The sequence below is a fragment of the Monodelphis domestica genome, chromosome 4, assembly GCF_027887165.1.
Source record: "Monodelphis domestica isolate mMonDom1 chromosome 4, mMonDom1.pri, whole genome shotgun sequence".
Taxonomy (NCBI): Eukaryota; Metazoa; Chordata; class Mammalia; order Didelphimorphia; family Didelphidae; genus Monodelphis; species Monodelphis domestica.
In genome coordinates, this window is record NC_077230.1 from 369830618 (window position 1) to 369902706 (window position 72089).

The window sequence follows — 72089 nt, forward strand, 5'->3', positions numbered from 1 at the left end:
AAATAATTTTGACAATTATTTTTAGACATTTTAAAATTCCAGTTTCCTCCTTCTTTACCCCCTAGTATAGTCTGATATGAGAATTTTCATCATGAATCCTTTGTGGTTATCTTTGTAAAGATAATTTAGGGTTGCAACTTAATCTAAATTTAATTTTTGGTCACCAGGGGATATCCCAAATAAAATACCCAAGTCAGTATGGAAATATATGGTGGTTTAATCAATATATAGGGAAGAAATCAAGGAGAAGAGAGAGGGAAAGGATATAGGATTTCTCTCGCCTGGCCTGTGCCAGGGGGAGATCAAAATCCTCTGCCACAAGGTTTCTGAAGAAGATTAGAGACTTCTAAGTGGATAGTGTTTGGGAGGTAAAAGAGAAAGAATCAGCCTAAACTCCGAGAGATCTCATAGAAGATGACTCACCAAACTAGGTTACTAGGCTTCCTCCAGTATAGTATCAAGGAAAACTCACCACTAAATACTGGACAATAGTAGCCACCACACCAAGATGCCGACACACTCAGCTAGCTGCCGCCAACCACCTCTCTGCCATCCAAGAGACCAGAGAGAGGAAGTGACGCCAAATATATAGACGGTTTTACATCACTTTCCTGCGTCTTACATGTACCAATGATATCTTAGGCTTGACTTAGGACAGCCCAGGGGTCTTTCAGTTGTTTCTGATTTGTCATTTGCTAGCACATGTCTATCATAGGCCATCCTCCCAAATACTTAATCCTTAAGTATGGGTGTAGACATTCCTGATTTTGTTAGACTAAGTAGAGTAGAGTAATCTAAAGTTCACATCTTGGAGACTTGCTTTACTAATAATAGTTTAGTCCTTCACAATTGATCATTGCATAATTTATGTCTTTTATAAAAGTGGAAAGTCCCTCCATCTCATGTATTTCTGGAAGCAGATTTACCAGCCTCCACATGGGTTGTTACTAGGTAGGACACATTGTGCATAACCTGGCTAATGCCCTACCCTCTGAAATGATCTTCTATTTAAAATGTCTATGTCTTGTGTGTACATCACTATTTATTCCTTATCTCACTTATTAGAGTGTAAGCTCCTTGAGGGAAGGAACAGCTTTTTGACTTTTTTTAAATTCTCAGCTCTTGGCATAGTACTTGGTATGTATTAAGCAATAAATACTATTGACCAACTTCTAATAGATATCATGCAAGTGGCTTCAGATCATGTAGTATCATTCATGTCATTCAGTATCTTGCTACTTTGACAGACAGCCTCATCAGTATTGGGATCTCCCTTCATGGAGTAGATTACAACCTATTTGTAACTTTATATCCTATGAGAAATACCATTTTAGGAAGCATTTCATATTTTTTTTTGTTCATGCTCCATTCCTATCCTACTGAAATTAATTTATGCTTACTTTTCTGTATATATGTTATTTCCTCAGAAAATTAACTCCTTGAGTGCTGTAAGGGTGTAGAATATTAAAGGGTTGGACTAAATTTATAAGAGTGTGGTCACCAGAAATTATTACTTAAGTAATGTCAGAATGTCTTTATAGCAATTTACTTATAAAATAGAGGGAAAGAGTGAAAGTAAAGAAAGAGAGTAGATATCTACTTTTGCTCTGTCTGAACCAGACAGGGTTTCAGAGGCCCTAGCAATGGGGGGTGGGGCAGAGGATTAATTTAACAAGGCTTCCAGCCATTTGGCCTCCTCCAAGATGAGGGAGCTCTCCAGAGGCTAGTGTCTTCAGAAAAGCCAAGGAAAGGGAGTCAGCCTTTTTACTCACCATGTGTTGGTTCAAAGGGAAGCAGTCTGAGGTCTCAAGCCCAAGCTCTTCCAAGGCCAAGTTCAAAGGCAAAGAGGGGCTTAAACTTGGCTTGTTTCTGATTTGTCACTCGCTAGCACACATGGGTCATAGACCTTCCCCTCTCCCCCTCCCCATAATCCTTAAGTGGGTGTGTATACATTCCTAGTGGCTAAAAATCTAAAGGATAAGTAGGGTAGAGTTAATTCCATCTTCACAGTATCTAGTCCCAATGCCTAGTATGGTACATGACACACAATAGGTGCTTAATAAATGCTTGTTGAGTGGAATTGCTTAAATGTGTGGTTCTATGAAGATTCCACACAATATAGACCTATCAAGTGCCCCAAAAGTCTTCCTCTAGTTCTCTGCCTGTTTCACTGACACTAATATAGCCCTAGCATAATCTATCTTTCATCCAAGTCTCTCCCTATATGGCCAATTCAGTTCTTCAGGCAAGACACTTCCTTGATGGTGTCTTTTATGCCACTCAATCCTTTATATCTAACTGACCTCAGTCTATGTTTCACTCCAACCTCTCATCCTCAGGACACCAGGACTTTACTAGCTTGAATATCTTGCTATGGGCTGTGAATTTTAAAAGTCTCCATCTTGGTCTAGCACCCAAAAATTGTGCACACCCACACTACACGGACATGTGCTAGTCAATGACAAATTAGAAATAACTAACTGCCCACCTGGGCTGTCCTAAGCCAAGCTAGAGCCAACCATTGGCATTTGTGAGACACAGGAAGTGAGGTAGGGAACAGCCTCGGGAATTCGCTGACTTCCTGTGGAGAGAGCTAGAGGGGAGTTGGTGTTAGGAGCTTGGACAGGGAGGACGCCCACAGACAGCTTTCCTTCAGATCACTCACGTGAGTTAAGGACTGATTCTTTCCACCTTGGCCCTTTGGGCCTAAAACTCCCTCTGCCTTGGTCAGAGGTTGAGTAGCCCCTTTCCCTTTTCTCTTCTCTCCTTCTCTCCCTCTCCTTTCCCTACTCCCAGTGTGATTAAACCTCCATAAACTTCATTCTGACTTGAGTGTTTCATTTTAGGAATTTCATAAGTAAATTCCTTGGCGGCCATTGTTCAATATTACATAAATCCTGTAGCCACATTCTTAACCATTACAGTTCTCATAACCTCTCCCAGAAGCCTAAAATTTCTACCATTACAGGGCCCAAGTTGGTGGCCATATATGTATTTCTTTGCCCTCTTCTTCCTACTCTCCACTTTCTACCTCTTGCTTGAGGAACAGTAATCCAATCAGTATTACTCTTCCTTCCTTCCTTCCTTCCTTCCTTCCTTCCTTCCTTCCTTCCTTCCTTCCTTCCTTCCTTCCTTCCTTCCTTCCTTCCTTCCTTCCTTCCCTCTGAAATTATTTCCTTCCCTTATATCTTCCCTGTAGTGAGTGAGGCTCATGAGATGCTAACATATCAATTTGAGTCTTAGTTCATGCTTCTGGGGAGCCAAAGCACATGGTATAAAAGAAATGGGAAAGTCAATGATGATGATCAAAATTATGTTTAGGTAGAAATGAGCACTGCCTTTCCCCAACAGTATCAACAGTACCATCTGAACTTATTTTCAGTTTCTCTATTCTAGAGAACAATGCTGGTGGTAGTGGCATTGAGCCACTCTAACCATTTTGCATGCCACATTTGGAATATATTCCTATGGTGCATATTTGGTAGTCTACCTAGATTAAGGATTTCTCCTTGTCCATTCAGCTATTTTGGCACCTTTGGAATACATGCCTATGGCTGTCAGGTAACCCCACCTCCCCTACCAGCCAACCCATGCTATGGTGCATATTTGGTAGTCTACCTAGAATAAGGATTTCTCATTGTCCATTCAGCTATTTTGGCATACCATTCATATGGGGGAACTATAAAAAGTCCCAAGATGTAAGTACCTTTGCTAAGAGTAGAGAGGAAGTTGAGAATAGTGATCTGAGTCAGCATCTATGGCCAGGGACAGCTCCAAACTGATTCCTATAGGAGCAGTTGCTTTGTCAGTCTTGTTGTTGTGGTGGTATAGTAGGTATTTAATAAATGCTTGCAGAGTGATTGAGTTCTGTATTCCCACTGGTTAGTCTTTTGAAATAAGGTGAATCTGTGATACGGCTTTCTTGAGATCACCCAGTTTGCTTATTCATTTATAGACACAATTGTATGAAACTATCCCCTCAACGTTGGGACATGTGTGAGAGTCATGGACTTAATAACTTTGTAAAAAATATTTTTATACCTGGAGATAATTCAACACGTTGGTTTTCTATTTCAAGGTCTCTCTTGCAGTGGGGAGATTGGCATTCACACATTTTCTTATAGTGTTATGTTAGGGAAAGAGTGGCAGACTTGAAGTTAGAAGACCTGATTTTGAATTATGTCCCTCAGGCTTGCTAATTATGTAGACCTGAACAAGTAATTTCATTAATGTGATATCAATTATCCCATTTATAAAATTAGAATATTACTTGTACTATCTACTTCATATGTTTGTCAGTACCCCTGAAAGTACTATGAAATTAGGATGTTTCTTATTCCTCCTCTGTTCTTGCAGAAAACAATGTATGCTTTGGTAGAAAGAGCATTAGAGTTTGTGTCTAAGGATATTAATTTTAAATTCTGGTTCTGCTTCTGCTTATGAATCTGACCTTGAGGAAGTCACAATTTCTTTCCATTTTGATTTTGTCTGTAAAATGATTGAATTAGGCTAATTGATCTCTGGGTTCATTAACATTTCATGATCTTTCATCTAATTAAGAAAGTTAGGTATATTTCCCCTTCAAGTTGTGAAAAAATTTAAACTTTTTTGTGTATTTTATTTTAACTTATTCAAGAACTTGGAGTCCTCTTCCTTTAACATTTACTTAGTCATTAATACTTAGTTAGTCCTAAAAGACCCCAAGCACTGTCCCAGTGCTAGGCAAATTGGGAGATTATGAATGGTTCCTGAAATGTGACAGACCAACCCACAGTGAAAGGAGTTAGAAACCATAGAGACAGGAAGTAATGTGAAAAAAACTGCTTATAAAAACCAGCTGAGGGACTTTTGAGTCATTCTGCTGCCTTGGTGTCTCTTGCAGTGGGAGGACTTCTGTGTTGGTGATTCTGTCTTGGTGGTTCTTGACGAAACAGGAATTCTGTGTTGGAGACTCTTGTGGCTTAGCCTCTTCAGTGTCAGCCTTTCAATTTGGTGATATGCCTCATTGGAGACAATTGGAGACAATCCCCTGGGCTGATGAAATTTGCACTGGGATTCACATTTGAAGTCTGGAGGCACTCAAATCTGGGCTTAGGTTTAGCTAGGCAATATTTCCTACCTCCTTCCTACATTTCTCTTTCTTTACTATCTTTATCTTGTTGTAATAAAGCTACTAAAGCTACTAATAACCTTGTGATTTAAGAGTTAATTTTTATAAATGGTGACCACGACAACTTTTTATAACTCTGAATTTGACCAAAATCAATTTGAATTCTTACAAAGTTCAGGAGAATGATTTGGATTTGACATGAAAGATGGTGTGTAACTTCTCAGTTAATCATAGTTATTTTCCATATCTAAATATCCTGATAGGATTTTGACTTGGAAGAGACCTTAAAAACCACACAGCTATGAACTGGTCTAATCATTCTAGAAAGCAATGTAGAATTATCCCAAAAAATGATTAAAGGGCCATTCTCTTTGACCCAGAGATCATACAACTACATATATATCCCAATGAAGGTCAAAGGCAGAAAAAGACACCAAAATATTGATAATAGTACTCTTATGGTAGTATAGAATTACAAATAAAATAGACATCTATTAATTAGGAAGTGATTATACAAACTGTGGTACATGACATAAAGGAATATTACTTTGCTGTAAGAAACTGAATAAAATTAACCAATAATCCCAAGATCACCAGAATTAATCTTATAACATTTCATCTTTTTATTCATTGTTTCTTATAGCAAAGTTATCAAGTCCTCACACAGAGGTGCTAGTCCTCCCTGCACATATCCCATATACCTCCTTTCCCATCTACTCCACTGAAGTTCCACTTTTGACCTTATTGTGACCCTTTGTTTCCTACTGTGTAAAAAGAGAGGGTTGTTCCTCCTGGATTACTCTGCATGAAACCTTCCCTAATTTTCCTTTCTCCCCTGCTTGTGAAAGAGATATCTTCCCAATTTCCTATAGTACTCTGCCTATACTTTTCCACTGTAATTTTCTTAATCTCCCTTGTATCATGGCAATTGTGTACATTTTGTTTTTTGGTTTAGACCTATGATTTCATTAATACAGGGAGCATCCGGTGAGAAAACTCCTTTAAGCCAATGAAGATGGACTACTGTTGTATTTCTATTTAAGATATCAGGAGACATGGTTGCAAGCAATTGTCCACTGAATGCCACCAGTGGGCAGGTAAGTTCAAGAACATCTGGGCTAGCATCAACCTCCCTTCTCCCCACACCCAACCATTGACTCTGCTTTTAACTCAGTCCTCTCAGTGCTCATCTAGGGAATAAATCCTTGTGGATTTGCTACATGGCAGTTGTTTCTGTAGGTGCTACAACCCTGCTTCTTTGGCAGCCACAACTATTGGAGATGAAGAAGAGAAATTTCTTGCCATCAAAGTTCTTGGCACCATCCAGTGATTCAATAACAAAAACAGATATGGGTTTTTATCAGTGGAAATGATATTGAAGAAGATGCATTGCCTTCTGCTTTAGTATTACACACTAAGGACTATGATACCTTTCCATCTGACTCACAGCTGAAACCTCCCATGTATGTTTCTTTCCCTTGTTAAAAGTCAAGATCTTTGAAAGCAAAGATGATCTTGCTTTTCTATTTGTATCCCCAGAATTTAGCATGGTGCTTTGCACAAAGAAATTAATAAATGCTTTCCCACTCATCTATTCACTCATGTGTTTATTAATAGTGCTGGAAGAAGTAGATATGATCCTTGGGGCAGCTAGGTGGCAGAGTGGATAGAGCTCCAGGAATGGACTTGGGTTCAAATGTGGTCTCAGACATTTCTTAGCTATGTGAATCTGGGCAAGTCATTTAACCCCATTTGCTTAGCTCTTGCCTTTATGTCTTATAGTTGTTACTAAGAAAGAAAGTAAGGGTTAGAAAAAAACAAGAAACACCGGAGATATAGACCTCCCATCTGTCCTAGAAGAGGTGGAATACTATCTATGGGGAATTTTACAATAGCTGTCTGACTGTTATTGTGTCACATGATTAGCTGTTTTTCTTTGTCAAAAGGGAACATTCTTTAGGTGGGGGTGGAGTGAGGTGGATTAACAATTGTGATATAAAACAAAAAAGTAATAGTAAAATCTTAAAAAAAGGATTGGTGACTGCTTTGTACTTTGTAATCTTAGAGATGTGCTTGTGGCACAAAGTTAATTGACTTGACTAGAGACATACAGACAAATGTTTCAGAGACAGAACTTGAACCCAGATTGTTCCGAGTTGGAGGCTGACCTATGTACTATGCAATACATATTTCATATATTTTCCCCTTTCTCTCCCTGTCACATCTCTCTCTCTCTCTCTCTCTCTCTCTCTCTCTCTCTCTCTCTCTCTCTCTCTCTCTCTCTCTTCATATACATCTATCTATATATCTCCTTATCTTCTGTCTTAGAATCAAGACTAAATATCAATTCCAAGGTAGAAGAGAGGGGTAAGGGCTAGGCAATGGGGGTTAAATAACTTGTCCAGGATGACACAGCTAAGAAGCATATGAGGAGGTTTGAACTCAGTTTCTCCACAATTCCAGGTCTGACATACTATCCACTGTGCTACCTAGCTGCCCCTCTCTTTTAGATTTTAAACTCTGTGAATCTGGGGACTTTCCTTTCTATACAATTCTCATTTTTTATTGTTCTGAACAAGTACCAAATAAACAAGCATTGCCACATATACAATAACACAGAAAAAATATGCTTGGACATGAAACTACAGGTCTCTATTATCTAGACCTCACTTTTCTTTTTAAAGTATATAAGTTCAACTTGTGATTTTTTAAATTATCCAATTTGACTGTGCTTCTTTTTGGCCTTTCTCTATTCTTTTCTCTGAATTAAAAAAATAAGAGTGCCTCAATGATATTTTCTTTCTCTTTCTTTCTTTCTTTCTTTCTTTCTTTCTTTCTTTCTTTCTTTCTTTCTTTCTTTCTTTCTTTCTTTCTTTCTTTCTTTCTTTCTTTCTTTCTTTCTTTCTTTCTTTCTTTCTTTCTTTCTTTCTTTCTTTCTTTCTTTCTTTCTTTCTTTCTTTCTTTCTTTCTTTCTTTCTTTCTTTCTTTCTCTTTCTTTCTTTCTTTCTCTCTTTTTTCCCTCATTTCTTTCCCTTTCATTTTCTTTCTTTCCTTATTTCTTACTTTCTTTCCACCTTCCCTCCCTCCATTCCCTCCTTTTTATTCTCCCCCCTCCCTTAACTATTCATACCTCCTCCCACCTCCTGCTTTGGAAGAAAAGGTAAAGAAAAACATAATCCTTGTAACAAATATGCATAGTTAAGCAAAACAAATTCCTGCATTGACTGTGTCTGAAAATGTCTTATTCTGCATCTGGAGGATTGTTTGACTGATGAACCAGTTTCCTGTGTATCCACATTGGTTTCTTTATAGAACTTCTTTTCTTTCTCATTTGAATAGTTTCTATTTATGTCCTCTGAAATTTTCTTAAGAATTAAAAAAAAATGAAATGCATCATTTTTCATTTGCATGCTTGGTGTCAAGTATAGGGTTTTTCATAGGAACTTAAAAAGTATTTCTGAATTGTACTGAACTGAAAAGAACCTAATGAAAGATGAATTCAGAGACTAGGCCACAAGTCATTCAATATTAGCTTGAGCAAGAAAGGACTGAGCTTGACAGAATTGTCTCAATTAATGTTCATTCACTCAAATGCTCTGTGGGCAGTACACCCATTCATCTATTCATCTATCTATCTATCTATCTATCTATCTATCTATCTATCTATCTATGTCTGTCTATCTATCTATCTATCTATCTATCTATCTATCTATCTATGTCTATCCATTGATCTATCTTTTCCTCTATTCATTTTGGCCTGGTCACACCACACTCTAGTTTCCTGGAGAGCATTCCACTGTCATTACTCTTATTGTTCTGACCATGACAATAGTTAAGTTTAGACAGAGGACACTATCTCTCTGCAAAAGCTTCCTAAGTCACCAAATCAGAATTTCAAAATTGGAAGGGCCCTCAGAAGCCATCTAGTCTTATCCACACCCCAAAATGAATCCCCTGTAAAAGACACCCAATAAATGGCATCTGGCATGCCTAAGAGATGGGCAGTGGGGTGGGCTGCTGCCTCCAGAGGCAACCCATTGCCCTTGGAAGGAAGGCTTATATCAAGCTTAAATCTACCTCTATAACTTCTACCCTTTCCTCCTAGCTTTGTCCTTTGTGGTCAAAGAGAACAATTTTAGCACAGGATGCTATTTCCAGTACTTGAAGATAGCCATCATTTCCTCTGATTTTCTCTTTTCCAGGTAAAACAACCCCATCTCCTTCAATGCTTTCTTATATAGCAATCTCAATCTTTAGTTCAACTTTCTATTTTTCTCTGGATGTCTTTCCTAAAGACTACCAAAAACAGAATTTATCACCTTCTTCAGAAATCCATTCCTTTCTAGAGTATAGTATTTCAACCCTCATTCTCTTATTCTTAAAACTTTGAGGAACAAATAAAAGCAAAAGATGAAGAACAACAGAGAGAGGAAAAAGTGATATTATTGTGAGAGTATTATGTATTTTTCAGACTCTTTCCCTCTCACTCTCACACATATACCTTGGAAATAAAGAAGTAATAGAAGAGAAATTTGAGAAACTGATCTAGCAAATGACTTGGGCATGACAGTTGTCGGGGCTTCCAAGTGTCTGCATCTGTTGGAGCTGTCAAAACAGAATAGCTAATGAACTCTTGCCTTACTTTTACGATAATTTATGTCAATAAAATGTGGAGGAAGTGGTAAGGGGAACTATTATTCTGAGTCTGATTCTCACTATTGAGAAAGAACTGATTGTGGAAGCAGAAATGATGGGAAACCTGGACATCAAGTAGACATCAATCCTGAGAAATTATAGAAGCAGTCCATAGGCTGACATGGTTTGGGGAAGCTGATTCAAAAGATTCCAAGAAAGTTTAGGAAGGATACCATGTCTTAAAATACAAGGAAGTCAGCACACAGGAGGAATGGGAAACATCTAAGAATGAAAATGTGAATGTATATATATATAAACAACTTAAATGAGGAAGAAAAGGAGGAGCTGCCCAAAGAGATCAATATAGATGTATAGGGAATTCATTGACCAGTTTAGCCTATAAGTAGAAAAGTACATTTTTCAATATGTTGATCTTTTATATTTTTTCTTTTTTCCTTTAAACATCCTTATTAGGGATGAATCTTGGGGAAGAAGAAGAGGAGGGATACAGAAGAAAGATAGGTGATGAAAACCAAAGATACTGATAAAAATCTTTTTAAAAAAGATGAGGGGCATCTGAGTGGCACAGTAGACAAAGTGTCAGGCCTATAGTTGGAAGAACTTGGTAAAATCTGGATGCTGACACATCCTAGGTGTGTGACTTTGGCAGGTCACTTTGATCACAAATGATCCCATTTGGCCAGTCCTTGTCCTTCTGTCTTGGTGTCACTAAGACAGAAAGTAAGGGTTTAAAAAAAAGACCTGTATAGGAGATGGAAGCAAAGATGGATAATAGAGGATAAATGCAAAGGTATGACATGGTTCTGTCAGAAGTATCAAGGAGAATTAGAGTTCAGCATTAGCTAAAATGGATCAAGATAAGTGTTTTTAAAAAATAAAAGTATAATTAAAAAAGATGATCAAGGAAAAGAAATAGGTCCATTGTGGGTGGAAGGGGCCATGCTAATAGATGGAGAAAAGGTATAAATAACCAATTATTACTTGACTTCTATTTTCTCCGCCAAGGAAAATGATCCTTGGACTAGAAAGGAAAAAGAATAATTCATAGTTAGTTGAAATTCTAGATAAGTAAGGCAATAGCTTTAAGATAGAGCCTACCCATTAGACTTTAATAATACCCAGATGAACTATGTCCCATTATTGTGGTGCATGTGGCTGCTGGCAGTATGTTAGTAAATGTTTAATCTATATTAACATTTTCTCTAAAACTTTTAAAAAATTCTTATTTTCTGACTTAGAATCAATATTAAGTAAAAGCTCCAAGGCAGAAGAGTGGTAAGGGCTAGGCAAATGAAGTTTAGTGAATTGCCTAGAGACACACAGCTAAGAAGTATCTGAGGCTAGATTAAAAAATCCAGTACTTGCCATCTCCAGGACTGGATCTCTATTCACTGAGCCACCTGGTTTCCCTGAGTTCTAGAAGGTATTATTAGAAATGATGGTGAATGAGCATCTAGAAAAGGGAAAAATGCAGCAGGGCTTCAACAAGAAAAAATCATGCCTATCTAATCTTACTTCATTTTCTGATAGAGATATCCCTAGGTCAAGGAAACACTACAGATAAAATCTATATAGATCTTAGCAAAATACTTGACCAAGACTTTTGTGCTATCTGTATGGATAAGATAGAAAGTCGTGAATGAGATATTTGTGATGGTACAAAACTGGTTGTTGAATGACTAGATCCAAAGAACAGGTATTAACGAGTCAGTGGTAGCTTGAAGGTAAGTCTCCTGGGGAACTATTTGTTCTTGTGCTGTTTATAATGACTTATTTTATATTTTTCCCCTTTATGCACTATTTAGAAGCCAACCTGGATTACTAGCTGTTTACTAAACTTGTCAGGATATCTCCAAATTGAGATGTAATAGAAAGTAGCTAGGAGGCTCAGGGGATAGAGTGCTGGGCCTGGAGTCTGAAAGACCTGAATTAAAATCCAGCCTTAGACACATATTAGCTGTGTGATCCTGGATAAGCCATTTACCCTTAATTTCCTCAATTGTAAATGAGAATCATAGTAACACCTACCACTCTCAGAGCTGTTGTGAGGATGAAATGAAATAATATTTGTAAAGTTCTTAGAATGGTTTCTGGCACATACTAGACACATTGTTTATTCTCTTCTTCTTTACCTCCTTACAACTATTGTGCTTTGCACAGGTTCTTCCCTATTCCAGGAAAGTGCTCCTTCTTTATCTTCTTTCATAATCAATTCTCTCTTTTTGAGGCTTCATTTTCTCAATAGTTGGTCCAGAGATGATTTCCTATAGATGCCTTCTTTATTATTTTTCTTCTGCCTCTCTTATTTGATTTTTGAATTTGTTTTTGTGTTCTTTCAGTGCCTTAGACCAATTACCATTTTTCTTTGATGTTTTGCATGTGATTGCTTGGATCTTACAATCCCCTATTGACTCTATGCCTTGCTCTTTGTCTCCATAGAAATTTTCTGTGGTTAGGTGTTTCTTTTGCTGTTTGTTCATTTTCCCAGTCTTTTTTTTTTTTACCTGTAGACTGGGAGTTCTGAAAGCTGATGATTCTGGCTCTTCTGTTGATGGCTTGCAGGAGTCAGCACTCTAAGCTATTTTGCCCTGGACTTTTGGCTTCACTGCAGCACAGGCTTGAAAGGGTCAAGTGCTATGGATTTTGGGGTCTTACTGTGGGCTGCTGCCGGGTCTTGGGACTTCAAGGAGTGTGCTGTGTTGGGGTGCTCTTTTGTTGGTGTAGGCAGGGTCTTGAGATCCTGAAGTTGACTTATGCCTAGGCTCAGAACCTATCATAATAGATGTGGGGTAGTTGGTCAGCATTCCTCTTTGTGTAGTTTTACTTCCAGTTCTTCCTTATCCCATGAAAATCAACTCTCTCTGCCTACCTTTCAAGTTGTTTTCTGCAGGACAACCCTTTCTCTCCATCTTGTCATCAGTTTTTGACTCCTGTTATTTTGAGAGGCTTTTTAAAGATTGGTTTGGAAGTATTGTCAGAGTGGCATTGACAGTGGGGGAGCTGGGGATGCTTCCAAGTGACTCTGATTCTTATGTTGATCTGCTGGGGAATGTCTTCTAGGATTGGATTGGGTTAGAGCTCTCCTAGACAATTTTACTTCACACAACCATTTATCAGGAGCAGCTAAATAGCATGATGTATGGAGCCCCCAGGCCTGGGGTTGGGACAACCTGGCTTGAACTCTGGCCTCAAACATTTCTTAGCTGATTGACCCTGGGCAAGTCACTTAACCCCAATTTTTTAGTCCTTGCTACTCTTGTCTTAGAACTGGCACTAAGACAGAAGGTAAGGACTTTTTAAAAGATCATCTGCCAGGACCTAAAGAGGTTGCAATCTACACTAAATTAAGGAGTACCCACCATGAGCCATACAATATTGAAGTGATGTAGTATAATTTCACCTTATTGCATTTGGGTTATATAGCTCCTGTTTCAGGCCAATGAGACAGTTTCAGATGCTGTTTATGATTTCCAGTATATTTCCCTCAGCTCTGGATCATTTGTAAGTTTGATAAGCATGCCATTTATGCCTTCATCCAAGTCATTAATAAAAAATGTTAAATAGCCATACATAGAATCCTGTGGTGCTCCACTAGAGATCTCTTTTTGCTGTTGCTGAATCACTCAAGTGCCTGCCTCTGTGATGGATGGTTTTGTCTTTGTGTGAGGTTATATTCTATTTATGAAATAGTGGTAACAGTTATCTGTACTTCCATGTTTTTCCTTCCATTGGGAGAGGGGAAATGAAAAAGCAAAAGATTAAGGAGGCCCAGGACTTTTGTAACCACAAAACGGTGTAACCATGGACTATGTGGGGGTAGAGGAGGGAAAAGAAAATAGAAGATAGCCTCAGGTGTCCAGTTGTGAGGGAAGTGACAAGTGACAAGAGGGAAGGTAATTCAGGATTAGGAGGTCTTAGAACTCAGGGAACAAGGCACTAAAGGGATTGAGGTTAGAGTACTAGGGGGTCTTGGATTGGGAATTCAGGTTTGGTTTGGAAAGTACTTAAAAAAATTTTGAGACCAACAACCATTGGGAACTCACTTTTATCTGTTTCTCCTCACCTGACAACCGTTCTCTCTCTCTTCTCATGCCATACTGACAACATCTCCCACCATTTTCTCCTTTACTCCAATCTCCAGCAAAGAGATGGCGTTTCTCTCCAGCAAGACCAGCCCTTCTAGATACATCTGTGACTTGATCCATTTTCATTTTCTTAAGTAGATTTCCCTTGCTATCCTTGCCTCTTACTGATCTTCAATCTTTATATCTACTGGTTCTTTCCTTGTTATCTCTTAATATACCCATTTACACATCCTCAGGAAAAAAAAACAACCTCATTGGATCTAACCACCTCAAACTGTCATAGTATATCTCTTCTCTCTTTCTTAGCCAAACTCTTTGAAGAACTCATCTTGTGCTTGGTGTCTTCCCTGCCTCTCCTCTAACTCCCTACAATCTCACTTCGGAATTTGTCATTCAACTGAAACTATTCTTTCCAAAGTTACCAGTGATCATTTATCTAAGAGGCATGCTGGTAGCTAAGATGGCCAAATAAGGGAAGCTCAGATTGCACAGACCCCCTAAACACACAAAAATAGAAAATAAAGTGTCTCAAAACAAAGGAAAACAGGAGGGATTACTTCACTGGGATGAGAAGGGAGAGTATTCCAGGGAGTGTGGTAATGGAGGAACCAGCAGAATGAGGACCACCCCTACCATTGCAAAAGGCAAGGAAATGGCATACTGGGTGCAGCCCAACTCCATCCCTATAGCTTCTAGGTGACTTGAGGTAACTGAAAGGGCAGAGCTGGGGAATAGTCCAGCTGCTGCCAGATAGCCTGGGGCAATGAAACAGCAGAGTAGGGGAGCAACCCAATGCCAGTTCTAAGAGATTCCATGTGGTCTGAGGCAAAAAATAGCAGCAATTGTGGTCCTAGGATCATCTGACATGGCCTGAGGTAATGAGCAGGCAGGGAATAGCCTAATACAGGAGAACAACAAGGAAACCAACAGCAGAGAGGGTGAAATCTAGCTGGATAAAATAGTTGCAAGTCTTCCCACAGGAAGCCAATTGGGCTATCCCCTTGAAGTGCACTTCGATGGACTCCAACGCACCCACATCTACCCTAAGCACAGAAAAAGTTATGTAGTAAGCTTGGAATAGAGCTCCCTCTATCCTAGGAGCAGAGCAGAACCTCAACAGATAGACAAAGTAATGAGGGGGTAAAATAACAAACTGGAAAATAAGCAACAGACAAAAAAACCCATTAGCCTTAGAAAGTTACTTTAGTGTCTGGGAAAATCAAAATATAAACTCAGAAGAGGATAATAATGGCAAAAAAGGAAACATGTGAAGCCCCAAAGGATAGTGAGAAAGGATATCAGGTTCCATAAGAATTCTGGGAAGAATTTGAAAAGAAACTTAAAAATATAAAAGAAATAATAGAAAGAGTCAACAACTTGGAACCCAGAATGAGTCAAATGGAAATGGAATCCCAAAAAATCACTAATGAAAACAAAGTTCTAAAGACTATATAACTGGCCAAATGGAAAAGGAAACACAAAAGCTCAAGGAAGAAGATAACTTCTTAAAGACTAAAATTGAGCAAATGGAAGTTAATGACTCCACAAAACATCAGGAAACAATAACACCAAATCAAAAGAATGAAAAAAACAGAAGAAAATCTGTAATACTTTCCTGGAAAAACAACTGACCTGGAAAATTGATTCAGGAGAGACAATCTAAGAATCATCAGAATGTCTGAAAGCTCTGATAAAAAAAATCCTGGACACACCATATTATAAGAAATTATATCATCATCAAGGAAAACTGCCTGGATATCTTTGAAAAGGATGGGATAATACAAGTTGAAAGAATCCACTGATTCCCACCCTGAAAGAAACACTGAATATTTTATTTCCCAGGACTATTACAGCAAAAAATTCCCAGGCAAAGAAAAAAGTACTACATGCATCCAGGAGGAAACAATTCAAATACCATGGAACCAAAGTTAGGATTACACCAGACCTGGTAGTTTCTACATTAAGCTTCGATATTCTACATACTTCTGATATTCTGAAAGGCAAAGGATTTAGGCCTAAACCAAAATTACCAAGGATTTCCTAACCTTGCTTTTAACACTGTTTACTACCCTCTTCATTTGGGTTTTCATGGCATTGTTCTCTTGGTTCTCCTCCTATCCGTTTCAGTCTCCTTTACAGACTCATCATTCATGGTATAGCCACTAACCATAGAACTGTCCCAAAGCTTTGTTCTGGACTCTCTTCTATCTCTATATTCTCTCTCTTGGTGGCCTTACCAGCTTCAGTGGGTTAATGATCATCTCTATGCAGATTACTACCAAATTTATATATCTCATCCATATTTCTTTTGAGCTCTAGTTCTGCATCCCCAGCTGCCTATTGCATAGTTCAAAGTCTAAGGGGTATTTCAAACTCAACATGTCTAAAATACAACTCATTATAACCTCCCATCTCCAACCCATCTCCCTTCCAAACATCCAGACTGTTGAGGGCATGACTATTCTCCTAGTTATACAAATTGACAACTCCCATGTCATCCTTAAATCCTCACACTCATCTGTTCACAGATCCAATCATTTGCCAAATCTTATTTCTAACTCTCTAACTTCTCTCCTATACATTTCTTCCTTTCTACGTGTACAGCCACCATCATAGGTATAAAATGAAAAAATGAATACTGGAAAGTAAATATGTGTGCCATACTGATATTTTATAAAATTCATAAATTACAAAAAATCAGGGTCCAAGCCATCCCAGATGGGCCAAAGATCCAGAGCTCATTTGTCAACTGGTATCTATAGAGTCAAATTACACAGATTACATCCCCTTAAAGGGATGCTATTCTGAATATTTCTTCTCAGAAGGGGCAATCAGAGTTTCATCTTTTAGAAAGTCCTCTCCTCAAGGCCAGGTCTTTTTCTTATCTCTTTCATATGAAGTAATCATCCATTCAAATATGGTGAAAATAAAGATGGCCAAGGTCACTGTAGCTTCATAGTCAACGGAGACATCAGAATGTCTCGACACATTCCAGGACACTGAAGACAAGCGTAAAATGTCCCTTGACAAGGATATTTTTGCAAGGCATTACAAGAGATTTTCTCTGTTATTTTATTCACAATATGATTATTGATTACTGATTCTCATATACAATTATCCAATCAATAATAATTGGGATTATTCCTTACAACTTCTCACTGAAATAATGATTTCCTAGTAGGATTACGTGCAGAGAATATACAGTTGCACAGAGGCATAAAATAGTGAATATAAACTAAAGTTGCTAGATGATCTTTTACATAGTTCAGGCCCTTACCTGGATACTAATGCAATAGCCTTCTATTTGACCTCTCTGTCCCATGCCTCTGCCCTTCAGTCTACCCTCCATACCACTGCCAAAGTGATTTTCCTAAAGTGAAGGTCCAATCATATCACCCCCTACTTAAAATCTTCATGGGCTCTTGATCTTGCCTAGGAGATAAAATATAAATTTCTCTGCCTGATATTAAAGCACCTTTGTACCTTTCTAGTCTTCCTAGACTTTAATACCATCTTGGCACCTTGCATTACTTCCATACTAGCCTACTTGATGCTTGGTACATTCAATGAGGCAGCTATGTGGAGCCTTTGATAGAGGAGCAGACCTAGAGTCAGGAAGATCTGAGTTCAAATTTGACCTCAGAGACATTTATTAGCTATGTGACCCTGGACAAGTCAACTAACCTTGATTATCTCAATTTCCTTGTCTGCAAAATGAGCCAGAGAAAGAAATGGAAAACTGCTCCAGTGTCTTTGCCAAGAAAACTTCAAGTGGGGTCAGGAAAAGTCAGGCATGACTGATAAATGACTGAACAACAACATCCAATGCTCATCTCTGTGCCTTTGCATCAGTCATTCCTTGTTGCTGGAATGTATGTCCTCCTCACCTCTGCCTATTGGAATCCTGGTTTCCTTCATGATTTAGCACAAACACCACCTTCTGCACACAGCCTTCCCTGATACTCCCTAAAATTCCCCAAATTACCTTGGAAGTATTTTGTTTATACTTATATGCTCCTATTGTTTCCTCTGTTAGAATATAATCTCCTTGAGGGCAGGGACCACTTTCCTCTCAGATTGCTGTCCAGTGCTAAGTATATTTCCTGGCACGTAATAATTGCTTAATAAATGCTTGTCAATTGATAATGAAAGGAAAGCCTCTGGAGAGTTGAATGCAGTGTTATTAGCTTGGAGAAGATGAAATTTAGGAGAAATTCAAGGTTGAAAATGACCTCATTCACCATCAGATCCAATTCCCTCATTTTTTATAGATGAGAAAATTGAGGCAGAAAGGTTAGACATCTTGCCCAAATTCACACAAAGATTAAGGAGCAGAACCAGAAATCGATTCAGAACTGTATTTCCATTGCACCAGAAATCTCTGGAAGCCAATGTGTATCATCTAGGTCTAGAGACTGGGCCTAAATCCTTTGCAGTCTCTTCTCCCTTTGCAGTCTCTTCTCCCATACAGGGCAGTGCTCTCTATTTACTCAATTCTGTGCTGACCACTGGGATTACAAAGAAATCTGTTTATTTAAATTTTGTGCCTAAATCTGTGGTATGGTAAAAATGAACAGTGGCTTTGGAGTCAGAGGACCCATGGGGGCTCACATCCTTCCTCTGTTACTTACTGCCTCTGTGACCTTGGCCAAGTCACTACTCTTCTTGGGCCTCTATTTACTTTTCTGTAAAATGAAAGGCTCAGATTAGATGCCCTCTAACATATGACATCTGCCTCTAGGATCCTATGGATGCCTAAGCACCATATCTCCCCCTAAAGGGATTACACACTCCTGTTTTGAAAAGAATCTTGGAGGGGCAGCTGGGTAACCTCCTGGGTTCAAACCTGGCCTGAGACACTTCCCAGCTGTGTGACCCTGGGCAAGTCCCTTAACCCTCATTGCCTAGCCCTTACAGGCTTTCTGCCTTGGAACCAATACACAGTATTGATTCTAAGATAGAAGGTAAGGGTTAAATATATATATGAAAAGAATCTTGGAGCTAGAAAACGAGATTTCTTTTTAGTTTTGTATCATTTTAATTTCAAAATAATGTTCTGTTGTCGTTATTTTTATTAGGGATTGCTATGTTTTTTAAGTCTCCTTTATTCCTGACAATTCTAAGAACATTCCCTGCCCCAAAGCAGCTTCTGGGATAATTGAGATTGAGACTGTGAGCCATATCTTGTCCAAATATGTAAGGGAGGATGTTCTTGAGTCCCCAATTGAGGTAAATGGAGGCCACCCTTTTATCAGGCTTACCTTACTGATTTCTTCATCAAGGTATTGGAACCCTTTGATCAAGGAGGTACTGAAAACTTATTAAACCTACCTCCTCATTAGGTATCCACCAATTAAAGATGTCTCTGGGAGGGCTGAATAATGAGCTTTCAAAATACTCAAGATACTGAATGAATTTGTCTTTGGTCACTGGAGAACTGACCAATTAATTTATTGGATATTTTTAGACTGATTAATAAATTGTTTTTCTTACTCAGAAACCAATCTCTTAAAAATGTTTTTAAACCCTTACCTTCTGTCTTAGAATCAATATTATGTATTGGTTCTATGACAAGCAGGCAGTAGGGGCTATGAAATGGGGGTTAAATGACTTACCCAGGGTCACACAGCTAGGAATATCTGAGGTCAGATTTGAACCCAGGACCTCCCATCTGGGCTGGGCTCTCTGAACCACCTAGCTACTTACTCTCTTGGAATTTTTAATTGTCACCAAATGAGGCACCCAAGTCTAACCCCTGGTCCTTTTTACAGAGCAGGGAGGAAAGTGTTTGGTTCACAGTCATTGCTGGGTCTGGCAAGCGATCTAGAAAGAGCACTAACAGTATTAGTTCCTATGAGCTTCAGACTTTGTACCTAAGTGGCAAGAGCCAAGGGAGCTATAGAGGCTTGGGTTTTAGGGCTGGTTGCAAACATCCAAAAGCCCATCTTATGTGGAATATTGGAAACAACATTGGATCTGATTCTGTGACCCTGGATTTGAATTCTGACTCTGCTGCTTATGGGGTGACCTTGGGAAAGTCACTTCACGAACCTCGGTTTCCTCAACGTTTAAATAAAGGACTGAAGTATGATCTTGGATCCCTCTCGACTATGAAATCCCAAGATCCCCGTCCAACCGTTAATTTGACCAGATACAGGCTATTTCAGACAAGGGAAGTATCTCTCATGCTGGATTGAGGGGGAGAAGCGGGGCAGGGGAGGTGGGATTGGATCTGGGCCCGGAAGGGATGGATGAACAACCCATCTGTACTGGATTTGGAACTGAGCCCTGGAAGGGGAAGGTCTGCTCTGCTGGGAAGTCTTCCTCCTCCCACATCAGTGATCAGGCAGGCTGTCTGGGCCACTCCTTCTGGAGCCTAGGGGTCGAGGGGCAGCTACCTGCCTTTGTAACGGGACGCACTGTGGGATCAGTGGATGTGAACCAGGGGAGAGAGGGGGAGAGGTCCAGGAGGCAGAGGAGGCGGTGAGGGACGATGCTGAGGTGTGTGTGTGGGGGGCGGAGGGGGCGGCCGGGGACGAATGCTTTGTGTCAGAATCGACCAATGGGCTGGCGATGCCCGGTTGCCAGGGCTACGGAAGAGTAAGAGGAGGCGGGGCGAGGGGGTCGCGGGGAGGGGTGGGGGTATATAAAGGGAGAGGCTGGCGGGAGGCGGGGTGTGGAATCAGTCGCTGCTGCGGGCGGGCGGGGCGCAGGCCGCAGGGCCGGGCCGGAGCCGCGGGGGGAGCGGAGGCGCCGGTATCCGATTCACTCGCTGGGGAGACCTATGGGCAGAAGCCGTGTAAATGCGTTTTAAGGTGAGTTGGAGGAGGAAGGAGATGATGCCTAGGGGTTGGGGATAGAGCGGGCCCTCACCCCTCTCCTCCCTCTCGGCCGGGCCTCCTGTCCTCCCCCCCAAACTTGGACAAGTCGCTGATACTCTTTGGGCCTCAGTTTTGCCATCTGTAAAATGGGGGAGGTTCGGACTGTCCCTCTTCCCTCAATTCTATTCTGATTAGCTGTTCCTTTCTTTCTTCCCTTCCCTCTACCCCCTTCGTCCCTTCGGGAAACAGGGGCCTCAGCTCCCCAGCAGCAGCTACTCCTCGGGGTGTTGCACAAGTTCTGAGCTCACCTGCGAGCCCCCCTAGCATCGCACCTGGCTCTGCCCCCCCACAAGGAGGACGGGGCTCGGTAAGTGGGGGTCCTGCCTTAAGGAAGCCTTAAGGGGAGGGTGACCTGGGAGAGGTGATCTTGCATAGTGGAGGTCTTGGCCAAGATAGGGAAACTGAGACCCAGACAGAGAGAGAAGGCAGGCAGTGTGAGCAAAGTGGTACCTAAAGCTCTGGCCATCCAGTCCTCTCTATCCCAATTGGATGCTTTTCTGCAACTCATCATCCCTCTGTTCTGACAATATCCAGCGCTTGTATCAGGGCCCCTGAGGACCTGACCCTGAAATGCCAGGCCTTTTACTGGATTCTGCTTGCCTCCTCTTCCCCCAAGCCAGCCAGCCTCCACTGACACATGTTTCAGGGAACAGACTGGGGCCTAGGGATGCGGAGGCCGCTGGTGAGCTTACTGCTCGTGGGCCTCCTCCTGGGGCCTTCTTTTCCTGTCTTTCTCACCCTGGCAGTGTGTTGCATACTTTCTACGGCGGCGGGAGCCGGTCCACCTAGCATTCCCCGTGGCTCCCAAGCATGGCTGGCTACCTGAGTGAATCAGACTTTGTGATGGTGGAGGAGGGCTTCACCACCAGAGACCTGCTGGAGGAGCTGACCCTGGGGGGCCCACAGGTAGGAAAAGAGAAGAAGGGGAATAATTTGATCCCCTGCAGAGCAGGTAGGGGAAGATCCAGAGACTCTAGCTAGGAAGGTGGGTTATGAAGTATGGTGGGAGAATTACTGAATTGGGAGTCACTTGGAACCTAGGTCAGCATCCCAGCTCTTTTACTACTGCCTGATGTCCTTGGATAAGTCACTAAATAAAATCTTAACTTTCTTCATCTATAAAATAAGGGAAGGGGTCAGACTAAACGTTTGGGGCACTTTTTGACTGAATTTATTCTTCTATGATCCCAAGAATCACTGGGCTAGAGGGCTATGGGTAGGGAGGAATTAAGGGTGATGGTAGGGGTAGGGGGGTGGGTTGTTATTTTTTTCTAGCATCCAGATTAGGGGAAAATGTTGATTTCAAAAACCTTAAAGGAGGGGGCAGCTGGGTAGCTCAGTGGATTGAGAGTCAGGCCTAGAGATGGGAGGTCCTAGGTTCAAATCTGGCCTCAGACACTTCCCAGCTGTGTGACCCTGGGCAAGTCACTTGACCCCCATTGCCTAGCTCTTACCACTCTTCTGCCTTGGAGCCAATACATAGTATTGACTCCAAGATGGAAGGTAAGGGTTTAAAAAACAAAACAAAACGAAACCTTCAAGGATTCAAGTGGCCAGTTGATAGATAACTCTTATGAATTTCTTCTGATATTAAAAGTGTGCCTATCTGGGGGTCCCTGCCTTGGTCATAAGAATTCCTACACGTTTCTCTGAACAGGGAGGGGAAGAACATTCTAGGTATAGGGAAAAGCAAACAAAGCACCAAGGAGCTCAAGGCATACACTGGGGAATAAGAAACAGGGGAAGGGAAGGGAAGGAAAGGGAGGGGAGGAGAGGGAAGACATGGGAAGGGGGAAGGGAGGGGAAGGAAGTAGAGGCATGAGAAGGGGAGGGAAGAAGAGAGGAAGAATGTTTTTAGTTTGGCTGACTCCAGAAGGGCATTTCATACTAATAAAATATGGGATAAAACTGAGCAGTATCAGATGATAGTCCTTTCATGAATGCATTCCAGGCAGAGGAATCTGAAATTTTTTGCTGCATGGTGGGCAAACCAAATCCCAAGATCTATATAGATAGGAGGATAAAATAATAAGCTGGAGTGGAAAGTAGGAAAAGATAAAAGCTAATAGCTCTGGAGATGGAAAGAGACCTTAGAGACCTCCAAAAGGAGGGACCCTCATTTGACAGATGCATAAATGCTAATTACAGAAATGTAAAGAAGAGACTTCCCATCAGTTTCCAGCTATATTGGACAATTAACTCAGTTCTCTGGGGTTTCACTTTCCTCACCTACTAAATAAAGGGGATCGAGCTAGTTAATCTCTAAAGTTCCTTCCAGCTCTGAATCCTGAGCTTCTAATTAGACAATTCTTCCCATTTTTAGGTGGAGGAAATGAGCCCAAGAGAGGGCGTGCTCACGCATGCTAGCCTTGAATGACTGTTAGACCAGTAATGATGAAATAGATGATGGAAACCTAGCAGTGACAGGCTTTTCCATTGGCGTAGCGATGAGATGTTTGGAGGTTTCCTGTTTGGGTGGGAGAGGGATCTGAGGAAGGGCAGGGACCTTGGGCCTCCATTCTGGTTCATTCCTGTTCACTGGGTAGGATGAAGGTACCTCCTTCTTTGTGGCCGACCTGGGAGATGTGGTGAAGAAGCACCTTCGTTTTCTGAAGAACCTGCCCCGTGTCAGACCCTTCTATGTCGTCAAGTGCAACAGCAGCCCTGGGGTGCTGAGGGCCCTGGCTGAGCTGGGGCTGGGGTTCAGTTGTGCTAATAAGGTAAGGATAACCTCTATTTCCTTCTCTGACCCACCTCAGGAATTTCATTTTAAGAGGTTGGAGCATACATTGTCAGAACTGGAAGTTGAACCTTAGAATGTAGACTTATCAAAGCTGGAAAAGGCGAGGTGAGAAACCTTAGAATGTAATGAGCACTGGATGCTGAACTTACAGAATGTTAGCTCTTAGGAGGAAGCTTGAAGTCATTCATTGGATAATCATTTAAAGCACCTACTATGTGCCAGGTCCTATGCTAAGTGCTGGGGATGCAGTGAAAGGTAAAATACAGTCTTTGCCCTCAAGGAGCCCATAATCGAATGGGAAACACTACAAAGAAAGGCAAAAGACAGTCCCTGCTGTCAAGGAGCTCACAATCTAATGGGGGATACAATATGAAAACAATTATCTAAGAAGCAACTAGGTAGCACAGTGGAGAGAGCTCCAGGTCTAGAGTCTGGAGGACCTGGGTGCAAATATGACCTCCGACACTTCTTCTCTTTGTGACCCTGGGCAAGACACAACTCCAGTTGCCTAGCCCTTACCCCTCGACTGTCTTAGAATTAATACGGAGACTAAAGGGTATTAAAATGATGTAATAAACATATGCAGGATAATTAGGAAATAATCAACAGAGGGAGGCATTAGAATTTAGAAAGGCTTCCTGTAGAAGGTAAGATTTTAGCTGGGACTTAAAGGAAGCTAGAGAAGCCAGGAGGAAGAGATGAGGGAGAGTATTCCAAACATGGGAGACAGTCAGTGAAAATGTATATAGTCTGGGAGATGGAGTGTCTTGTTTGAGGAGAGCAGCAAGGGTTGAATTGCAGAGCACATTGGTGGGAGGAGATCACACACTGGTGGAAAGCTAGGTGGGGACTAGGCTATGAATGCCAAACGGAGGTTGTTATATTTGATCCTGGAGTCAATAGGAAGCAGTTTATTGAGTAGGAGGTGACATGTTCAGACCTGGGATGGCTGAGGGAGAATATAGATTAGAGTGGGGAAAGACTTGAGGCAGAAAGACCCAGACCCACTAGCAGGCTATTGCAGTAGTCCAGGTGTGAGTTTTAGGGACCTGCCCTAGAGTCATGGCAGTGGGCAGAGGACAGAAGGACAACTATTTGAGAGATATTGCAGAAATAAAATTGACAGGCTTTGGTAATAGATATTGGAGGGTAATAATTAATTGGAGAGATTTGGCAATCATATTGGATGGAGGGGAAGAGACAAGGCAATATAGTTCATCCTCCTCCTAGTACAGTTGGAGGAGGCTGAACTCTAGAGAGGAAGAAATTAGTGATGCTCAAAGTGATCTACAATGTCAGTAGTGGCATGTGGGACTTGCCCAAGACCAAGTCTTTTTATCCTCTCTAAAATATGCTTCCTAATTATTCAGTAATCTTATTGCGTGTCTGTTGTTGGACACTAAGCATTCTGGGCTAAAGGTGCTTTAGGGGGAACCAAGAGGATAACATTGGGAGAAAGTATTTGCAATATTTTAAATGATGTGAAATTTAAGAACAAACAAAAAGGGAAAGCCACTAAAAAAAATAAAACCAAGACATTCAATTTGGGATTCAAGTACTAGAGTTCTGCTACCTGGAATTACTCTGCTCTGAGCCTCATTTTTCTTACCTGATAATTGGGGATTAATAAACTAAATACTAACTGCACAGGACTGTTGTAAAAAAAAGTGCTTGTAAATCTTAAAACATCATAGAATGGGGAGCTAAAATGTGAAAAGATGCCTGTGTATGAAACAAATGTTATCATAAGACCAGCAATCCAAATATTTTAAAATATTTAAATATTTTTAAAGAAAGCAGCAGTATAGTGGAGGGTAGCAAGGACAATTAGATTTGAACCCTATCATTACGGACTGTGTCCTAGGGCAAGGTTTACTTCACCTCCCTAGATCCAAGTTTCCTCACCTATAAAATTAGGGGACTGGATTAGATGACTCCCTAAGGTTCCTTACAGCATTTTGAAAATCGGAAAGAGCTATGATTATAATTTTTACTTTAAAATTTATTTATTTATAATACTTATTAAAAATATTTCCAGATTCCTTCCCTCTCTCTAGCCCTTCACCCCACCCATTGGGAAGGCAAGCCATATAATACTCATTATACATATGAAGTTATATAAAACATGTTTCTATATTAGTCATATTGTCCCTTCCTCTGCTCCCCCTCAAATAAAAAATAAATAAATAAAGTGAAAAACAATATGCTTTGATTTATATTTAGAATCCTTCACTTGTATTTCTGGAAGTAGATAGCAGTTTCATCCTGAGTCCTTTGGAATTGTCTTGGAGTGATGTCTTGATCAGAGTAGCTAAGCCTTTCACAGTCTGTCACCATGACGATATGATATTGCTGTTACTTTGTACAATGATCTCCTGAATCGGCTCACTTCTCTTTGCATCCGTTCACATAAATCTCCTCAGATGTGTTTCTGAAGTCATCCATCTCGTTATTTCTTGGGCTGTCATCATATTCATCATGATCTCTTTGGGCCAAGGATGGGCAGGGAAGACAACAGAGAATGTTGAAGAGAGGTTAGACTTTGGAGCCACAGGAGGGGAAGATGGGTAAATCCAGGTTGTAGACCGAAGGCTTGAATGAGACTGAGAGAATGAGCCTGGGGTGAAATCTGGCCTGATTATAATAATGATTACATAGTTATAGATAATAGTTATTTTATATCTCTATAATAAATAAAGAACATGGACTCTCTCTCCTTTGTAGAGCATAGCTTTGGCTGGCTTCTCAGTTGTTTACCTCCTTTCTCTCCCAAGACTAAAGAAAAGCCTCCTGGGATTTTAGATTCTTGGACTCTCTCAGGGCTCATTTCCTGAGTAGGGTGGGGGGTGGTAGTAGGGGAACTGCAGGGAGCTGGGCTTGATCTACCAGCCACTGGCTAAGTGGCTTCATGTTCTGGAGGCTTTGGGAGAGGGATGGTGTGGGTAAATGAAGGCTAGGGCAGGGAATCTCCTGCTAAGAGGCAGGTTGATCCTTTTTCCTACTCCCTTTGCAGAAACGTCCTCCATTTTCTAGCCAGTTTTAGGTAGAAGTGATGCCAGGAGCTCAGGTAGAAGAAATTCTGCAACATGCCGTTTAGAGGCTCATTCTCAGGTAGCAGAGGCTGCCCCCTTGTGGAGATTCCTGGTGGAACATGGGTGCTCTTGAAAGAGGGCTGATGGGATTGCCTTACTAATCAACCAGCCAGGAAGCATTTAAGCTCCTACTGTGAGCCAAGCACCGAGCTAAGGAAGCTCTGGAGATGCGCAACAGGCAAAAGACCGTCGCTGCCTTCATTATGGTGGATGAGGGCGACAACATGCAAATAACTATCTAAATAAAATCTCTCATGGGTAAATTGGAGATAATTAGAGGGAAGATGCTGGAGGAAGATCAGGAAAGATTTCTTGTAGAAAGTGGGATTATAACTGGAATTTGAAGGAAGCCAGGAGGTGGAGGAGATTATTTGAGGCATAGGAGAAAGCCAGAGAACATGCCCAGAGTCGGGCAATGGAGTGTCACTTGTTTAAGGAACTGTAAGGATGACAGTATCACTGTATTGAGGAGACATGCTGGTGCTGGTGCTGGTGCTGGTGTAATAAGGCTGGAAAGGTGGGAGAAGCAGGCTGTGGAAGATCTTTGGATGATGGCAGAGGATTATGTTTGACCCTGGGGGTAATAGGGAGCCCCTAGTGTTAATTGAATGGTAATGGTGGTGGTGGTGGTGGTGGGGTAAAAATCAGAGCTGCATGTGAGATTAATTTGGGGGCAGCTGGGTGGTTCAGTGGATTTGAGAGCCAGGTTCAGAGACAAGAATTCTTCAGTTCAAATCTGGCCTCAGATGCTTCCTAGCTGTGTGACCCTGGGCAAATCCCTTAACCCCCATTGTCTAGGGCTTACCACTCTTCTGCTTTAGAACCAATGCTCAGTATTGATTCTAAGAGAGAAGGTAAGTTTAAAAAAAAAAACCAATTATATGTAATAAATTTCTGCATAAGTTTTCTGAAGTTGTATGATCCAAATTGTCTCCCTCCCTTCCTTCCTTCCCTCACCCCTCCTGGAGATAGCAGGCAATTCAATATGCAAAACATGTTTCCATATTGTTAATTTTTGTAAGTTGAATAATCATATAAAGACAAAGGGTTTTTCAAAAAAGATTAATTTGACATCAGATCTGGCCTCAAACACTTCCTAGCTGTGTGACCCTGGGCAAGTCTCCTACCCTCAATTGCCTTCCTGCTCTTCTGCCTTGGAACTGATACTTGATAACAATTTTAAGACAGAAAGTAAGGGTTTAGAAAAGAAAGATTAATTTGGCAGCTGAGTGGAGAGAATTGGAAGTGGAGAGAGACTTGAAGCAGGGAGACAACAGTAGGCTATTTGCAGTAGTTCAGGTAGGAGCTAGTGAAGGCTTCCACTGGTATGATGGTGGTGTGGGGTCAGAGGAGAGAAGGGGTGGTGTATGTGAAAGATGAAGGGAGATTTAGCAATGGATTGAAAGGACATTTAGTTTGAGATATCTAATAGGTAGCTGGAAATGGATATTAGGGGAGAGGTTAGGGCTGAATAAATTATATCTGAGAATTGCAAGCATAAAGTTGATGATTGAAATGTGTCATGGGAACTGATGAGGTCACCAACTGAAATAGTGTAGAGGAGAAGGACATCCCCTACATCCTTCACTTTCCTTTCTCTATCCTTTTCTTATTCTTGTTCCTTATGCCTATAGTTTTCCCTTCCCTTCCCTTCCCTTCCCTTCCCTTCCCTTCCCTTCCCTTCCCTTCCCTTCCCTTCCCTTCCCTTCCCTTCCCTTCCCTTCCCTTCCCTTCCCTTCCCTTCCCTTCCCTTCCCTTCCCTTCCCTTCCCTTCCCTTCCCTTCCATGTAGAGAATTCCTAATGTGGAAACTCCCTCTGTCCATACAGAAGCCCTTGTTCTGTACGTTCTAGTCCTAAAGAGTTGACTTAGGGGCATCAAGAGATTAAGTAACTTGTCCAGGGTCACCCAGTTCAGTATTGCACCAGAGTCAGGACTTGAACCCAGCTGGGTCTTCCTAACTCTGAGACTGGCGGTGTATACCCTGGTCCAGGTAGCCTTTCATTGAATTCTTATCCACCATGTAAAGCCTTAACACAAATGACAACGTCTTGAGTCCAAGGCTCTGATTAGTTCATGGGATGGTAACGGAACAGCCTGCTGGAATCAGCCCAGGATGCGAAGGGCAAAGCTCAGTGTCTTACTATCCTTGTAGGCAGAGATGGAGCTGTTGCGGCACATTGGGGTCCCTGCCCACAAGATCATCTATACCAGCCCATGCAAGCAGGCTGCCCAGGTGAAGCAGGCCGCTAGGCTTGGCATTCGGATGCTCAGCTTTGACAACGAGGTGGAACTGGCGAAGGTGGCGAGGTCCCACCCCACTGCCAGGTAGGCTGATTGTAAGGAAAACTTCCAAGGATAAGAGCTATCCAAAGAGGCTGAGATCCTTTGGGAGGAGAGAGAAATATCACCCATATGGCTGGGTGACCATTTATAATGAGAGTTCAGAGTATCAAGTTCAAAGAACTTCAGAATTAGAATGCATCTCAATGGCTATTCCCCAAAATACAGATTTAGAATTAAAAGGGGTCTTAGAGGTCATCTAATCTAACTCCCCTCACCTTACTGAGATGAAGAAACAGATGTCTCAGAGAGGTTAGTCCATTTGCCCAAAGTTACAATAAGGAGTAACTTACAGATCTGGGATTTGAACTCAGGTTCTCAGAATAAACTTGGAGAATTCCAGTGTGCTTCCTACTATATAACACAAGCTATTATAGAGTCATAAGGAGGGTGTGGGGGATTATTGTTCAGATGCAGCTTGGCTTAAATGACCTCTGAGGGTCCCTTCCAGTTCCCTAAATTCTGGGATTTTGAAGCCTGGCATCAAGATCTGGCTATGCATGTTAATTGTGTATGACCTTGGTACAATCATTTCTTCCATCTGAGCCCTAGTCCCCTCAAGTAGAAAATGAACATTTTGGATTGTCCTTAATGTAATTAGTTAGTATTCATTATTTTATGATTAGATTAGGTGTTTTATTAAGAAGGGGTATAAGGGACAAGTAGGTAGCACAGTGGATAGAGCACCAGGCCTGGAGTCAGGAGGACCTGGGTTCAAATCTGACCTCTGACATTTCTTAGCTATGTGACCTTGGGCAAGTCACTTAACCCTAATTGCCTAGCCCTTATCACTCCTCTGTCTTAAAATTGAGTATTGATTCTAAGACAGAAAGTAAGGGTTAAAAACAACAACAAAAAAGAGCATTTGACTTGGAGCTTGGAGACTGATTTGTGTGATCCTGGGTAAATTACTCAGTTTCTTTGGGTGTCTCGTTTTCTTATCTATAGCCCCTGCCTTCCAGGGTAATTGTGAGCAAAAATGAAATAATATTTATAAATCACTTTACAAACCTTATATATGGTGCTATTATTATTATTATTATTATTATTATTATTATTATTATTATTATTATTAGTGTAATGAGAAGTTTGGGCTAGATTGCCCCTCAGGGACTATTCTAGTTTTATATGAATGATTCTATGATTCTAAGTCACTTAATTTTCCAGTCTCTCAATTTCTTCCTCTATTAAATGAGGATAATACTCACGTGTACCACACATAGGCATACCTGCCTACAATGAGAGGGGGTGGATTCTCTGGGGGGAAATGTACCTCTGCCACACTTTCAAAGCTTAATCTGTGTTACAAACATCTTCATCATTTTTTGAAAGGCTAGAAATCAACAAATCAGGAATCATGTGCCCTGATTCGTAGCGTTGTTAGTTTCGGAGATGTAAAACACTCACCGTGAACGATTTAAGGATCACACTCTCAAGATAGTCAGGGCAGGCTGCAGCACACTGCAGGTGTGATAGAAAGGTGAACTGTTGTTAGTGGCACATTGCCGGTGAGGAAGGGGGTTGTAGGCTGCTCTGTTGAATCTGGCTTTTTACACCCCCCAGCTGTAGAACTAGGATCATAGATTTTGGATCCTGATTTGAATCTGGGTCAATCAGAGGATCAGACTTCCAGAGCAGGGAGGAGAATCTCAAAGGTCACCTAAGTACAATACTCTTCATTTTATAAATGAGGAACTGAGGCCCATAGAGGTGGCTTACCTGAGGCTGCCTAGATTACTGTGAGTGGCAATAAATTGGCCATTGAATCCAATGTTGCCCATTTTATAGATGTGATCTTCTGACTCAGGATGCTGGTACTGTTTGCCCTGTACCACACCACACCAACTAGGGGTCCTACAGATTCATGAGGCCCTTAGCCAATGTTCCTTAAAGGCAATATATAGCCACACAGGTAACTTGAACAATAAATACTCCTATGTACTCAGTCTAGAATATAGGGTTTGTTTTGAGATTATAAACTTGGGGCCAGATTGTGGAGGGTCTGAAAATGCCAGGGGTGGGGGAAAGATTTAGAATACTTTTGGAGGGCAATGGGGAACCACTGAAGGTTTTTGAGCAGTGGAGTGTATAAGATGAAGGTAGCTAATGAAAAAAGAAAATGAATAGACTTGTCTGTTGCTTCTTGCCAGTGGTCACTGTATGAGACATGCTCCAGACAGTGGTAGAAAGGGGTTTGGGCCAGATAGCCCCATTCACACTCCCTAGTCCCTCCTACCTGGGGCTATCTGGCAGGGGTGCCCTTCATGTCTTTGGCTCAGAATTCCCTGTCTACGATCTGGTAATAGCATCTTTTCTATATAGTGAAGATAGGGAAGAAAGAAAAAGGGAAGGGAAAGATGGGTGAAGAAATATAGAAGACAAAAAAACTAGAGTTTAGTGGACAGTAGTAGATGAATTAACCCAGGCTAAGCTACAGCTTTGATCCCCTCAGGCTAGGGGTTGGGGGGGTATGTGCCCACCCTGGCTCACCTCCTGGTGATACTTGGTGGCTGAATGGTTCTAAGCCAGGTGGGCCTACAGCCAGTTGGCCCAAGAAAGATATCCTGGAGGGCAGCAAGCAAGAGGATCCTGTGGAGGGGGGGTGGATCTCCACCCAGCGGGGAGGGCGGGGTGTGCGTGTCTCCCCACAGGATGGTTTTACGCATTGCCACAGATGACTCCTGCTCTCCTGCCCGCCTGAGCATGAAGCTCGGGGCTACTCTGAAGTCCTGTAGACACCTGCTAGAAACTGCCAAGAAGATGAACATGGAGGTGGTGGGTGTTAGGTGAGTAGATGGGTTCCCTACAGGTGACCTGGCTCCTGAAAGGCTTCTAGAATCTTAACTCCTCTAAATGGATTGGAACCTGTCAAACCATCAATTCCTATACTGGCTGTGCTATGTCTTAGCCATGTGACCTTGGGCAAATCATTTACCCATCTTAGACCTTATTTTCAGCATCTGTCAAATGGGGATGCTAATACCTGCCCTATTTATCTCATGGGAATGTTAAAGATCAGATCTGATGAGAATAGTGGAAGAGAGTATTCTGGAAACTGTAAAATGGGTTCTTAGGCAAAAACAAATTATCTAGTAATCAATTTCTGTCTTAATCAATGTCTCTGCATTAATTGAGGCTGGCTTATCTTAAAATTATTCATTATTAGTAGTAGGAGGAATCTGTGTAGGGACCCATCTGGATGGAGGCATCCCAGAAGGCTTTGCAGCAATCACTGACTTGGTGATCTTTAGAGCCAGTTGCCCTTTTCAGAAGTGGGGTAGGGTGGGGAAGGGCAGGGGAGAGATTATAGAAACCTCCTTGCCTAGATGCCTCTCATTAGTGATGCCATCACATGCCTGACCTTACAATATTAGTTGTGTGTGTCATAACTTCCTTTGGACCCCCCACCTCTACCTCAGTAACCTGAGGGAGCTCATTCTCTAAGCTCCATTCTCATTCTAATATTCTATGTGTCAGGAGACATTCCCTCCCCCTCCCCCTAAAAAACAACCACCAATACATTTTTTTTAAACCCTCACCTTGGAGTCAATGCTGTTTATTGGTTCCAAGGCAGAAGAGTGGTAAGGGCTAGGCAATGGGGGTTAAGTGACTTGTCCAGGGTCACACAGCTAGGAAGTGTCTGAGGCCAGATTTGAACCTAGGAATTGGACAGTCTCCAGGCCTGTCTCTCAATCCACTGAGTTACCCAGCTGCCCCCCAATACATTTTTATTGATCTCTTTTATTTTTAAGTCATCTGCTTTTGCTCTTCATCCTCCTCTCTCTCTCTAGCCTTCTTTCCCCTTCTTATTATTTCTTCTCCCCACTTCTTTTTCCCCTTCTCCTCCCCTTCTCCCTTCCTCTTTCCTTGTTCTTTTCCCTCCTTCCTTTCCCTTCCCCTTCTCTGCCTCCTTCCCCCCCCCCACTCCCATCTCCCTTTGATCTCTAGTAAATTTGTCCACTTAATCCAAGATTTTTTCTCTTAAGTTTCCATGTTGGAAGTGGCTGCTCCTCCGACCCTCAGGCCTTTACCCAATCCATCGCAGATGCGCGCCTGGTATTTGAAATGGGGACTGAGCTGGGCTACCGGATGCACATCCTGGATCTTGGAGGTGGCTTTCCTGGCACTGAGGACTCCAAAGTCAGGTTTGAAGAGGTAAAGCCTAGTGATCTGTGAGCCCCCTTCCCTCTACCTCCCACTGTCCTAGAGGGTCCTGGATTTGCAGAGGCCATGGGAATGAAATCCACTGAGAAGTCTCAGGTTCTACCTTAGCCTGACTAGTCCACCCATTCTTTCAACCCAGTAAACTTCTAAGATTCAGAGTTGGAAATACTAATCATCTAGTATACAAATCATTCACTATCCCATTTTACAGAAAAGGAAATTGAGGCTCAGAAAATTAAGTCACTTTCCTAAGGTTACATAGAAAATAAGTGAGAAGCTAGCACTGTGATGGTGAACCTGTGGCATGTGTACCAATGATGGCATGCAGAGACCTTTCTGTGGGCATGCACTATATGGTCTGCCAGAGTTAATTACTATAGAAAGGCAGAGGGACTTAGGTAGAGCTGCTCCCTTCCCCCTCTCCACTGCAGCTCCCTGCTCAACAGCCCATTAGAAGCACTGACTCCCTCCCCTGAGCTGAGCTCTAGGACCACTCCCCTCCTTTTCTCCCTCCCTTGTCTGGGGTAAGGCTGGGGAGGGGTGGTATGTGACTTACAGTCTCTAAAAGGTTCACTATCACTGACTTAGAATATATAAAATTATCTCAAGAGACTGATTTTATTGATTATATCAGGTTTATCAATTAGGCCAGCATTATAACCAATAAATTGATCTAGGTCTCCACAGCTCTCCTGGCATGAGGAAATGACCTGAGCTGGTCCAGGCAGCTTAATAAATAGATTTTGGAGAGCTCCCTTGACCAACCCAAGATATCTTTAATTGGTGATAGCTAATACATACATACATATATATATATATATATATATATATATATATATATATGGCACTATACTGGGCACTACTGATACAAAGACAAAGGAAATAGTACCTGACTTCAGGGAGCTTACATTCTATGAGAGGGAGGGGAAAAGGGAGGAGGGATACAGCTCAAGCATCACCTTCTATTTGAGGGCTTTCTTGTTCTCTTCTGAGCTCTGCTTATGATTTCCTCCTTCCCTTCCCTCAAAATTGCCATGTATCTACTTTTGTTTGCTGCTCCCAATAGAATGTAAGCTCCTTAAGGTCAGGGACTGTTTTCATTTTTTCTTTGTATTCCCAAAGTCTGGCACATAGTAGGTAGACATTAAATAAATACTTGACAACTAATTGATTAAGCATATGCAGATAAATACAATAAAACATTTATAGAATTTTTATATATTTCCATAAATTTTATAGAAAGCAATCTTAAGAGTTTGAAAGCACAAGTTGGAGTGTGGAGGATCAGGAAAGGCTCTGGACCTCAGTGCTTACCTCTGGGATAGGTGGTGACAAGGGAGGAGGTAGGATATTAGGAAGAAGATTAAGAGACCTATGAAAGAATTTATTTTTCATGTACTATATTAGTTCCTGTATATTAGGGAGAATTCCTGTGTATTCCTGTGTCTGGGATCTGGGTCAGAATTGCCATCTCAGTCTGCCACTTTTTGCATTTTCTTGTCCTTGGGAATCCCAAGGAATGTCTTCCTCCTTAACAGTATTTGATTAATAAGTGAAGGAGATAATTCTTTTCCTGTGGACATGATTATCTACCTGTCAGTTTGGGGAAGGGCTTGAGGGGTCCGATGGACCAATTAAAGATGTCTTGGGATGGTCAAGGGAGCTCTCCAAAATCTATTTATTAAGCTGCCTGGACCAGCTCAGGTCATTCCCTCATGCCAGGAGAGCCGTGGAGACCTAGATCAATTTATTGGTTATAATGCTGGCCTAATTGATAAACCTGATATAATCAATAAAATCAGTCTCTTGAGATAATTTTAATTGTAACACCTGGATAAGTTTATTTGTATCATAACTTTCCTTCCCTTTCTCATCCCTCAGTTTGGATAGAGCCCTGGACTTGGGTAGTCAAGAGAGCTGGATTTAAATACTGGCTGTGCTACTTTGTGGGCTGTGAGTCCATTGGAAAGTCACTCAATCTCTCTGAGCCTCAGTTTCACTCCCTATAAAATGGAGAGACCAATAGTTGCCTCTCTTTCCTATTTCACAAGACTAACATTAAGGATCAAAAGAGATATGTAAAAGAGCTCTATCTATAGCATCAGCTACAGAACAATAACAATGATATTGATGGTAGTAATAATGCTTTGGCACTTCAGGGACTTGTGATTTCTTCCAGTTGTATAGACAGCAGTTCCAGGGCCTTAGTTGGGTGACCTTTATGAGTGGTAATTAATCACAATAATTAACTTAATTACTCACTGGCCAATCCCATATCCCAGTCTCCTAATCCAGCCCTCTACTGGTCTTTTGGACTCTAGGCACATCAAGGGCCCAAATTTAAGGAGCTCTTAGAGCTTGTTCCCTGCTGTTCTAGCCTTTGCGAACCCCGGGGTCTCATCAGAGCCCTGGTGAGCAATATAGTGCTGGATTAATAATAAATCAACAATTAGACACTTAAGCTAGAAGGGAGCTCAAGAGGTCATCTGTTATCTGTTCCAATTACTCATTTTACAGATGAGCAAACAGGCTCCCCCACTGTCCCCTCCACGCTTGGAGAAGCTACCCCACCAGTAGTAGGAGCTATAGCTGTAGCAGCTGCTTGTTTCTTTTTTCTCTTAATATCTGGTGGCTACAGGTGAGCCACTTGGCAAGGTATATTTCCATGAGTCCTTAATCTCATGCGTATGGTTATTCCCCTAAATGAGCAGATCACAACCCTTTCCAAGCCCTCTCATCCTAGATATATATATCATACCTTAAAAAAGCCCCTTTCCTTCCATCTTAGAATCAATACTATGTTACTATGTGTTGGTTCTAAGGCAGAAGAGTGTAAGGGCTTGGGGTTAAGTGACTTGCCCAGGGTCACACAGCTAGGAAATGTCTGAGATCAGGTTTGAACCCAGGACCTCCTCCTGTCTCCAGGACTGGCTCTATATCAACTGAGCCATCTAGTTGCTTCTATATCTCACCCTTTGAGGCATAATGGTATACTAGTAGGAATGCTTGGTTTTGGGGTCAGAGGACTTGAATTTTTAGCTCTGTTACTTGCTACCATTTGGGTTGAGAAAATCATAGCATTATATTGATCTAGTGCTGGGAAGAATGCTAGAGATATCTCCTTTCAACGTCTTCATTTTTTTTTAAGACTCTTACCTTCCGTCTTGGAGTCAATACTATGTATTGGTTCCAAGGCAGAAGAGTGGTAAGGGCTAGGCAATGGGGGTCAAGTGACTTGCCCAGAGTCACACAGCTGGGAAATGTCTGAGGCCAGATTTGAACATAGGACCTCCCATCTCTAGACCTGGCTCTCTATCCACTGAGCTATCCAGCTGCCCCCATCCTTCATTTTTTTTAACATGAACAAACTGAGGTTTCAAGAGACTTGTCTAGGGTCACACAGATTAGAACCAAAGCTCTCCGACTACAAATTGAGCTCCTTCCACTGGTACCATATTGTCTCCCTAGTTGTGAACCCGCTGGGTTTTAGTGTCTTCATTGGTAAAATGAAGGGGGTTAGATTCAATGGTCTCTGAGGGCACTTTCCATTTTTAAGTTGAGAATTGCTTAGACCAGGGTTGGCAAACTTTTTCCCAGGTCGAGTGCCTAGAGGGCAAATTCAAACTGTGAGCCCCAGGTTTATTGGAGAGAACTGAGGGAGAAAGTGCTGGACAAGAGGGATGGGACATGCAAAAGATGTCCTCAGGCACTGGGTAGAGGGGGAATGGAGCAGCTCCCTGAGTGCTGGCTCTGCACGTGTGCCATGGCTTCGCCAACACTGGCCTAGATTTTTTGTCTGGGGAAGGAGTGCTTTGGAGAAACAAGGTCCCTATTAGAGTGATTCAATCTAGTCCTATTCTTTTCAACTTAACTTTTTTTTTTTAAACAGCTTGAATAATGGGAACAGTTGACAGGTTTATCAGACTTTGAGGTTACCCAAAACTGAGGAGAGTGAACACTTTGGATGATGGGAATTGGTACTTCAAAACATTGGTGTTCAAGATCAAATAATCATCTAAGAAGACTAGGATAGGAGAGATTTTTTCTAGAATTAAATTGGATGTGAAAAAAAATTTAGAGATCTTATCCACCCAGTGGGGATCAACATTGTAACACGTGGCAGCTGAGAGAGCTAACAGAGACACGGTATCTAGACAAGGGAGGTCCTGCTGCACTCTGGTCTGGAGTTCATTCAGAGGAAGTTTGGTATCAGGAAGGATTTCTTAACAATTAGAATTGTCTAACAGTGGAATGAGCTGCCTTGGAAGATAATGGGTTCTTTTTTAGACCCAGGGCAACAAGGGGCCCATAGACCAATGCCATAACAGTACTTATTGAAGGAAATGGATGATGTTTAGCCTAGAGAACAGCCCAAGGGGAGACTCAGTAGATGTCATTAAATATTTTAAGATGTCTTTAAGTAATTTGCCATATCGAGGAATGATTGATGGGTTTGGGAAAAATCACAGGATTCTGACTTGGAGTTCAGGGGCCTCTCAGTCCAACCCATACCTGAAAGGAATTTTCACCATCACATATATATCTGACAGATCGTTGAGCCTGTCCAACTTCTTTGCTCATAGACTTCCAAAGAAAGTTGTTGAATCATTGAGTCATTTTTCAGTTGTTTATAATGATATTTGTAATGTAATGATATTTGGAATTTTCTTGCCAAAGACACTGAGGTAGCTTGCCATTTCCTTATCCAGCTCATTTTTACAGATGAGGAAACTGAGACAAATCAGGTTAAGTGTCTTGCCCCAGGGTCACACAGTAAGTGTCTGAGATCAGATTTGAACTTGGGTCTTTCTGACTCTAAGCCTGTCATTCTATGTATGGTATCACCTTATTGCCAGTGGGTCCAAAGAAAGAGAACTTATCATTTCCCTAAGCATCCTATTCCACTTTTGGTCAGTTCTACTTAGGAAGTTTTTCCTGAGGTCAAGCCTAAATTTAAATTTATCTCTTTGTAATTTCCATTAATATTGGGGGTGGAACTGAAGAAGTTTAATGCCTCTTGCATGTTCTGCTTGGCCCCAGATCCTATAATGATTGGCCATGGGGTAGAGCAGGGGGAGTTTCAAAAGATCCCTATTCCTGTAGGAGTTGGGTAAGGGAATTGCTGAGCTCTCTTCCCAACTTTAAAAGTAGATTTCTGTTTATAGATGGAATGGTTTCTGTGCTGGGATTTTACTTCTGAAGGGATCCAATGACTCTATCACTATTTCCCTTTTCTCCCTTTTCTTGACCCAGATGGCTTCTGTGATCAACTCAGCCTTGGACATGTACTTCCCTGAAGGCTGTGGAGTAGACATTCTGGCTGAGCCTGGACGTTATTACGTGGCTTCTGCTTTCACCTTGGCTGTCAGGATTGTTGCCAAAAAGGAAGTTCCATCAGACCAGACTGGCTTGGATGGTGAGTTGGGTAGGGTCCTGGGTAGTGGGGAGATGACCAAGGAAGTTTGGTGCCTCTGTCCTTGGGAAGCTCCTTTCAGGCTAGTTGGGGGGTCGTATGTAGGTACAATTTCAGAATATGAACAGAAAATATGAACTACATGGAAAGGGATGTGAGATGACAGTGCTTGGAATTGGCTGAGATTAATTTGGGAAGGCTGCCTGGTAGAGATAGCTGTTCAGTATGCTTTTGAAGGATATGTGGGAACCTGGCATGGCAGAGAAAGGAAGAAACATTCTGCTGACCCAGACAAAATAGAAGAAGTGGGAGATTCTTCCTACTTCTGCTCTTTTGTGATTCTAACCCTCTTCTTCCCCACACCTTCCAAGCATATTCTCCCTATTGCAAAGTGAAACAATATAATTGATACAGCGAAGGGTATTTGAATATACAGAGCATATGTTTGGGATAGGGTGGGATGTGCTTTCCAGTTTTGACTACCCTTAACCCATTAGCATCACAGGATTGAAAGCTAGAAACAGTAGGATTATAGAATCATAGATTTAGACCTGGAAGGAACCTCAGAGAGCTTCTAGTACAATAGCCCTCATTTTACAAAAGAGGAAACGAAGTCCCTGAGAGGTTGAAGTGACTTGCCCATAGTCACAGAGAGAATGCATCACAATAATATTGTAATAATAATGATAATAATAAGCAGAGCTGGTATTCAAACTCAGGTCCTTTGACTCCAAATCTAATATTTTTTTCCACTGCTCCATGATACGTCGATAATCTCTCAGTAAAAGGACCTTAGAGGCCTTCTAGTTCCACCTCCCCATTTTATAGATAGGAAAACTGAGGCCCAGGAATATAAAACAACTTGCTCAAGGTGTCCCATTACAAATCTATTTGAACCTAGGGCCTGTGGCTCCAGATCCACTGACATTTCTTTTACACCATGCTGCCTCTCCATTTGAGGGTGACTAGCAATGGCCTGGCCTCCTGGGGAAAGGGGAACCTGGTCAGCCTATAGGGATAACCTTTTGGGATGGGATCCATCATTGCCCCAACTCTAGGAAGGCCCAGGGAATTGCCTTAGCCAGGGTTCTGACTGCTCTCCCTGACCCTCTGCCCTTCCCCTTCACAGAGGAAGACGGGGCCTCTCCCAAGAGTATCGTGTACCATATTTCTGAGGGTGTCTATGGAGCCTTCAACTGTGTCTTCTTTGACAACGCTTGCCCCATGCCCATCTTGCAGAAGGTAAATTGCATAGGCTGGGAGGCCATTTCTTTTTCCATTAAAAAAAGTTAATTAAAAAAAATCTTGTTCATGTAGGCAGAAATAATAAGAGAAACAAAATTTACAGCCAGGTTCCTTGATAGAGACGCCGCCAACTGCAGTCCCGAGGAAGAGGTCCCCTTGTCTCTGTTTATTTCATAGCAGAGCCTTTTGGGGAGGGGCAGGGGTATGTATGCAAGATAAACTTTAGAGATAGCATGGTATACTGGAAATGGAGTTGGAGTTGGAGACAGGAGACCTGGGGTCGTGTCCTGGCACCGACACTAGCTATCTATGTGACTTTGGGCAAATCAGCTGACCTCTCAGCCTCAGTTCCCTCATGTATAAAATACAAATAATGATGCCTGGAATACCTCCTTCCCAGGATTACTTGAAGAAAATTTGTAAATCTCCGAGTTTTAGAGGCAGGGGATACTTAGCCTGGAAAGGACCTTAGAGATCATCTTTAATCCCCTTTATGCTTTCCTTTTTTTTTTTCCAGGTCACAGGACCATAGGATTATAGATTAAAGTGGAAGGGATCTCAGAGGTCAGTTTAGTCTAATCCTTCCTTTTATAGATGAGGAAACTGAGGCCCATCCAGAGAAGGGATGGGACTTGCCAAAGGACTCACAGGGAGTCACTGACAGAACCAGGATTCAGACCTAGGTCTCTTGAGTCCAAGTTCATTGTTCCTTCCTGTTTCTCCTTGCTGCCTTAAAGTACGGTAGAAATATGACCTATTAATTCTTGCCTGAATAAATGAATAAAGCATTAAGTGCTTACCTTGTGCAAAGTGTTGCAATAACCTTGAAAAACCAGACAGCTTCTGTTCTCAAGGAGCCCCTGTCCTAAAGGAGATATCACATAGGGAAGGTTATAGCTGCTGGCCAGATGGGAAGGTCCCATGGTCTTCAGCGTGTAGCCACAAAATAGATGTTAATGGCTCTTCTTGAATTCCGCCTGATAAAATCATCACTTTCTGATGTTGAGACATTGCATGGAACCAAGGACTTTCTTTTCTGGGTCTTCAGTAGTTGTAGGAGCAGTAGTTGCCAGGCTACATCTTCATGGGGGTTACTTGCTAGGATGATGGTTACACGGGCTGGGATGGGAGTGTTGGTTTTTTCCTGAAGATCTTGGGTCTGGAGGCCTGGGTTGTTGTCATGACGGCCTGAGGGAGATGATGGCTTGACTCTTCTGGGGCCTTGCTGCTTCAGCTAGGCTGGTTTGTCTGCCCTGTTTATAGAAGAAAGTGGCTGGACCTGGAAGAAGGCCAAATAATATACCATTTAACTATCTAGGTCTGAACAGATTTTCCAGTTGAATTTTTAGATCTGCTAGCTTTTTCTCAGGTTTTTGGACTTGGGGCTGTTGCTGGTTCCCCAGGGACTCAAATAGGTCATGCCTCTAAGCTGCTACACTTAGAATTTCAGATGCTCAGAGCTGGTAGCCCAATTTGTATCTGAACAGGAATCTTTCTATAACATTCCTGGCAAGTGGTCATCCAAGCTCAGCTTGAACATCCAGGATGAGGAGAGGCGCTCATTACTTCTCAGAAGCATTCCAGGTTGGGATCCCTCTAACTCATGGGAAGTTTTACCATCCATTAAAATGAAATCTACTTCTCTGTATTTCTACCTATTGTTTTTAATTCTTCCCTCTGGAGCCAGGCAGATCAAGTGTAATTCTTTTTGCCTGTGACAGTCATTAAACTACTAGTTTAGGATAAACGATAAGAAGGTCATGGCCAAGTCCTTAGCTCTCCCCTACCTAGCCTTCATACACTGTCCCTCCTCACCTCACTAGTTTCCTATCAGGGCCCCCAGGCTCTTATTTGGCCTCCAGAGGAGAATAGTTGCTGTCCCCTTCCCCAAATCTCCTTTCCCTCAATCAGTAATTCACCACTCGCTTGGACTTTTTGGACAAATTTATTATTCTGTTCCAAAATTTCAGGTTTCCTCTCAGCCAATCACAAAGCCTCCTCTACACTGATGGTCTTTGGGTGCTCCAAATTTCTCTGCTTTCAATAATTCCCCTCCTTCCTTCCTCAGTTATAATTACCCTCTACCCCAAAGTATAAGGGAGAAGAACTCATAATGGTAATGATTACAATGGTCCCAGTGACCCTTGGTACATTGACTGCATGCCCATGGTATGTAAGACTGCTCTAGCCACTGAAAGCATAAGAACAAAAAAGGAATCGGCCTTTCTTTCAAAAAGATAGTCCTCTCCATAAGATGATTTCAACTAAAGATGCCATTTACTCCCAAAGGTCATCCCACTCAGTTGGCTCTTAGTACCGGGACATGTTCTCCTCTCTTAGAATCTTTTGCTTCCTTTGAGATGCAGATCGTGGGGGCACTTTCTACAGGGAACCCCACCAGCTGCTGGTAGTTTCCTTCCAAGATTATCTTGTTTCCCTGTGCATTTATTTTGTATATACCCACATGCTAGATTGAAAACTTCCCAAAGGCAGGAAAAGTTTCACTTTTGTATCCCTAGGGATTGTTATTCAGTTGTTTCTGTTGTGACTGACACTTCATGAGCCCATTTGGGATTTCTTGGCAAAGACACTGGAGTGGTTTGTCATTTCCTTCTCCAGTTCAATTTACAGATGAGGGAACTGAGGCAAACAGGGTTAAATGGTTTGCCCAGGGTCACTCAGCTAGGGAGTGTTTGAGACCAGATTTGTCCTAAGGAAGATAAGTCTTTCTGACTCCAGTCCTGACATGCTTATCTACTGTATCACCTAGCTAGTAATCAAGATTTAGTGCTTAACTGGTTAGCTGGAAGCCTTTCCTAAGAAAGGAAATGGGACCATTAGGTTGTCTGAATATTCAGTATCCATCGTTTCAGTGTCACTCCTTGTTTCCTATGATGCTTTTGTGGGTTTTAAAATTAATATTCAACAACTAAGTATTATATTTTAAAATTTATGTTACTAATAACTAAAATAAAAGAAACTACCTGAACTTGGCTCTATCAGGAATTAAAAAGAGAGCATAGGATGAATTACAGCCCACTTAAATACAATCACGTAAAACATGAGGATGCAGGAAAAGGGAAAAGGATTCTAGGTAATACAGAAAGGAATTTTGGGTAATATAGTTTTGGGGGGTGGTTCAAGAATTTCTAATTCTACACTTTCTTTCCATGACCAACAGGAGCTTTAAGTATTAAAAAAACAACAACCAAAAACAACCCTTACCTTCTATCTTAGAATCAATACTATATGTGTTGGTTCTAAGGCAGAAGACTGGTAAGGACTAACCAATGGGGGTTAAGTGACTTTCCCAGAGTCACATAGCTAAGAAGAGGCTGAAGTCAAATTTGAACTCAGGACTTCTGATCTACAGGACTGGCTCTCTATCCACTGTGCTACCTAGCTGCACAGAGCAAGCTGCCCTCTTAAATAGTGTAAAGCAGGAATATTCCTTTTCTTGGGTTTACTTCCTTTTGACCTGCTTTGAAGGGAGGCAAAGCATCTATAGCAGTAATGGCAACCCTTTTAGAGACTGAGTGCCCAGACTGCAACCCTCATGCTGCATGTGAGCTCTCTGCCTTACCCCAGACAGGGGAGGGAGGAAGAGCTCCCATTGAGCTGGTGGGAAGAGGGGTGGGTGAAGTGAGGTGTCATCAGGTTCAGGTGGAGAGGGGGAAAGGAGCAGCTCCCTCTGGCACACGTGCCATAGGTTCGCCAACACGAATCTATAGTTATGCCTTCCACATTGAGCCTTTCCCCATTGTTTCAATATATTATGGGTTGGCATGAGAAAGTAAATGAGAACTTTTGGGGAGTTTTGCAGAAGCCACAGATGACACAGAAAAAGTTTAGAAATGTATACTTAACCCAAAATTTATAATAAGATAGGATAAATACCTCATAAAAGAAAATGAAAAAGTTTATATTTCTTCTCTTGTGCAACAGGAGGGCTAAAAAATTGTACGCAGATTTTCCAGATCTCTGGGGCACTTTACCCCTAACTCTGGTGGGAGGGATAACTATATATTCTCCAAGGAATACATTGTGCAATTTCTGCACAAGCCACCAGGTGACACTCCAAGCCATGGATCTCCAGCTCGGGCGCCTTGGTGCAGGCGCCTATAGGATCTCATCTAGGTTCTAGTCCCTTTGTACATGTGCAGACTGACTTGAGCTCAGGTTCATTCTCATTTGTTTCAGGCTCAATGATTTGTGATTGACAAGCTCCTATTGCCATTAAGATTCTAGTCTCTTGGGGGCAGCTGGGTAGCTCAGTGAATTGAGAGACAGGCCTAGAGATGGGAGGTCCTGGGTTCAAATATGGACCCAGACACTTCCTAACTGTGTGACCCTGGGCAAGTCACTTCACCCCCATTGCCTAGCCCTGACCACTCTTCTGCCTTGGAATCAATACACAGTACTGGTTCTGAGGCAGAAGGTAAGGGTTTAAAAAAAGATTCTAGTCTCTTTCCCAGCTCTGGGTGACTTGAAAGAATTATTAACTCACATTTGGCTTAGAGAGAGAATCCATGAACTAAAGCAGATATTTGAAATAAACAGTGTTGGTTTTATAATTCCCAAGTTTCCTAACAACCTGCCACTCCTGGTGAGGACTCAACTCCCCAATCCACTCTTCCGTGTCCAGTATCCCCACTGGAGTACCCTCTGCACTACATTGGGGTGGAGGGGGGACAGCTGCCCCCTCAGCATGTCTAAAGTCAGAGGGCAAAAGGAGAAGGAATAATTGGCTCACCAGAGAGAGTCACACATCCTGACTCCCATAGAGTTAGCATTTGCTCCCTGGACAAAATCCCCAGGCAAAACCTGGAGGGAGGCCAGTGATTTAGCAGGATTAGAGGTCATCGGAGGCTTTGTGTTCAGAATAGTCATCACCTGGGCTTGGGGAGGCTCGTAAGAAGTAGACCGAAGCCATCTGGTGGATTCGTGCTGTGAGTTCCACTGTCTGTGCTGCTTCTCTCTGTGGTATCTGGCCCATTTCCTTTAAAGCTGGCCACTCTTTCAGATACCCCTATTGGGGGGGGGAGACAGAGAAAGACTGTAAACTTTATGTAAAAACTCTCCAGGCAACTCAACTTGGAGTTGCCCATTCTGTTGGGTCTTTTGGTTTGTAGCGATGAGGAGGGAAAGACAACAAATCTGTTCAAACAGGAGTCACACAAGCAATCGAATAATGATTATAACTGCCATTTGTAAAGCAATTTCGTGGAGTTCTTTGTGACATTACCACATTTGGTCCTAAAACACGCCTGTGAATTAGTCCTCTAATCCCCATATGATCCTCATTGTACAAAGGAGGGTTAAGCGATGCACTGGTGGCTACGTATCATGGTTAATGAGCATGAAAAGCATGATCTAAACTCAGTTCTTGTCTAACTTCAGAACCAGCCCTCTCCCTAACCCACTATTTGAATTATGAGCCACATGTTGGCTCAATAGAAGTAAGACCTAATCATCAAAGCTGTGAACAAATAAATGGGAAAGATGATCTTGTGAGGTTTGGGGTTTCTTGTCATTGGAAGTGTTAAAGCATCATCTAGGGGGCAGCTAGGTGGCTCAGAGGATTGGGAGAAAGACTTAGATTTGGGAGGTCCTGGATTCAAATTTGAACACTGAAATCAGATACTTCCTAGCTGTGTGACCCTGAGCAAGTCACTTACTGCTCTTCTGGGTGGGAACCAATACACAGTATTTACTCTAAGATGGAAGGTAAAGGTTTAAAATTCCCTCAAAAAAAACCACAAGCTGGCTGATCACTTGTCATAGTTGTCTGGGAAGGGGGGGAGATTTCTCCATTGGGTGGAAGGTTGGGTGCAAATTAGATCTCTCACCTGAAGTCATTTTGGTTTTTAAATCTTAGCAGATGATCTAAACTGAGATTTCTTATCTGAACCTCCTCAAACCCTCAGCTAAATGGCAAGTTTTCAACACGTTTCAGTGTTCACGATAGTACTGTTGAAGTTTAGACAAAATTAGCTGTTTGAGCATCTGTCTCCAATCTGGCCTCCATGAGTGACGATAACCAGAGGCTGTCTGCTCCTCAGCTGTTCAGAATGAACACAACTGTTCTGTGGAAGCACTTGAGCATTTGGAGCTGCTAGGGAGAGCTCAGGGGCAAGCCAGTCTTCTAAACACCTTCATATGATGGAAGAATAAACTGAAGCCAGAGATGATGGGAAGGGCCCTGATAGGATCACAGATCTAGAAGTAGAAGGGACCTTAAGGATCATCTTGTTCAACCTCATTTTACAATAAGATTTATAGGAGGATCAACACACAGGAGGTTATGTGACTTATTCAAGGTCTCACAGTTAGTAAAAAGTAGAACCAGACTTTGAACCCAGGTCTCCAGATTTGAGGCAGCTAGGTAGTAGCAGCAACTAGAGCACCAAGCCTGGAATCAGGAAGACTTGTTTTCCTGAATTCAAATATGGTCTCAGATGCTTACTGGCTGTGTTACCTTGGGCAGGTCACTTAACCTCAGTTGCCTAGCTCTTACAATTCTTTTGCCTTGGAGCCAATACTCAGTATTGATTCTAAGACAAAAGGTAAAGGTTTATAAAAAAACCTACTGTGGAGATATTCTGGGGCTTGATGCAGTCAGCACAATGACATCCATGAATAGGAGCAAGTGAAGGAGCTCCCTATCTCAAGGGAATCTTTCTTCCATTTGGACTCTGTCCTCCATGGTAGAGGTGAACGCTTTGGTCAACATGCATCTTCCTCTTTTAAGCTCTGTTTGATATCTGCAATGGAGGTGGCAATCATATTTGTAGCCAGGAATGTGCTGGACCTAACTGAATCCAAATGGCTTCTGGAGAGTCAATTGTTAAATTTTCAGGGTGAGCATTTATATCTTGGAAATTGCTAAACTCTACAAATCAGGACTTGATTTATTGTTTTGTTTGTCCAGGCTCTGGAAAGTGTTAATAATGTAGATTAAACTTACAAGTGTGTAGTTTGTACCTTTTTCTTCTGGAGAACACACTGTTAAATGTTTACTTGCACACCCTTGCTTGTAGCTCTCAAGTATCACTGAATTTACTAGCTTGTCTTCTCCTTCTCCTCCCCACTTCCATTCCATCTTCAAGCTCTTCCTCCTCAACCAAGAAAAGAATGGATGGGTTTTTTTTTCTGGGAAATTTGTCAGTCTTGCTATTTCCAGAGGTTTCTGGAGACAGATGCTAAAGACCTGTGCCGGCAGAGAATTGGCTTTTAATCTTTTCACTACATAATTGATCATAGCATCATAAATATGGGGTTGGAAGGGACCCTAGAGATCAGCCATTCCAACCTCTTCATTTAACAGAAGGGGAAACTGAAGCCTTGAAAGAGTGACTTGAGTGACTTGCCCAAGATCACACATACAGTAGAGTTAGAGATTAAATTCAGATCCTTTTGATTTCAAATAATCATTAGTGGTCTTTCTACCCATGCTGCACTGTCTTGTATTCAGTAGATCATGGAACAAAGTTCTCTCTCTGGTTGAATCTGTCAAGGTATCATGTATGATGTACGTGAGATACATCTTCTTGGAGGAGAGCCTCAGTTTTGTTCTACTGAGTCAAAAGATTTAACAAAATTCTTAGTATCTTTCATTTTTGTTGTTCAGTCATGTCTCAGTTATGACCAACTCTTTGTGACCCCAAATAGAGGTTTCTTGGCAAAGATACTGGAGTGGTTTGCCATTTCCTTCTCCAGCTCATTTTTGACAGATGAGGAAACTAAGGGTTAAGTGACTTGCCCAGGGTCATCTAGTAAGTGTCTGAGGCCTGATTTGAACTTAGGAAGATGTCTTCCTGACTCTGGGCTCAGCACTCTATTCATTGTACCAACCAGATACCCTCTTTTGTTTTTATACTTCTCCTTAAATTCCAAATATATCTCCCCATCCCCTTCCATGAGAGGCCATCCCTTGTAACAAAGAATTTTAAAAAGTGGGGGCAGGGAATAAGGAATGCAGTTCAAGAAAACTAATCAAAACATTAGCCAAATCTGAAGATATATGCAACATCCCATACAAATAGTCCCCCCCCACACACACTTCTACAGAGGGAGGAAGACATATTTCTTCCTTCTCTCACACCAAGTTTAATCATTATAATCACACAATATTCAGTTCTGTTTTACCTTTTGTGGGAGTCATTGTGTAGACTTTTCTTGTGCTGCTTGTTTCACTTTGCATCTGTTCATGGAAGTCTTCCATGCTTCTCTGTAGTCTTTTGGCCATCATACAGTACAGGACTATTTGTTTATCCAGTTAGTTTAATTTAGTTTTAGCCATCCCTCAGTTTCCAGTTCTTTGAATCCTAACACAGCAACTTACTAGCTGTAAAACTCAGGGCAAGCCACTTGATCTCTCAGCCTCACTTCACTTATCTGAAAAATGGGGATAATAATGGCACCTGCCTCCTTGAACTGTTGTGAAGATCAAATGACAATAATACATGTAGGATGCTTTGCAGATCTAAAAGAGCTAGATAAATGTGAGCTTTTGTTATTTTTTGCTACTACAAAAATGCTGCTATTAATACTTTTTTGTATATGGGATGAGAACTTTCTTTGACCACCCCCTGAGTAAAAAACTTAAAAAAAAATTCTACATGAGTACAGTATGAAGCTGTGTTTGGTACACAGTCATAGGGTATGCTGGGAAAACCTTTTGTGATTGCTTGTCTGTACTGTAAGAGTGCTCTCAATAAATGTGAGTAATTCTTTCTCATAATTATTTCTCATCTCTACATAATCTTCATGGGAATGAATTGCAGTTTATTCTGTGAAATTGGATCTCATGCAGCTGATTTAGACATAACTTCCATGCAGCTAACTGTTCTTTTCTTCTCTCCCCTTTCTCTTTCTCCCTTTTCCTTCCTTCCTTCCTTCCTTCCTTCCTTCCTTCCTTCCTTCCTTCCTTCCTTCCTTCCTTCCTTCCTTCCTTCCTTCCTTCCTTCCTTCCTTCCTTCCTTCCTTCCTTCCTTCCTTCCTTCCTCTCTCTTTCCCTCCTCCTCAACTTCACCCTCACTTTTGCCACCTCCTCCTCCTCTCTCTGTGTCTCTTCTCTCTGTCTGTCTTTCTCTGTCTCCTCAACTGTGGATATCAGATAAGCATTAGTCCTACTGCATCTCAGATCTTCAGTCTCCCCCAATACTGAGAATTGAAAACATGTGTCACCACATCTGAATTCATTTTTATTTGTTCCAATAGCCAATTTCATGTTCTGTGACGTTATTTGGTCCTCACTGTATTTAGTACCTCATTGTTCTTTTCTGGAAGCAAATATTTATAATACATAGGTAGGAGATCTTGGATCAGTCTTTATGCCTTGTGCCATATTTTTTTCTCCTATATCTTCCACTTTGCCCACCTTTGCAGTGAAATCATCAAGAATTTGTGTTCATATTAACGTAGTCTGAAGATATTTCTGGGTTCCTCCTAGGATTTCTCTACCTTTTGATCTCTGCAATAGAGGTAACAGGTAGTAGTAGAGTGCTAAGTGTGAAGTCAGGAAGATCTGAACTCAAATTTTGCCTTAGTCACTTACTAGCTGTGTGACCCTGAGCAAGTCACTTTACTGCATCATTCTGTTTCCTCAACTGTAAAATGGGAATAATAGTAGCACTGACTTTCCAGGATTATTGTGAAGATCAAATGAGGTAATAGTTATGAATAGTATTTAGCACAGTGCCTGGCACATAGTAGGTACTATATAAATGTTAGCTATTATTATCAGAGGTAGGCACAGTGAACTTCTATAGTCATTTCCTTGGCTATTTTGTCTTGGTAAGTCCTTCAAGAGGAGATGAGCAAAAATCTTGCCAAACTAAATCTCTCTCTCTCTCTCTCTCTCTCTCTCTCTCTCTCTCTCTCTCTCTCTCTCTCTCTCTCTCTCTGTCTCTCTCTCTCTGTCTCTCTCTCTCTCTCTCTCTCTCTCTCTCTCTCTCTCTCTCTCTCTCCCTCCTCCCCTCTTTCTTTTCCTTTCTCCCTTTCCCTCTCCTTTGACTTGCCCAGGGTCACACAGCTAAGAAGTGTCTGAGGCCAAATTTGAATCCAGGTCCTCCTGACTTTATATCTAGCACTCTATCACTGTGCTACCTAGCTGCCTCAGAATTTCCCTCTTGACTTTGGGAGCATAATGTGATGAAGTTAGTTCTGCCATCTCCTTCATTTTTACCCCTCCAAGGGGATCTCTTTCACTCTAGGATCTTCCTCCCATGTCCTAGTTTACATCAACAGCCAACATATTGATACTCTTTTGGCTTCGTTCCTTCAGTAGCAAATAATTTCATTTGGTTATTGAATAGAGATCTTATATTCAGGACCTGGGAATTCAATTCACATTTTACTGATAGTTTACAAACATGTGATTCTTATTACCCTTTCCCCTTCCCCTTTTGACCACTCTGACACCATCACTGAAGAAGCAGAAGGGAGCCATATTGGACTAAGGAATGTTTCCCATTTTTGTTGGCTCCATGAGTTGCTGTGGCCAATGAATTCATATAGAGGCCAGCACATTTTTTTGTGAGAAATTAAATTCAATAAATATTTATTAAGCACCTACTATGTGTTTAGTGCTAAGGAGACAAAAACAGACAAAAAACCAAATTTTGAAGATAGAAAAAGAGGTAAAAGACAGGAGCTCACAGTTTAGTGAGCTAGCATGCAAACAAATATATACAAAAAACAAGCCACATCAAGGAAAACATAGGAAATAATTAAGAGGGAAGGCACTAAAATTAAGAAGACATCAGGAAGACTACCTGGAGAAGGTGGGATTTTAAGTTGGTTCTTAGGGAAGCCAGGGAGGTCAGTATTTAGGGTAGAGGAAGGAGTAATCCCGGATCACTGGACAGGCAGGATATGTGAAAAGGAGTTAAGTGCAAGGCTGGAAAGGTAGGAAGGAACCAGGTTGTAGGAGGAAATCGTCTTATTGTGAGATAAGATCATTGTTATCAAGAGTTTTTGCTTACCTGTTTTTCCTTGTTACTAGGGGAGTTCAGCATAGGGGAGGCAGTGAGAAAGAGTATACTCAAATGACTGTGATTTTAAAAGAAACATAAAATAACACATCTCAGGGTCAGCTGGGTGGCTCAGTGGATGGAGATCCAGGCCTAGAGACGGGAGGTACTGGGTTCAAATATGGCCTCAGACACTTCCTAGCTGTGTGACCCTGGGCAAGTCACTTGATCCCCATTGCCTAGCCCTTACTACTCTTCTGCCTTGGAATCTATATACAATATTGATTCTAAGATGGAAGGTAAGAGTTTAAAAATTAAAATAAATTAGAAAAAATAACACATCTCATTTAAAACTCATATAAAAGAGACATAAAGGATGGATGATTGGAAAAGAAAAAATGGGCTGGCCATGTTGATTGAGGTAAAGCTAAGTGAAATGCCTGGATTCCTTCCCTGATATCCAGGCAAAGTTGAAATCTGTGGAAAGGCCCTCAACTATTTGTTGGAAGAGGGGCTACCAGGGAAGAATTTCCAAGGGGATAGATAAGAAGTTGGACAGGATGAGGAGGTATAGAAAGGTTACCACCTGTACTTGTGGAGGGACTCAGTCAGATTTCCTAGCTCATAGCCTTGGCCAGGAGAGATTCCTTCATCTTGCATTCATGCATCTCATGACTGCTCTCCTGCAAAGGCATGGATCCTGGCCAGTCACTGCCCAGGTGAACATCAGGAAGAGCCTCCAGGACTGAAGTGCGTCTCACCTCTGTGCCTTTGGGTTCTGGCCTCCTGAGTGTGCCTGAGATCCTAGGCACATGTAGCTTGGGTATTTCCACCCTCATTCCTAGAAATGGCTCAGATCTCCCAAACTTGACCATCCTTGGACAGGTGGCTACACTCCTCTGGCTGGAATGATGGCAGTTCTACCCCAAGTCTCCCATCCAAAAGGAGCACAGATGTTAGGATAGCATTAGGAACCTGGAAGATAGCAAAAGTCGAGGGAGACTCCTTAAAGAGGACAGGAGAATTCTATTCTTACCCCTGACCCACTGTGATTCATTATGTTGTATTTGCATTTTCTGTGGAGTGAAATAAAGGCTATCCTATGCCCAGAATATACATTGTTACCGTGAGTGTTTGCATAGGAATTTAGGAACCCTTTTCATTAATGGAGATCTAGATGTGAACTATATTTGAGCTATTTCCCAGCTAATTTCCAGAAGCCATTCTGAGGGAAAAGGGAAGGGGGGTATGAGCCAGAGGTATGATTTCTGGAGAGGCTCCAAGATTGGATATAATCCACAGTGACTCAGAGTCTGAGCGGCTGGGTCATAGATCACTGGTGGGACAACTGACACTAGCTGATTGTACGATCTTAGAAGCCACAGGAACACCAACAGAGAAGGTTTGCCCATGGCTTTGTTGGTGGAGGCACATTTTTGACAGGCATGTGCAAGGAGAACAAATCATCCTCACAGCCTGGGGAGATTTGCGTTTGTCTCCATGTCTTTTCTTGGCCGTCTGATGTCTTCTGTCAGGGCTTGGTACCATCCCTATTTGTCTAGGCGTTTGGGTGGTAGAGTTATTAAAGTGCTGGGCTTAGATTCAGGAATATCTGAGTTCAAATCTGGATCCACACACCCACCCACTGTGTGACCTTGAGTAAGTCATTTAATCTCTGTCTGCCTCGCTGATAAAATGAGGATAATAATAGAATATACCTCCCAGGATTGTTATGAGAATCGAACATAATAATATTTGTAAAGTGCTTAAGCACAATGTCTGGCACATATTAGGCACTTAATAAATATTTGTTCCCCCCCTCCCATGTCCCCATCTTACCCCAGAGATTGGAACCTGGAGCAGTGGGTGGCACTTGCCATGGTAAATTTAGACTATCTGTTGGGGAAACAATTTCTGAAAGTTAGAGTTATTTGTAAGTGGAAGGGGGGATGCCTATAGAAGATGATGGGCTCCTCCTTACCAGAGCTCTTTAAGCAAAGGCTGAATAGCCATTTGTTGGATATACTATAATGTGGATTCTTTTTCGGGTCTGGAATGGGGTACAGGATCAGTGTGATCCCTTCCCACATTGAAATTCTGTGATTCTCTTATATAAGCTGGCTCTTAGGGAGAGCAGATTTTCTATTGGAAAAAAAAGGGAATAAGGTGGGCTGGGTATATGTGTGTGACCAGACATAGGATCATAAGACTGTGAACTAGAAAGGACTTTAGTGATTGGTTGGTCTATCCATTTCTTCTACAAATGGGGAGCATGAGGACTGGAAAAGTGATTATCCAGGGTCATGATGCTAAAACTAAGAACTGATAGAGAAGTCTGGGTGTGTATGCTGAGGAGACATTGGGAAGCAGGTGTGACTAGGGACGGGATGGAGAGAAGAACACTAAGTTTGTAATAAGAAGTCCTGGGTTTTGATTTTGTCCCTGCCACTTAAAAACTGGGTGATCTTGGGCCAGCCCCAGCCTGAATCCTTTCTGACCAGAGAGGGTAGTGGTGGAGGGTAGAGCCTACCAGACTGATGTAGGATTGTTCTGGATGGTCCTCCAACAATACCAGCCTAATTTCTGCCTACCTCTATCCCACCCAAATCCCCCTTTCCCAGTAATGTGCCCTAAGAGCTCCCAAACCTTTCCATCTTTTCTGCAACATATCTCTTGTCTGTATATCTTTCCTCGTTAGAATATGAGCTTGTTGAGGTCAGCCAGACTGTCTTGTCTGTTTGTATTTCCAGCCTTCAGTACAGTGCATATACAGTAAATGCTTAATAAATGCTTTCCTCCTTTTCCAATTTCTTCATCTGTAAAATGAGGGGGTCTCTGAAGCCCTCCTAGTTTTAGGTCTGTGATTCTATGACTTCCAGTTCAGAGGTCATTCCAGTACCTTCGTCTGTCTTGTAAGTGGGGATGTCTTGGTTCTCTAGATCATCCCTCAGGTCCATTGTTTGGCCCTTATTCTGTGGGAGGGTGTGCTGGGCTCTCTAGTGACTGCTGCCTTTTTTCCTCACCTCTGTAGAAACCATCTCCAGATCAGCGTGTGTATAGCAGCAGCCTTTGGGGCCCAACTTGTGATGACTTGGACCATGTGGCTGAGGGCCTCTGTCTGCCGGAGCTGCAGCTGGGTGATTGGCTCATCTTTGAGAACATGGGAGCCTACACCGTGGGCACGACAGCCTCCTGCAGTGGGCAACAAACCTGCCAGACTACTTACGCCATGTCTAGAGTCACCTGGTAAGGGCTTGGGGTTGGGGCAGAGCGATAGCTGATGCAGAAGTACATGCTGTATTACTAGGGAACAGTCCTACTGGCTCTATGAATAATTAATTCAGTGTGTTATCTTTAGACAAATGACTGGGCAGAATCATAGGAGTTCAGAGTTCAGAGGATCTTAGAGGGCATCTAGTCCAACCTAATCCTATATCCCTGACAAATGGTCATGCAGCTTCTGATTGGAGACCTTCAGGGAAGTTGTCCCTCTGAAGGGAGTTATCCCTCTTCCCACGACAGCCCTTCAAATATTTGTTCCTGTAAAGCTTTCTCTTCCCCAGGAGAAGCTTTCTCAGATCCCTTGCTTCTCTCATTTGTCATATCCTCCCTAAAACCCTCTTCCCTGTTGTTGTTTAGTCATGTCCAACTCTTTGTGACCCCATTTGGGGTTTTCTTGGCAAAGATCCTGGAATGGTCTGCCATTTCCTTCGCCAGCTCATTTTTACAGATGAGGAAACTGAGGCAAACAGGATTCAGTGACTTGATTAGTGTATAGAGACTAGATTTGAACTTAGGGAGCTGAGTCTTTCTGACTCCAGTCTTGGCATTCTTAAGATCTTAGTTTCTGAATCCAATGACTTCTCTTTTCCCATCCTCTTTCAGCTGCTCTGAAATTTTTGACACTGGTGATTTTTCATCCTGGATATTCTCTATTCTTGTAGCCTCTGTGGCATTTCTTATGTTCCTCTTCCTACCTGCCCGATTGTACTTTTTCTGTCTCCTCCATTATTCTTTTAACTTTGCTATCTTTAAGACTGATCCAGGTCTTTTTTTTCTTCCTTCTACATCCTTTCTTAGTGATGCCATTGGGTACTTCCTGGGTTCAATTAACATCTTTATTCTGATAACTCCTAAATTTATATATCTAGTGCTAGTTTCTCTCCTGAATTCCAGGTCCAAATATCTATTTGGAAAGCATCTCAAAGGTAACAGGTCCAAAATGGGACAGACCATCTTTATCTCTAAACTGGTTTTTCCATCAGACATTTCTTTTTCTGTCAAGGTCATCATTATCCACCTAGCCTTTTATAATCCTCAGGTTCATTTTTTTCTTTTCATTTTTTATTCTCATGCAAAACACATTTTCATATTGGCCATTGTGGTAAGAGCAAACTCATACAAAACCCAAACCCCTAAATAAACCATAAATACACTAATGTGAAAGACAACTCCAACCTCTGGAGGTGGATAGCTTTCCCTGTCATGAGTCATTCAGGATTGTCCCAGGTCATTGCATTGCTGAGAGTAGCCAAGTTTTCACAGATAATCATCATCCAATATTGCTGTTACTGTGTACAGTTCTCCCAGTTCTATTTATTTCACTCTGCATCAGTTCCTGAAGATCTTTCCAGATTTTTCTAAAATCATCTGCTTATCATTTCTTATAGCACAATAGTATTTGAAGTTCATTCTTGGCTCTCCATTCTTCCTCATCCTCCCCCCATCCACCCATCAATAGAGATTCTATCTTAACATTCCTTATATCCATCCTTTCTCCTCACATAGCTGTTACTCTAGTTCAGGCCCTCCTCACCTTTCACCTGCACAATTGCCTAATGTGTCAGGCTCTGTGTTAAATTCTGGGCATACCCTGTGAGGTTTGGTACAGTAGAAAGGGACACTGCATTTGGAGGAACTGGCTTTAAATCCAGGCTTTGCCATCTGCTACTTTTGTGATCTTGGAAAAGCCTCTTCCTCTCTGGAACCTGGTTTCCTCACTGCTTGAATTAGAGGATTAGAATAGATAGCCTCTTAAGATCTTTTCCTGCTCTGAATCTGTGTTCTAATGATGATCAAATGATGTCTACAGTCCCTTCCTACCCTTAATGACTCAGGCAGCTAGGTGTCACAGTGGATAAAGGTTTTGGACCTAGATTGAGGAAACTCATGAGTTTGAATCCTGTCTCAGAAACTTAGCTCTGTGGCCCTGACCAAGTTCCTTTCTTTTTTTGTTTTTAATTCTTTTATTTTTAAGTATTTTTCTGGTTACATGATTTGTGTTTTTCTTCCCCCCTCCCTGGAGCCAACAAGCAATTCCACTGGGCTATACATGTATTATCACTTAATACCTATTGCCATATTATTCATTTTTGTAGTAATCTTATAGAAACCCAAACCCCACATCATATATTCATATAAACAAGTGATAAAGCTTGTTTTTTTCTGAGTTTCTAATCCCACAGTTCTTTCTCTCCATGTTCTTTTTCCCCAAGTCCTTGATCATTGCATTGCTACTAGTATCAAAGTCAGTTCCATTTGATTGTCCCACAATGTTACAGTTACTGTGTACAATGGTCTCTTGGTTCTGCTTATTTCACTCTGCATCAGTTCATGGAGGTCTTTCTAGTTCTTATAGAAATCAAGCAGTTCATCATTCCTTCTACAACAATAGTATTCCATCACCATCACACACCACAATTTATTCGGTCGTTTCCCAATTGAGGGACACCCCCTCATTTTCCATTTTTTTGACACCACAAAGAGTGCCTGACCAAGTTTCTTAACCTCTCTGTTAACATGGAATCTAGAAACCCCAAACTTGTAGCCTAGTAAGATCTGATGAACCCCAAGTTTTAGGACTAGCCTGTAAGCTGAAGACCCCAAAGCTTATACTTGTTCCCTGTTCCTGTGAGAATCCACCCTGAAGGGAATCTCAGGCTAGTAGTTTTGGACTGAATAATGGACCCTAATGTTAAAGACAATCCACTTGAGGTGTAGGCTAAGCCCAAGCCGAGTGACTGACTCTTTAGCGCTGTAGGCAGTACTCAGTCTCAAAAGCTGAAGGTTCTGAGGGTCCATTATTCAGTCTGAAACTGCTAACCTGAGATTTCCTTCAGGGTGGATTCTCACAGGAGCAGGGAACAAGTATAAGCTTTGGGGTTTCCAACTTACAAGCTAGTCCTAAAACTTGGGGTTCATCAGATCTTACTAGGCTACAAGTTTGGGGTTTCTAGATTCCATGTTGACTACTCCAAGACTCAGTTTCCTTATCTGTAAAATCTAGATAATAATAGTACTTATCTCACCGGGCTGTTAGTGGGGATCAAATGAAGATATTTGTAAGCCTTAAAGAAATCTAGAAATGTTAGCTATTGTTATTGCTGTTATTGCACCTCTCTTATCTGTCTACAGGGAAGCAGTTCGAGGCAGGCTTCTGCCTCCAGAAGAGGACACAGAGGACATGTGTAAACCCCTGTCCTGTGGCTGGGAGATCGCAGACACTCTGTGTGTGGGCCCTGTCTTTGCTCCCACCAGCATCATCTGAGCCACCCTCCAATCTTCCCTCTATCTCTTCTTGGCCCTGCTCTCCCCTACCTGAGAACGGGTTGGTAGGGGGGGTGGTGGGCTGAGGCAGATGGATGCCTTCTGGGGAGGTGGGGGGAGGAGGTGGGGAACCTCTCTGAGGAGGCAAGGACTCTTGTGACCTCTGTGCCCTATCCCCCACACCCCGCCTCTAGTGTTTCTGCCCTGTAAGTAGACCCAGTCTTACAATCGCTGTAGTTAAAGTATGCAACATAAATCCTGTCCCTTCCAATCGTGTCTGTGTCCTCTCCAGCGCCAGTCAGCTTTGTCTGCCTTCCTGGTCGGTCTGTCTGTCTCTCTGTCTGTCTGTCCATCTGTCCATCCATCTGTCTGTCAGTCGTGTCCCTCACCTTGGCTTCTGCTGCTGGCTCCCACATGTCCTTTTCTCTGTAAATAAATATTAATAAATATTTAGGTTTTAATATCTTGAGCAGCGTTGTGTCTGCCACTGTCTGGTTGGGGGGAGGGGTGTGTGGGTTGGATGGATGGGATAGTCCCAACGTGACCTCAGGCCAAGGCGTAGGACCTGAAGCTGTTGTTGGAGTTCTCTCTCCTCTTCACCTGATCTTCATACCAGCTCAAAGTGGTGAAAGGGACCTATCCTGCTTAGGCAGATGGTGTGGTGGAAAGATTTGGAATTAGAGGGTTAAGATTATTATCCTTTTTACTTAAAGAGGACCAAAATGGTACTAGGATATCTATATGGCCATAAGCAAATGACTTTCCATCTCTGATCCTCAGTTTTCTCATCTATAAAATATGAGCATTAGACTGAAGATCTTTCCTATGTCCTCTCGGTGATTTCACAAAGTACATTGGTTTAAAACATTTTCACTTTGCATATTGTGATCAAGAGTTACATATAGTTAGGCCTTTGTAAATAACTTAAATAACTTTAATAAATAAAAACTTGAATTGGATCAGGACTGTATTGTAAAAGGGGAAGGATTTTCCAGCTGACTTGGGTTCTGAGAGGACAAAACCATTTACCAGACCTTTAATCTTACAACCCACAAAAAGGGCAGAGCTAAGGGGAAAAGAGCAGCCAGCTCCCTGGGAATCCCAGAGAGTTTGGTGACTTCCTAGAATCCCTTTTGTTATCAGGTGGCATGTCTTACCTGGGGTGCATGTACATTGGGTGGACTAAACTAATTTTTTACTATTGAATACTATCAGGCTAGAGCAGCTGGGTGTTGCAATGGATAGAGCACTGGACCTGGAGTTGGTCTGTCTGTCTGTCTGTCTGTCTGTCTTTCTTTCTGTCTATGTATCCTCTCCTTTCTTCTTCCCTCTCTCCCCCCTCCCTGCTCACTCATCCTCTCTCCCCTCTCCCCTTCTTCCTCTCCCTGTCTCTTATTTTGTTAGTGTAAAAATAGATGTCTCTAGGTTTCACCTGAATTTCTACTTTCATAGAATCAATGGGCCTCAGTGGATGGAATATCCCTGTGTGTCTTTCCTATTATTTCTCCCATTGCCTTTTATGTTCTACCTGGAAAAGTAAATGGCTATTTGGGCATTTGTTTTACTTTCCTTATTAGATTGGAAACTTCCAGATGACAGGAACTTTATCTTGTTTACCTTTGTATGACCCACAGGGCTCCACTGTAGTGTTTTACTCATAATAGACACTGAAAACATATAGTTTCTTTCTTTTTTTGGTTTAAGAATTTTTTTATTCTGAATTTAATGAGCAGCCAAAAAAAATCATATCCTTGTACAAAATAGGCCATAAAAAGGATTGTACATCTAATTGTGAATCTCTTAGGTACAGATTGCTTTTAAAATATATATAATAAATTTAATATTACTTTCAAAGCCATCCTCTTTGTGTTCCCTTCTGAACTTCCTTCTGTCTTAAAAAATCCCCCAATGACCCTTTTTGTTTTCCTCTTTTTTGATCAACATTTGTTCCCTTCCCTCTTCTCCCCAATCCCCCTCTCTATAAAAAGGAAAACATAGTTCTTATAATAAATCAACCCCATTAAATAAAATAAATCAATACATTTGTCATGTCCAAAAATGTATGTCTTTCCTTCTGCATCTTGAACCCATCACTCTCATTGCATTGATCTGAGTTCTTAAGTCTTTCCATGATTGTTGTTACTATAGGAATTGTTCTTTTCATTTTGCTTATTTCACCCTACCTATAATCTCTTGAATGAAATCTGTGATGACACGTGACTTTAGGGTGCAGTGTCATCATCTGCCACTAGATGGTGCTCCAAACCCTCAGTTACCTGCCCTAGACCCTTTGTGGCTGGAACTCTGGGGCTTTGATCCCGGCTAGGTCCTGAATCCTTTGTCCGCATTGAGGTGACTCTGACTTCCGTACTAGTCTTTTACTGTTTGGGCCCAGGCTCAGTCTCAACTGGTCTGGGATAGGAAATATGCAAATATCTAGCAAGAATTCTGAAATGATAACTAGATTAGCTCATACTCCCAAGCCTATAAAGATTCTAATTCATGACCTGAAATGATTGCTCCTTTACATGTAGATTAAATGTATATTTACTAATACAACAAAAATGAAATGAATAATGGCTTTATAACTCCCAAAGCCCTGCCACCTCCACTCTGCGGGCTAAAGTCTCAACTCTTCTGCCCATTCCTCTGCACCTGATATTTTCAGAGGTGTGCCCAGAGGCTTTTGGTTGGGTGATAACCTCTGGAGCATTTTGATATCAAAGAGAAGTGGAACTGGGCAAGGCCAGAGAAGAAAAGCCTCAGAGGCTACCTTGAGTCTTTGAATAGCTATCATGGGCAGACAGGATTAGATTGCTTCCATTTGACCCGAGAGGACAGATTGCAAAGAAGCAAGTATAGGCTTAATGGCAAGAAAAGCTTCCTCATAATTGGAGCTGTCCAAAAGTGGAATGGCACACCTTGAAAGGTGGTAAGCAATAGGATAATTTGTTTAGAGGTAGAAGAGATAGCAGAGGTCATCTAGTCCAACCCTCTCATTTTATAGATGATGCTGATGCTCAGGGAAGAAATAATTCAAGGTCATAAAAGTAATATCAGAGGTGAGATTTGAACCCTAGACCCCTGACCCCATCCAGAGCAAGTATTCTTTCCTTTGTACTTGTGGAAGAGGCTAAGTGATCACTTGTTGGGTATTTCTTTAATGTGAAGATTCCTTTAATGTCTTAAGTAGAGCTAAATAGCCCCTGAGGTCCATTCCAATTCTTTGATTCTATAATTCCAGGTGGGCTACCCTTATCAAGAGAAGGTTTTAGTAGTAGGGCCACCTGAGGGTCTTGGTGGGCATTCATGGCATAACTTGGAGTTGACTCTGGGCCTGGGATGTGGTCATCTCCCAAACAAATATACATGGAGTTCCATACCATGGTATGCTGGGTTGCAGGTATGTGTCTGGCATAGTTATGGTAAACTACCAAGACTTGCTTTTTTATAAAAATGTTCCCTGTATTTTTGTATTAGCAAAGAACTGGGAGAAAAAATTGATTGGGCCCTGGCCCAAATGAAATGGCAATATATAAATGTGATATATTATTGAACTGTGAAGAATGACAAATAAGAATTCATAGAAACATGAGAAGATCTGTTAATGAGCCTATGTGGAGTAAAGTTAGCAGAAAAAGGGAAAAATAGATATAACAAATGGTTTTTGTCCTTCAGATTTGAAGAAGACCAAATGACATCATTGATGATATCTTTTGACTTGAGCACAAATTGGATATAAACAAGGCAGAGTTGCACAACATTGTTAGCTTCACTCTCTCTTCCAGAGTTATCTGGAAATTCAACAGCAAGACAAAAGTCAAGATCACTGGTTATGGCCCAGGATAGAGTGGATGACCTTAGCATCTTTGAAGCCCAATCAAGCTGTAAGAATTCCACAGTTCTTCCTTCCACCATTTTCATGGCTATTGGAACCAATTGTTCTCTCCCTCCCCTTCTGCTGAGAGAAGTCTTCACATGCCTGGGGTAGATACCTCCTTAATTGACTGATGGGTTTGAGACTTGTCAGTTACCCTTAACTTGCCAGTAATGGCAAACCTATGTCTCTAGTGCCAAAGATGGCACCCAGAGTGCTTTCTATGGGCACATGCATCACTACCCACCTCCTCCCAAGTTCATTATTAGAAAGGTAGAGGGACTCAGGCAGAGCTGCTCCATCATGCCTGACAATATTTTTTTCACATTGCCTGCCTCTCTGCCCAGCAGCCCAATGGGAGTGCATGCTCCTTCCCCTGTCTGGGGAGGGGGTAGAGCATGGCACGTAGTCTCTAAAAGGTTTGCCATCACTGGTTTAGCCTGTCTGCTTAGACTGTATTTACCAGGTGTGGATGCCATTTATGCTACTGTTTCTTGGAGCTGTAGGTGAAAGCTATGAGGCAGGTGGACACTAAAGAAAGAAAACATCCTTGAGAAAAGGGGTTGGCAAGTATTAACATCAGAGGTACTAGACTTTTCTGACTACCCTGTATACCTATTTGTTCTGTGGTTGACTTTTTTTGTTAAGAAAATTATTTTCTGATTGTAGGCACCCCTTGGACTGGGCTGGAGTGAAACTTTTAGAGTGCTTCTAGCTTTGGAGAGTCCAAGCTAAGAAAGGAAGTTGAGTGTTGGGGGTGGGTGGGGAGTCTTTAGGGGCAGGTTCAGAGTCTGAGTCCTTATTTATTTTCCTCTAGCCATTCTCCGCCTTTGGGAAATATCTCATTTTTCTGCTATTCCTTCCCCAAAGGGTTTGCTGTGGTAGCAGTTTCCCTGGACCTATCTAAAGAATTCATCAGAGTTCTTTTGAGGAATGATGGCCAAGAGGTTTGGCAATGTTGACTAGGCCTAGTAGTAGAGAACTGGATAACCTCAGGGCTTCCAGAAATAAATGAGCTCTTAGATGATGAGAAGAGGGGGATTCCAGGGCTCCTAGGAACTGAGTGGTGGTGGTGGGGACTTCATAATTTTTTAGGATATAGAAGGAGAGGGACTAAAGCAGTCTTTTTTTAAATTTAAATTAAAAAATTTTAATTTAATTAGTCAATTTAGAACATTATTCCTTGGTTACAAGAATCATATTCTTTCCCAACCATCCCCCACTCCTTCCTGTAGCCAACACATAATTCCTGGGTTTTACATGTGTTCCTTGATCAGAACCTATTTCCATGTTGTTGACGTTTGCACTAGGATGATCATTTAGAGTCTACATCCCCAATTATATCCCCATTGACCCATGTGATCAAGCAGTTGTTTTTCTTCTGTTTCTACTCCCACAGTTTTTCCTCTAAATGTGGAGAGTGTTCTTTCTCGTAGATTCCTCCGAGTTTGTTCAGGATCACTGCATTGCTGCTAGTAGAGAAGTCCATTACATTAGATTGTGCCACAGTGTATCAGTCTCTGTGTACAATGTTTTCCTGGTTCTGCTCCTTTCACTCTGCATCACTTCCTGGAGGTTGTTCCAGTTCACATGGAATTCCTCCAGTTCATTATTCCTTTGAGCACAATAGTATTCCATCACCAACATATACCACAATTTGTTCAGCCATTCCCCAATCAGAGGGCATCCCCTCATTTTCCAATTGTTTGCCACCACAAAGAGTGCAGACTAGCAGTCTTTATAATGGAAAAAATATATGGTGTGATACCAGAAATTTGTCTAATCTGCAACAAAACAACTGAAGCAGAGCTCTGAGCCAATGATTTATTAGAAGGACCTGGCTCCTTCCAGTAAATAGGATCCTAGACCTTCCTTGTAGTCTGCAAACCCCACCTTTTCCAGACAGCTTTTATTCTCTAAGGTGCCCAGCCCCATCCTTATATGCCTGGTCAGTTCAGGTATCAGTGCGTTATCTCTCTGGTGGACTCTAAACTCTTGGAATGCCCCCCTGCCCTGATCATTTACACCCATTTACACTCATCCTCATAACATCCATTTTTAGCAACATGCCTAGGGCATCCTAATGAGAGGCCCTACTCTGATCTGATTTGGTATTCAAGCCTCAGGCCTGCCTGGCATGGGTCATAAGGAGGAAGTGATACAGTGTGGAGGGGCTCTTAATATGTCATGGGGTTATTCACTGAAGCTTGTGACATTTGGGTGGAAGCCCCCTTCAAGCTCTGCTGACAATTTATAGCATAAACGTTATGAGAGGAAAGACTCTTATGTTTAGAATCTCTTCAGTTGCTTCCAATTATTATTTGTTAACAATAAGTTACTAATTTACTATCCATCTAGAATCACACCAACCTAAATAAATTAGAAATAATCTTAGGGATAAAATTATTGACTTAAGATGGGCAAGGGTCTACTAAAATAAGGTGGGTAGGGGTCAAATTATTTCTTACAAAGGCTTCCTTTGAAGAGGTCCTAGGAGAGAGAGTGTGATGTAGTACAAGGTGTTTGTGCCTGGGACTCGGGAAGTCTGGACTCGTAGTTTGGGCTCCCCTTCTGTGAAAGTGAGGATAATACTTGTGTTATCTACTATGCAAAGGAGCATTCCAGTCAAAAGGCATAACCTAATTGTAACTAAAGGAGACTGCCCATAAGGAGTGATAGGTTGTGGAGAGGCTGCATGATATCCATCTCTCAAAACAAACTCACAGCCTCCCTTGCTGTTCAGCATATAGGAACTGGGTTATAGAGAGAATTTGTTTTTGGAGCCAATCAAGTGTTCAAAATCCTTAACTTCACCTGAAAAGGGATAAAGAGCAATTCCCATCTGGGCTCCCAATGGACACATTTGATTTTTCAGGGACTTTAAATCAACTCAAAATTCCAAGTTGATATAATTCTTCCACTTCCAGATGCTCTAAATCCCTCCTCCCTATTAAACTATGCTCTTGTTAGCCTTTGTTCTAAAGTTTTGTCAGCTTATTATTGAAACTTCTTGTGCAGCCTCCAATTCCTTAACTCCATTCCCTGGATTCCATCTCTCGAGGAGACACTCCTGGGGAAGTGATAAGAGCAAGTTTGAAATAGGTAAGTGTGAGGCCCTTGTGCCACCTGCTTGGATTCCCAAAGATCATTGCTCATATCATCCTCTTTATAGTCTTTCTGTCTAAGATATTCTCCAGAGAACTCTGTGGGTCAGAAAAACATGCTTTCTTCCATAGCTTATTCATCTTCACCTCCATTGACATTGACTTTTTCACCTGGGTGATCAACAAATCCATGAAATGCTCTTTAGGGAACAATTTTTAAAAATTAAAAGCTCATTTGCACCTGTCTCTAATTACTTAATCCTTAAAGACATCTTATGTTCTTTCTCATTGCTTTGGCAGTATAGTTTTTCCTTAGAGATCATCAGGAGCCAAACAGAGCTCCAAACCCTTTTTGCTTTCTTCTAATACATGTCCTCACAATCCCACTGGATCACTAGGAAACTTTGTTTCCTATGAGTTCTAAATATGATCTGGAACATATTCAGAAATTACAAAAAATGTAAGATGATTTTTTTCCTTTTCCTTTACCACTCCTGCCTTTCTGTCTGTCTGTCTGTCTCTCCTCTCTCTCCTTCCCTTCTTCCTTCCTTTCCTTCTCTCTATCCTGTTAATCTAGACATTGTTCATTGATGTTGGGGAGCACAACTTCTGGCACATAGTAGATACTTAATATAAATGTTTGTTGATTATGGAATCAACATTCATCACTTATTAAGCACTGAATACCAGGCTCTGTGCTGGGCACTGGGAACATAGAACCAAAAACAGAACAGTTCCTGTCCTCAAGAACATGTACCCACATATATCTAGAAGAGGTATGGGCAACATTTATTTTTTTTAACCAAGGGAGACTGGAGGTTCATTCATTTTGGCACCAAAATCCCTAAAAGCTTAAAATTTGACTTTGATTTGAAACTCTAACAGGGACCTTTCTGAAGCTTTAGAAGCTTACACACATCACCCTATCCTGATGAATGGAGCAAGATGAGTATAGAAGCATTGACTAGATGAGGTATGATATTAGATCCTTTATTATTTCTTGCAATTTCCACAAGCAGAACTCAAAAAGTGTCTGAAGCCTTCTATTCTCTCCTCTATTTCTCCTGTCCTGTCCTCCCTCCACCACAAAGGGTTAGGTCAGAAAGTTAGCTTCTGGTGTCTAAGGGAGGTAGGAATCAGCCTTGGAAGAGATACCAAAACACAATTATGGCTAGCAATATCCTAGGGGGAAATGATGGGGTCTGGAGAGGTAAGATTTAGATTTGTAAGGGAACTTGCAAAGAAGTAAAGTTAGAGCTAAAAATATTTTAAAATTGCAATGAAGTTGGATTTGGGGGGAAGGACATAGAGTACAGGATAGTCCAATTGACATTGGAAGAAGGGGTTGGCCTTTCATGGAAATTGGCACTTAGGTGGTAGTTGACTGGTCAAAAAAACATAAGGAAAGATGTGGGCACAGTGATAAGTCTGGGAGGAAGCCAAGGAATCTCGCCCCATGGAATAAGACCTTGTTTATTTGGTGCTAATTGTAATTGATAGAATGTTTAAGTTGAAAAAGACCTCAAAAAAGATCTCAGGACCATTCCATCTCATTGACACTTGGTAAGCTTCCTTCCACTGAATTACTCCACCAGGGTTTAGCCACTAGATTGGACATATTGACATCTATTTTGCCATTACTCATTAGCCCTTCTCTCCCCCTCCTTCTATCTCTTGGTTACTACCTCTTGCTTCAAGAATACTTATCAACTCAACATTAACATCGCTACCCGAAGGGGCATGCTTATCCACCACCCTATGATTCCCTGGGATTTCTAGAATTTTCACATTCCTGTATCTTTGCGATATTCTGTTATATGATTAAGGCTCTTTAGAATATAGCTCTTCTTTTTAAACCCTTATCTTCTGTCTTAGAATCAATATTATATATTTGTACCAAGACAGAAGAGTGGTAAAGACTAGGCAATGGGAGTTAAATGACTTGCTTAGGATCACAGCTAGTAAATCTCTGAGGCCAGATTTGAACCCTGGCCCCCTGTCTCTAGGCCTGGATTTTAGTCTACTGAACCACCTAGCTGCCTCTACACTATAGCTCTCTTTACTTGTCCAAAACTCCTTACAACATGTATGTGTTATTGCTCCCCCAGTCTATCCAACTCTACCCTTTTCCCTGACATTGTGGCCTGTGGAATCCTATTTTTAATTAGTCACCCTTAATATTTGATCTCTTCTCATGTTTCTTCCATCTATAAGAAGCACTCACAGAAAACTGACCTTTCCCTGAAGACACTGGATTCTTTCTTCTAGCACTTTCTCTCAGGGGTATATGGGGTATTCATGGAAGACTAGCACCGCTGGTGAGAGAGTTTTATAAGTCCTTTTCAGGGTTGCTCACCTCATCTTACTGTTGTGGGGTCCTTGGTGTATCTGGGCTGAGTGCTATCAGATTCCAATGTCCCTCAGTCAGAGCTCTATGGTTGGCTGTCTCTGATCACTGGTAATCTTTTGTCCTCCTTAGGCTTCCTTGGTCAAGGTGCTCACTGATCATGCACCCTGTGGCTACTTCTAGGTGGAGGGGGCCTCTATCAGCAGCTAGCACAGGGATCTGCATGGTTTGGGGCTGAACTGATCTTCTGAGATCAACGAAAGCCAGATGTCCCCTCTTTGAACAGAAATGTTCTGGATAGTCCTAGGAGCCTCCAAGGAAAGAGAAGAGGAAGGAATATCCAGCTATATCTAGCTGAACAGCTCCTTCCTTTCTCCCCTTACTCTGCCTCATTAATGGACCCAAAGATATGCTAACTTGGAACGTCTCTCCTTTTGCATCCCCAGTGCTTAGCAGTGTCTTGTATACTTAATTAATGCTTACTGATGGAGCACAAAAATGGTCAATAGGAAGCTAAAATCTAAGGTAAATAGGGGATAGTAAAAGAGCATCTAGTTGCCCTTGATGAGTCCAAATTATTTGGTCCAGATGAACTATGTCCTGGAGTACCTTCAGAACTGGTCCATGAGATTGTGGATTGTCAGGGATCTCTGGGAGATTGTGTGGAATGGGAGAGGCACCACAGAGTTGAAGAAGGCCAATAGTCCAGTTTCCAAAAAGCTGGTTAACTTGACTAATTCTTGGCCAAATTCTGGAAATACTATAGTGAGGGTGAGTGAACATCTAGAAAAGAAAGCTTGGGGACAACTAGATGGCACAGTGGATAAAACATCAGACCTGGAGTTGGGGGGGACCTGGGTTCAACACTGGTCAGACACTTCTTAGCAGTATGACCCTGGACAAATTATTTAACCTTGTTTGACTAGCCCTTGCCTTTCTGTCTTAAGAGTTGCTATTAAGATAGAAAGTAAGGGTTTTTATTAGAAAGAAAAAGAAAAGAAAGCACTGATCATAAGGAAGATTGTTGATGTTTTCATCAACAACAGGCTATGTCAGACCAGCTTCATTTTCTTTTTTGAGAAAGTTACTAGAATAGATAAATGTCAAAGGTATCCTTTGCTTAGATTTTAGAATAACAGTACAATCTCTCATGCTATTTGTGGAAAATAAGGAGAAATACAGCTAGATGAATTAAGAACTAGTTAAATGGTTAGACTCAAAGAGTGGTCATGAATGGGTCCAAAGAGATGTCAGGTTGGTCAGTTTTCAATGGAGTGCCCAAAGGAGAGTTGCTATTATAAATGACTTAGACAAAGGTACAAGTAGTATACTTGCCAAATTTACAAAAGACATCAGTCTGGGAGGGAAAGCTAAAACACTATACAAATTTAGGATTAAAAATATCTTAATAGACAAGAAAAAGGCATCAATCAAGTAACATAAAAGTTGATAGGTATAAATATTTTAAAGTCTTACACTTGAGTAAAAAATTTTATAATTGCTGATGGGAGAACCATGGGTTAGACAAAATTGAATTCAAATTGACAAGCAATTATGGAAAAAGTATACAAGTAATCTTGTGCTATTACCAACTCCGCCACTCAGATTTAATCTTGTTCTGGGACACATGTCACAACTATGTACAATCCAAGCAATCATGTCAATCTAGATTACATTGCATATTTGGAGTGGCCCAAGGTTGTTAGGATCTATGTGATTTTATACTGAGGTACACAAAGGGAGGTGGGACCTTTAACAAATGTAAAATGGATAGCAAGATGATTTTAGCATATTAGTAGTGTTCTGGGCTCTATGGTAAGTAGACCTCAGCTCCCTCTGAATATGCCAACCATGGTATCATTTAAGATTGGTAGGATTCCTTGGGTATCAGGGCCTGAATTTATAAACTCATTAGTTGTTCTAATCATTTCTGTCTACATAACCAACCTCTTCCCATTTGGACAAGGGGCTTCTTAACTTGCAGACTGTGAACTAGTTTTAAAAAATATTATGCTATCAAATCATATAATTGATTTCTTTTTAAATAATGGTTATTAACTGGGGGCAGCTACTTGATACAATTATGTCCTTAATTACTCATGACTGATTTCCTTTTGAATCCTATATTTATTTCATGCATTTAAAAACATGATTTTGAGAAGGATCATAGTCTTCACCAGAGTGTGAAAGGAATCTAAGGCATAGAAAAGGTTAAGAATTCCTGCTTTAGGATAAGATGCTCAATCTAAACAGCTCTCATCCAGCCGCATGGCTAGAACTACAGACATACTTTTTCCTGTGTTGGCACTGGATGTCCCTCATTCCTGGAATGCCTCTTTGCTTACCTCATCCCGTTGGCACTCCGAGATTCCTTCAAGACTCAAGTCAAGTGCAATTGATCCTCCAATTGTGTCCTGAAATCACCTTGCTCTCTGTTTTGCATATAACTAACTTTTATATACATATATGTGTTCACATTGTTTCCTCTGATGGAATGTAGGCTCTTTTAAGTCAGGGACTATTTAACATTTTTCTTTGTATACCCAGCACCTCGTATAGAGCCTAGCATACATTAGGCCTACATTTAATAAATGCTTGTTGAATGATTGATTGACATGAATGAACTTTTAACCAGAAGAAGAAAAGATTTGTAGGTGGCAGATAATCACTGTCTTAAAATATCTGAAGTGCTGACATGTGAAAGGGAACAGACAGGTCCTACTTGTACCCAGAGGGAAGCTATAAAAGCAGTGGATAAAAATTACAAAGAGGCAGCTTGTGGTTCCATGTAAAGGAAAAACTTTCTAACTGTTAAAGCTGTCTTAAAGTGCAATGGGATTTCTTCAGGAAGCAATAAGCTTCTTATCACTGGAGGTCTAAGTGAAGCCTATATAAATACTTGGCAGGTGTATTTTGGAGATGCTTGATGAGGAAAGGTTTGCATAAAATTGTTTTCTGTAGGTTTCTTGAATTAGTCTTCTATAACCCACCTGGTTTGTAAACTCATTCCCTAGCCTTTCCTAATTCCTCCCTTAAACCTTTGAGGGAGGGGCTATGTAGGGACTGTTTTTGAGCATTGCTTGGGAAGCCTGTGGGACAAAGGATGTGGAGTCAAACCAGAGAGACTGAGTCTGGGTGAAGGGTATCCAAAGGAAAGAGAGGTCCTGAAGGGTTGGCAGATTTTACTTTCTTGGAATTCTCTCAGTCCCCACTTCTCCTGTGCCTCTCCCCCGGCAAGGGGAGTTTCCCCTGACTTTTTTGGACTGATTGTTCTGTATCAGGCCCTTTCACCTCTTAACTAATGTTTTAGGATCATGGGATCAAAGACTGAGAGGTAGAGGGCCCTCCTAATTATTTCATTTTAGATTGCAAGGACAGCTCTGATCCCTTTATCTTCTTCCCACCAACACTGCTATTTGATTCAACTTAACTATTATTAATTACCTGCTATGAGAAAAACACTGTTCAAATATTATTACAAATGTAAACATGAGGAAAATTGAAGTCTATATCTCACAGAGACTATAGAGGAAGAACATCTATATATACAACATTTTTTATATCAGGTTTCTGTAGTAGGAAAAAAACTGACAAATTTATAGCCATGGACTCGAAGCAGAAGGTCTTTTCAGATTCCTAGGAAACTGGGTAGTGCTCACCAGTTTAGGAGCATACAGAATGGGAGGGATTAGGAGAGGCTCTTTGCTCAAATGCCTAATCCCGGGCACTTTGTCCTCAGCTCAAGATCTCCAGGAGAAGGAACTGGACTACTATCTACCCGAGTCTCCAGACCTAGTCCCCCAACCCTGCTTATGGAACAAAGCAGAAACAGAGCACTGGACCTGGAATCAGGAAGATCTGAGTTCAGATCTGGCCCCAGACACTTAACTATCTGTGTGATCCTGGGCAAATCACTTAACCTTTGTCTCAATTTCCTATCTGTAAAATGAGGGTAATGATGGCATCTACTTTTGTATGTGGATCAAATGAGATATTTGTAAGCCAAGCACTACACAGATATTATTATTATTATTGATGGGGAAAACTGTTGAATCTGAAATGTATGATATAGATGTGTGCCACCATGTCCTCAAAGTCCAGTCAATTTCTCACATGCAGTTCAGGCAGCAGTATGCTTGTTGGACCCAGATGATCATAGGGATCACACATGGGACCCTACAGAGGTCATTAGATTGTAAGATGCTTGAGAGCAGGACTGTCTTTTGTTTGTTTTTTCTATTCTCAGTGTTTAGCATAGTCCCTGACAGAGTAGATGTTTAATGAATGTTTGTTGATGGACTGTAGGAGTAGATAAGTGGATTACAATGAAACTGCTATAGAGAAAGCAGGCCAAAGGATGCTTCAGCTAAAGGATTCAGTCTATTCATCCTAATGCTATCTTGACCTTCATGATTTGGCTAATGCTGTTGGCCTTTGCCAATACACAGAATTTCCTTCTGCCCTCTTTTTCCTACACAATTTATGCCTTCATTTAAAGTCCAATTCAAATGTCACCTCCACTAAGATGCCATTCCTTTTTGTCCTTCATCAATCACCACCATTGATTACCCTTCACTGAAGGGACCTATGAAGTCATCTAGTCAAGCCTCCATTTTAGTGTTGGGACATGGAGGCTCAGAGAAGTGAAGTGGCAGGTCCTAGAAGAAAACAATAGCACTATTATCTAGCAATCATACTACTTGCCAACCTCCCTCCCCCAAACCAGAAGGAAATTCATGCCCTTATGGGATCAAGCCAACATTCTTTAAGTTCTGATAAGAAGACTAAATCACAATCTGCCTTCCAGTGAGAAAAATGTTTTTTAGAAGAGAGGATGTTGCTGTCCAAGAATCAATCATAACTTTGACCAGCAGTAGAGGAAACTGAAAGTATATATTGGTAGTTCAGCACTGAAACTGTGGACAGCACCAAAAGTTTATGAAACTGGCAGCACTAAAACTAAGTTGAGGAACGATTAGCTTTGTTTCCTGCTATTTGAGGATCAGGATGAGCTATCATAGGTGCAAATCTATTTAACTATGTTGTCCGATTTTATTCTAAATCTGAATATGACCAGGAGAGTCTTTGAGCCTTATAAAGGAAACAGAAAGGACCCCAGAAACTGTTTAATCCAAATCGAACACCTTTATTTTACAGATAAGAGAACAGGCTTAAATAGAGTTTAAATGATTTATCTAAATTTACACAGGTTGTAAGTTCCAGAGGCAGTATTTCAAACTGATTCTCTATCTCTTAAATCAGTATTTAGGAGTACTTTTACAATCCCTATACTACCTAGGGAGAAATTTCTATGATATGGATGTGTCTTTGTCTCTCTTTGAGGGAGGGGGGAATGAATGCTGAGGAAAGAAAATAAAAGAACTATCTCAATTTGTATGTGACAAGAGTTGATATCATTTCTGGGCAGCAAGTGGGCAATATTCTAGGAAGGCTGTTATGACCAAACTCTTCAGAGAAAGCTCAGGATGAACTACATAATGACTCTGA

General features: G+C 41.6%; 1 protein-coding gene across 1 annotated transcript; it reads left to right on the forward strand.

Annotated features, from left to right (window-relative positions):
- Positions 1–20498: 20498 nt before the first annotated feature.
- Positions 20499–57722, forward strand: AZIN2 (antizyme inhibitor 2). The gene is made up of 11 exons (NM_001293687.1): positions 20499–20666; positions 20922–21039; positions 21479–21638; positions 23279–23452; positions 28722–28894; positions 31561–31695; positions 32896–33064; positions 38327–38489; positions 39616–39728; positions 53739–53953; positions 57122–57722. The coding sequence occupies exons 3-11, from the start codon at positions 21543–21545 to the stop codon at positions 57252–57254; spliced, it is 1371 nt and encodes a 456-aa protein (NP_001280616.1). The 5' UTR covers positions 20499–20666; positions 20922–21039; positions 21479–21542; the 3' UTR covers positions 57255–57722.
- Positions 57723–72089: the final 14367 nt, after the last annotated feature.

Coding starts and splice junctions, on each gene's coding strand:
- AZIN2 (NM_001293687.1), top strand. CDS start 21,543: ATGGCTGGCTACCTGAGTGAATCAGACTTTGTGATGGTGGAGGAGGGC. Junction 39,729..53,738: donor CCATGCCCATCTTGCAGAAG/GTAAATTGCATA, acceptor TCACCTCTGTAG/AAACCATCTCCAGATCAGCG. Junction 53,954..57,121: donor GCCATGTCTAGAGTCACCTG/GTAAGGGCTTGG, acceptor ATCTGTCTACAG/GGAAGCAGTTCGAGGCAGGC.